Below are 60,948 nucleotides of genomic sequence, written 5' to 3' on the forward strand. Positions count from 1 at the left end.
CTAGCAGGGGGGACCCTAGGATGACTGTGGCTTATAAGTTTTGGTTTTACTCAATCACTGGACAAGCCTCAATGAAACATTTCACTATTAGGATAAGAATTTGTACTGTATCAAGTTGATAATAGAAAAATAAACAAATAAATAAAAATGAAAGAAAAAAGAAAGAAACCCCCTTTCTTCCGGGGTCGATCTGGCAAATCACAGGGAGGAAGCTTTGCACACCAATCAGCATGGGAGTTGGTGACAGAGCAGACCTGGGCAGTGTGCTGGGCCTGTGGTGAGGGGCCGCTGGAGGCACCAGGAGGTGCTGGGTTGACAGTTCCACCCAAGTCACATGGGACCTGGAGGGGCAATTCCCAGCGGAAAGGGGGTGCAGGGCAGACAAAAACAACAGGTGTCCACCACAATAGCGCTTGTTCTCAGGTTGCGTGGAGACTGACTTACGCAGCCAAACAACCAAGAAGGATAAAAACAGTGATGCATTCGCATGCCCAAGTGTTGAGTCAAAGCCTTTCAGGAAAAGGAAGTGATCTGTGGCCTAAAAGCGAATCTTTAGCTCAGGAGAAAGACGCAAATGTTTGGAAAATGAGCCTCCAGATGAAAGTTATCATTGCAATCGTCTGATCTCCAGGTGAAGCACAGGAAACACTCCTGATAGAGAGAGCTGCCAGGAATGTCTGAGATGGGGACACTTGAGGAACAGCTGGAAGATCCTATCAGCATCATGGGATTCCCCGCAGAGAGAAGGAGCCTGATGAAGGGCTCCTTATTTTTCTTACAAAAAACCCGTCTACTTTTGGTTGTAAGTGGGCTATGTTCATTGTTTATGTTTTGGGAAATGCAGAACAGTTCACAAACTTAAAAGAAAAACAAACACCCTTGCAGGTATTCAGATTGGATGTAACTGCAAGTCATGAAAACACAGAATAGCCCTGACTTGAACAAAACCCACATTGGATTTGTTCTCTGCTACATGAAGTTCAAAGACACAGTCCAGGCTGCTATGGGAACTCTCCTCCTCAAAGGCCTCAGGGCACCCACGTGGCTGCTGTCACTCATCCCCAGCTCCCTTCCGTATCCTGCATCTGTATCATCTCGGCATCTACATCATCTCAGCTGGCACAGCAGAAATGGAGCAAAGAAGAGAAAGTGACACATCCTAGCACTCTCCTAAGGAAGGTTCCAGAAACAGCAACACATTGCCTTCCCATTGGCAAGAACACAGTCACATGGCCACATCTACCTGCTATAGACTAGGAAACGCAGTCTTTATCCCAGAGGGTCATTTTGCCCAGCTAAAATCCTATCAAAATATATTTTTTAAAGATTTATTTATTTATTATGTATACAATGTTCTGCCTGCATGTATGTCTACAGGCCAGAAGAGGGCACCAGATCTCATTACAGATGGTTGTGAGCCACCATGTGGTTGCTGGGAATTGAACTCAGGACCTCTGGAAGAGCAGTCAGTGCTCTTAATCTCTGAGCCATCTCTCCAGCCCCCTATCAAAATATTTTAAAGAAAAGGAAAAGAATGGTTTGGGGCAGCTAAGGGTCTGATAAGCTTGTAATCATACTAGCCAGATCATCACTTAACATCTACATATATAGACACATCATGCCCATTGCCTTAGGGTTTCTGTTGCTGTGATGAAACACCATGACCAAAGTAACGTGGGGAGATAAGGGTTGATTTGCCTTACACTTCCACATCACTGTCCATCACTGAAGGAAGTCAGGATGGGAACTCAAGCAGGGAAGGAACCTGGAGTCAGGAGCTGACACAGAGGCCATGGACGGGTGCTGCTGACTGGCTTGCTCCCCATGGCTTGCTCGTCCTGCTTTCTTATAGAACTGAGAACCACCCACAATGGGCTGGATGCTCCCCATCAATCACTAATAAAGAAAATACTCTACAGGCTTTCATACAGCCTTATCTTACAAAGACATTCTCTCCTCTCTCTCTCTCTCTCTCTCTCTCTCTCTCTCTCTCTCTCTCTCTCTCTCTCTCTCTCTCTCTGTCTCTGTCTTTTTTTTCCTGAGGCAGGTGTCCTGGAACTCCTTCTGTATGTAGACCAGGCTGGCCTCAAAATCAGAGATCTACCTGCCCCTGCCTCCCAAGTGCTGAGATTAAAGGCATGTGCCACCACTGCCCAGCAGGAAATTATTATTTTTATTTATTATTATTATGTACATGTGTATGGTATGGGAGGCAGGCACATGCTTTAGTACATGTGTGGAGGTCAGAGGACAACTCTGGACTTACCACCAGCTGACAAGAAGGCCTTTTCTCAATTGGGCTTCCTCCTCTCGCATGACTCCAGCCTGTGTCAAGTTGACATAAAAAGAGGCAGCACATGCATCTATGTACACAGGCAAATACATTCATTTGTGTGTGTAAACTTGAGGTCCTACCAAATATACTATTTGTGTATCCTGCTTTTTAAAACAAAAACCTATTGTTCAATCCCCAGCAACCACTGAAAAGTTGGCACACGTCTGTAATCCCAGCACTGGGGAGGTGGAGACAGGAGACTCCCTGGGACTTGCTGGCCAGTCAGTCTACCCAGAATGATTGACAGGACACCTAATTTTGGCTCTGGCCTTCACATGCATGTTCACATATACATCAAAGATCATGTTAATTTAGCACCAGTTAACAATTACAGGTAAACTAAAATCAAACCAAACCTAACTACCACACCAGTGAGCTGGCCACACTACCTGTCGAGGCCCTGGATGATACCTAGCACTGTGAGAATAAATAAATTAAAAAACCTATTGTTGTGGGACAGCAGAGGTGCACGCCTTTAATCCCAGCACTCAGGAGGCAGAGGCAGGCGGATGGAGGCCGACCTGGTCTACAGAGAGTTACAGGACAGCCAGGACTACACAGAGAAACCCTGTCTCAAAACCACTACCCCTACAAAAAAGACTATTTATTATCAAATTTATTGTAGTTTTCAGGAGGTCCCTATGGACACTCACCCTTCTCTCTAACCCTAGTCAGCCTCCTCCGACAGTGACATCTTATACAGCCACAACACAATGTTGAAGCCAGGTGGTGGTGGTGCATGCCTTTAACCCCAGCACTCGGGAGACAGAGGCAGGCGGATCTCTGTGAGTTCGAGGCCAGCCTGGGCTACAGAGTGAGATCCAGGACAGGCTCCAAAGCTACACAGAGAAACCCAGTCTCAAAAAAACAAATTACACAACAAAGGAACAACACAATGCTGAAACCAAGAAACATTGGCACAATCCCTAGAGCTTACTCAGCTTACTATGGGTCGTACATGAGCTGTAATTACACCATGCATAAGCACCATAATGGGAAATCTGGAAGCACTTCTACAAGACTTCCTGTGTTATTCCTAATCTCTCTCTCTCTCTCTCTCTCTCTCTCTCTCTCTCTCTCTCTCTCTCTCTCTCTCTCTCTCTCACACACACACACACACACACACACACACACACACACACACACCCCTCCAACTCTTGGTAACCACTATCAGTTCTTTATCGCTAGAATTATATTATTTCACAATTATAACATAAATGGAGTTGTCCAGTATGTACATTTTTGAGAACTGTATGTGAATCTGTGAGTATGTACATAACCATGCGTATATGAATGCATGTGTGTGTGCAGGTACATGTGAAGACCAGAAGACAGCCTTGGATGTCATCCACAGGAATGCAGTCCACTTCCTTTGAGTCACAGTTTATAACTGGCCTGGGGCTCACCAGCTACACTAGGGGCTGACAGCAAGTCCCAGGGGTCCTCTGTCTCTTCCTCCTAGGCACCAGGATTACAGGCACATGCCGTAACTCCATGGGTCCTGGTATCAAACTCAGGCCCTCACACTTCCACCCTGAATGACTGAGTCATCTTTCTGAGCCACAGGGTACTTCCTCGGGCTCCCTGAGCTGCTGCATGTTTCACTGTCCAGCTTGCTGAGTACTCTCCCGTGGTGGCAGGGAGGTAGCACAGTTTAATATCTGACAACTGCCGGATAGTTGGATATTTCCTAGGTTTCAGTTATTATGAATAAAGCTTCATAAACATTCATGCACAAGTTCCAATGTGACATTCTTCCTCTAGACTGAAGGACGAAAACTCAATCACTGAGTCAAGTAAATCCATTTTGGTTTCTTTTTTGCTGCTGCTGCTGCTGTTGTTGTTGTTGAGACAGGGTTTCTTTGTGTAGCCCTGGTTGTCCTGGAACTCACTCTGTAGACCAGGCTGGCCTCAAACTCATAGAGATCCGCCTGCCTCTGCCTCCCGAGTGCTGGGATTAAAGGTGTGTGCCACCGATGCCCCAATCCCATTTTAGTTTTTAAAGAGATTTCAAACTGTTTTCAAGAGTGCGTAGGTGTTGCCATGGGCATGTTAGTGCACGCCCATAATCCCAACACTCATAAAAGGAAGGCAGAGGACCAGGAGTTCAAGGGCAGCACCAGCTACATAGTGAGTTTGAGGTCAGTGTGATAATACACGAGATACCATCTCAAAAACAAACCAAACCACAAAAGAGTGCTTATATGCAACCTGCATTTAAAACTTACGTGTTGCCAACAGTTTTTACTAAGTATATTCTTTGTGTAAGAGAGAGGCATTTCTGTGTGAAAACAGGGGACAACCGTTGGGTATCCATCTTTGAATTTCCACCTTTTTTTTTTTTTTTGAGACAGGATCTCTTTACCCTTCATCACTCAGGCTAGCTGGCCCGTGAATCTGCAGGTTCCCGACTCTCCCTCCCAGTCCCTGTAGGTGCACTGAGATTACAGACACATTGCCACCGTGTGAGCTTTCACGGAGGCTCTGAAGGTCCAAGCACGGGGGACCAGTCTTCTGTGCCACGTGCCCTACCCACTGACTCTCCCTGGCCCCGTATTAAAACACAATACTCCATTGAATGGCTACACAATAATGATCTAAACTACCCTCTTAATTGTTCATATTTAGGGTTTCAACTATGTATTAGTGTGTGTGTGTGTGTGTGTGTGTGTGTGTGTGTGTGTGTGTGTGCAGTGCATGGGGGAATGCACATGCATGTGGCTATCAGATGGTAACTTTATGGAATCAGTTCTCTCCTTCCACTTCCATGTGTTCCAGTGACCAAACGCAGGTCATCAGGCTTGAGTGGGAAGTGCCTTTATCCACCGAACCAACTCGCCAGCCAGTTTTGTTTCTTTGTGTTATAAATGATAGTGGAAAGATCATTGTGAATTGTTGTGATATTTCTGATTATTTGTCTGAGATAAATTTCTAGGGCTGAGGCAACGCCTCGCCTGATAAAGTGCTTGCCTTGTGAGCATGAGGGTTGGAGTTGGGATCGCCAGCACGCATAGAAAAGCCAGGCACCATGGCGCATCCATGTAATCCCAGTGCTGAGGAGGGGGGCGGGCAGTAAGGAGGATCAGGTGGATCTCTGGAGCTCATTGGCCAGCTAGCAACTGGGTCCCAAAAATAAGGTGATGGGTGACTGAGGAAGATACACATTGTCAGCCTCTGGCTTCCACAGGTACACACACATTTGTGCATGTGCACCCTGTATACACATGCACGTTCACAAACACCACACACACACACACACACACACACACACACACACACACACACACACACACAGGTAAAAGGAAGAATTTGTCAATATGGCCATGAGGGTCAGAGGGGAAGAATTGGAAACCCCTTTGATGTCATTTAAAGTTATCCCATTGAAAGGTATGTCTAATACTCTCTGAAGAGCATACGAAATAGAGGCCAAGTTTCCACACAGTACTGTGACACTTGTGTTAGTGAAGCAGTTCGTGTCCTTAACATAAATACATCCCACAAATCCACTAGAAAAAGATAAATACCTACTGTCAGGAACTCTGGGCTGAAAATGACACAAAACTCCATTCAGAATCAGACATGGAGCCTGGAGTTGTGGTACATGTCTTTAATCCCATGCATAGCGTGGTGAGTCACTGGGACAGATGTGTAGCTGTGTCTCAGTTGAAGAACACTGGTTACTCTTTCAGAGGACTGGACTCCTATTCCCAGCACCCACATGGCAGCTCACAACCCTCAGGGCCATCAGGCCCCCATATTCCCTTCCTTAAACTAAGAAACGCTACACATCTGCCACAGTGACTCATTATGCTCTACAAACACACGTGGACAAAACACCCATACACTTTTTTTTTTTTCTTCAAGACAGGGTTTCTCTGTATAGCTTTGTGTAGCTTTAGAGCTTGTCCTGGATCTCGCTCTGTAGCCCAGGCTGGCCTGGAACTCACAGAGATCCGCCTGCCTCTGCTCCTGAGTGCTGTGATTAAAGGTGTGCGCCACCGCTGCCCGGCTTCATAAAATACTGTTTAAGGTAATTTTTAAAAAGGGAATGTGGTCAACATTCCTTCTCAGTCACCGCTTTCTGGGAGTGGGTGCATGTGAATGTGTTCACATGCATGTGGAGGCCACAGGTGTCACTCTTCAGAGAGCATGCACCTTGGTGTGTGTGTGTGTGTGTGTGTGTGTGTGACAAGAGCTCTCCTTTGGCCCAGGGCCCACCACACTAAATACTGAGCCTTCAACAAATGAACTTTTGAGGAACACTCCAACCATATGTAAGCTATCACAATGAGCAAAATGAAGGGTGATAAATATGGAAAAACACAAGCATCAATAGCAAGCAGGAAAATGCAAATAAAAACGACCCTGAAGTACCTTTTTCAAGTCTCCCTGGCAATCCCATGTGTTGATAAGCATGTAAAACATTTCTAGGAGTAGTGCACACTCATCTGACCAGTGTGGAGACTTGATCTACTTAGGAAGGTGAATGTTCCTATGGCTTGTGATGTTCTAATTACAGTAATGCGAAAATATGCACAAGAGTATTTAGAATTTGAATTTATGTATCCTCTTCCCAAGGGCTGGACACAACCAAAATGTCTCAAGAAAAATGACTACCTAAATTTTTATATAACCACACTGTATAATACTTTGCAGCAGCGCAAAAAAAGATGAATTTTAGTAATGTTCTACTGAATTTTGAAAAAAGCAAGTTGTAAAAAAATTACATTATGCTTTTACATATCCTAATATAAGTTTTTGAGCTTCTTTTCATATACATTAAAATCAAGCAAATTAAGCAGTATACTATTTAGAGAGTACAAGTACTTATTCTTTTTAATGTATTACTGTATTCTATCTACTAATAATCTATTACAGATTTTTTTGGGGGGCTAATGACAGGTACAGTTTTCTTGTACATCTTTGCATGATTTTTGTTACTGTTATAATCTCTCTGGAAAACAATTTGTCAGCTGTAAGGAAAGTCTTAAAGCTTGAAGATTCACCTTTGAGAGGTGTATCTTAAGTAAGAGATTCTACTTACACACAGACTTTGGGTTCAGACGACCCCAGATTCCAAGCACAGCCTTTTCCCCTTCCTAACTGCTTAGATGTTGCGATTCTCTTTCTGAGTGTGTAGAACGGAGTGTGAGAGCCTCCCTTACTGAGCTGTGTAAGAGGAAGACAACTTACAGCACCCCATACCTAGTAAGCTTCGGGTCAATGGGAGCGCTTATTACATTGCATGCACTCCCAGGCTTCCAAATTGGAGGACACCGTTTTTGAATCTACTGCTTTGAATCTCTTTGGTTAGTGACCGCTTCCCTAAGGCCGAGGATATACAAAGGCAAACTGCAACAAAAGGACACGGAATAGATTGCAGCCTAGCACCTGCAAGTTCCTAAATTCAATTTCATGCACCGATGCGGGGGGAAAAGAAAGGCAATGTCGGTGGGGAATGGAACCTCTCTGAAAGACGCACACCACATCACGCACTGTGACAGCATTTTTCTGGACGTCCGGAGCCCTGGACGCGCACTCGCGGAGTCCACCGGGCAACAGGAGGTATGACGGGCCAGGAAAGAGGAAGGCAACTCCCCCTGGTCGCAGGGCGGGAGGACCGCTTGCCATTCCCATAGCAACCAGACCGGGCTGCGTCGGAAGGGCTACCCGGATCGGCGCGCAGCCTCCCCAGAGGCCACTTCCAGCCGTCACTTCCCGGCGGCCCGCCCAGCTCGGCCGTATCCCGTTTCTGATTGGCCCCAGCGGAGGGAGGGGGCGGGCTTACCGTGTCCCCAAACTCAAGCGTGCCTCACCGAGCGGAAGTCGACCTCGCTCGCCCCGGAAGAGAAACTCTTGCGGCTTGGCAGTCGAGGTTCTGGCAAGTTGGGGTACCGTAGTGGAGATGCCGGGTGCCGCGGCGAAGGGCTCGGAGTTGTCCGGGAGGATAGAGGGCTTCGTGGAGACTCTGAAGCGAGGTGGCGGGCAGCGCAGCTCGGAGGACATGGCTCGGGAGACCCTGGGGCTGCTGCGCCGGTTCATCACGGATCACCCCTGGAGCAACGCGGGTGCGGCGGGCGACCCCGTCCCCACGCCTCCCTGCCTCTTTCCGTTCCTGGAGCGGGGACCCGCCGAGCCCGCCCCGCGCGCCCGCCCCGCCCGCTCACCCCGTCCCTCTTGGGTTGCAGGGGAGCTGATGGAGTTGATCCGCACAGAAGGCAGGAGGATGACGGCCGCGCAGCCCTCCGAGACCACCGTGGGCAACATGGTGAGGAGAGTCCTCAAGATCATCCGGGAGGAGTATGGCAGGTCAGGTTCACGGCCTGGGGTCTGGGTGGGACACGGTGTCCCCTCTCAGTGCTTGGAGCTTCTGATGTGGCTGTGTTGCTGCGGTTGCCCCCCCCCATCACCCTTCCCCACCTCCCCCTTGGGGTCTTGTTGCCTCCTTAGACTGCACGGGCGCAGTGACGAGAGCGATCAGCAGGAGTCCCTGCACAAACTCTTGACATCCGGAGGCCTGAGCGAGGATTTCAGCTTCCATTATGCCCCACTAAAGTCCAACATCATTGAGGCGATTAATGAGCTGCTGGTGGAGCTGGGTAAGAGGTCTGATCGCCGAGTGGACAGGATCGGTCGCAGGCAGATGAGGAAACAAGCCCCCAGAAAGTGTTCATTGACAGGGATGGACGAGATTACCAGTCCTCTGTTTTCCAGAGTTTGTTCTCCATGTGGTAACTCCGTCTTTCAGGACAGGCCCGCTCTTTAAAGAAGTCCGTTGTGATGGAGATTTCTGTTAGGGCTGTTCTTTTTTAAATTTAAAGCAAATAAACTTACTGTGGATATAGCTCAGTGGAAGAGTACCTTACCTGAGGCCCTGGGCTTAATTCCAGGCATTTCAAAAACAGAAGGTGAATTCCCCAAAGACCAGCTCCAGGAGAGGACGGGAAAGGAACCAAGATGGAGAGGAATGAAGATGAGGAGGAGGCAAAAAGAGCTTAGTCAGAACTAGGATGGGACAGAGAGGGGCTAAGTATGAGTACAGAATTGAAGCTGTGTAGGTGGAATTGAACCCCCGAGGAATAAAGTGGACGGATGAAAAAAATCATTATTATTATTGTGTATGTGCGCACAGACGGGGAGGGAGAGCATGTGAGTCATAGCTCCTGTGGAGGTCAAGGACAACTTTGTGGAGTTCTCTCCACCCACCTTTCTGTGCATTCTAGGGATGGAACTCAGGTTTCCAGGTTTGACCAGCAAGCACGTATACCCACTGAGCCCTCTTACCCACCCCTTCGTGATTTACACACACACACACACACACACACACACACACACACACACACACACACACCCCTCCACTCTCACTTGCAGATTCTTGTTATAATCAGTTCTTCAGAGATGGAAAAACTAGGTACTGGGGCTGGAAAGATGGCTCATGTAGAGTCCCCAGGTTCAATTCCCAGCATCCACACAGTGGCTAACAGGCACCTGTAACTCCCATTCCAGGGGCTCTGATGTCCTCTTCTGATCTCCACCAGAACCAGGCACACACAAGGCAAACAGACATACCTGCAGGCAAAACGTTCATACAATAAAAATAAATGAAGATATACATTTTTCAAAAAGGGAGATTTACAAACAAAACAAACTGGTGCCATCTGTGCCCCACACTGCCACTTTGAAACTCTTGTGTTTCTTTTATACCGCCACCCCCTGCACCTCCCAGTGGAGGTGTTGTGGCCACCTTTTGGAGGAAGAGTTCTGTCTGGGGACATCTGCTTACAGGTAGTACTCCGGGATTTGCCCGATGGCCATTCCTGGCCTTAAGTCATCTAGAGCAGTTGTAAGGAGCCAGCACAATGGCAGTCAGGTGACTGAGGAGTAGGGGTGCTGCTGGGAGATGGGGCAGAGGACCCCGAAGGAGTGAGGCTTCTAAGAGGTTGGGGTGTTCCACTTGGAGCCCGTTAACCTGGTGATAGCAGGTCTGCCAGGTGGGCAGTGTGTAAGGAGGGTGGGCTTCCCTTTCTGAACCTTTGCCCTGCCTGTCTGGGTGAGGCATGGCAGTTTCACATTCCCGCGCAAAACTGTTCTCGCAGAAGGAACAACGGAGAACATCGCAGCCCAGGCTCTGGAGCACATCCACTCCAATGAGGTGATCATGACCATTGGCTTCTCTAGAACAGTGGAGGCCTTCCTTAAGGAGGCAGCCCGAAAGAGGAAGTTCCATGTCATTGTTGCAGAGTGTGCCCCTTTCTGCCAGGTAAGAGGGGCTGCTAGAGTCGCTAAGGAAATGTGAAGAGGGAATAAAGGAGGGATGGGGTGAGTCTGAGCCAACTGTGAACTGATTAACATGCCAGGTTCAGTGGTGCACACCTTTAATCCCAGCCCTCAGGAGGCAGAGGCAAATGGATCTCTGTGAGTCGAGGTCAGCCTGGTCTACAGAGTGAGATCCAGGATAGCCAGGGCCATAGAAAGACCCTGTATCAAAATAAAAACAAAAACAAACAAACAAACAAAAAACCCAAACAAAAAAAAGAAGAAGAAGAGAGAAAAGAAAAAGTGAAAAAAAAAAAAAGGCATATTGGCAAGGCCTTTAGTTCCAGCACTGGGGAAGCAGAGGCAGGTGGATCTCTGTGAGTGTGAAGCCATCTTATTCTGGTCTAATTAATGAATTCCAGGCCAGCAAGGGTTACATAATGGGAACCTGTCTCTAAGCAAACAAAAACCACCAAAAAACAAAAGGAAAGATTGTTAAGAATTTTCAAGTTCCTATAGATATTTTAAAACATTAGTTTAAGAAAGGAGTCAGTAGGGCATATTACCTTGGGGGTGGCTGATGTTTGATCTCACTCAATCCTTAAGCAAATAATAGGTCTCAAAAAAGAAACACACAGGGCTGTCAGATGTTGTCAAACAACCAGCCGGGAGCTCTCTCGCCAGCTTGCTTGATTGTGTAAGCAGTTGTATTTCCAGTTCTGTGGCTACTCCGGAGTACCCTTTATTAGCGTCCCCGTGGCTCACCAGCCCGAGTGCCCCACAGATGGACGGGTTATCCTGGAAACTGGGTTACAGAACCATCCGGATCCAGTTACATCTGAGGGATCTTCTCACTGTCTCTCTCTTATCATCAGCCTCCCTGTCCTGTTTCAGGGTCACGAAATGGCCGTCAATCTGTCCAAAGCAAACATCGAGACAACCGTCATGACCGACGCCGCCATTTTCGCTGTCATGTCGAGAGTCAACAAGGTGGGTGGCACGGGGTCACGGGGTGAACTCAGGAAGTCCCGCCCCTGCACTGCATCACCGGTCCTCGATTAGAAGAGCCTCTAAATATGGCTGCAGCATTGAGAAGAATGGGGAAGAACTGAGCTAGGAGTGTTAGCTGTGAGGGATTCGCTCTGGGCTCCCACTGGTGTTCAGAATGTGCCAAGGGTGGGCGGTAAATGACCAGGCTCTCGGTTTCCTGGGAGGTGCTGCACACAGATTTCCAGGAAGGACGGGCCAAGAACAGTAGGCGTTGCAGCTTCCCATCTCATGCCATGGTTGACAAAACTAGAACTTTGAAGCCTTGTCTCGAGCCTAGGAGGCTCCCACCCTCTGCTGCCTGCGAGCCCTCCAGATGCTAAGGTAGAGGCCTGAACACGCAGCCTGTTAGGACTCCCCCCCAGGGTGCCTCACGGTTCTTCTCCTTCCAAAGGTGATCATTGGTACGAAGACTATCCTGGCCAACGGTTCCCTGAGGGCTGTGGCAGGAACTCACACTCTGGCACTGGCGGCGAAACACCACTCCACGCCACTCATTGTCTGTGCACCCATGTTCAAGCTCTCTCCGCAGGTACGCCAGTTTGTCTCTAGCAGGTAACTGACAGAGAAGGAAGCCGATGTGGAGGCTTGACTCTGGTCCTCAGCTTACTCTAGATTCTCGTTTTGATCTGCTCCTTGCTTCATGGGTTTGATCTACCACAGGCTGAAAAGAGCCATCGATGTTTTGAGCCAAGAACAGAATTGATAGTTACAATCCATCATCAGTAATGTCAGGATAACATGGGACAGAAAAGGGCCTGTGTGTCCAGTTGCCATTGCCTCAAACACTGGTGAAAATGCCAAGCGGGTTGAATCTAGGATCACAGAATCCATTCAGGGCCCGTCCTCTGCAGCCTGAACATCGGCAGCTGTTAAATGAAGGGTCACTCGCCAGTGACAGAAACTATTTGCATGGGAACAGCCTGCTCGGAGGTCTGCATGGACATACCGCAGCTTAATTAACCATTTATTTAGATTTAGATTTAAAAATGTTTACGCGTATGAGGGTTTTGCATGCATGTATATCTGTGTACCACATACATGTCTGGTGCCCAAGGAGGTCAGAAGAAGGCCTTGGAGTCCCTGGAATGTGAGTTATGGATGGCTGTGGGTGCTGGGGATCAAACCAGGTCCTCTGCAAGAGCAATAAACAGTCTTAGCCACTGAGCCATCTCTCCAGAGCCCTAACTAACCATGTGTTTATTGATAGGCATTTGAGTTAGTTCCATGTGTTAGCTTCTGTGAATAATGCTGCTTTAATCAGTTATATATAACCTTCTGTAGGCATGCATCTCTATATGTCTTGTCTATGTGTATATGAGTGGAATTGCTGAATCCCTTTAAAAAAAATTTTGTTGTTGTTGTTGTTGTTTTGTTTTTTTTTTTTTTTTTTTTTTTTTGGTTTTTCGAGACAGGGTTTCTCTGTGTAGCTTTGCGCCTCTCCTGGAGCTCACTTGGTAGCCCAGGCTGGCCTCGAACTCACAGAGATCCGCCTGGCTCTGCCTCCCAAGTGCTGGGATTAAAGGCGTGCGCCACCACCGCCCGGCTCGTTTTGTTTTTTTTTTAAGATATGGTTTCTCTGTGTAGTTTTGGTGCCTGTCCTGGATCTTGCTCTGAGGCTGGCCTCGAACTCACAGAGATCCGCCTGGCTCTGCCTCCTGAGTGCTGGCATTAAAGGCATGCGCCACCACTACCTGGCTAAAAAATATTTTTATAGCCAGCCATGGTGGCATATACTTGTAATCCTGGCACTCGGGAGGTAGAGGCAGATGGATCTCTGTGAGTTCAAGGACAGCCTGGTCTACAAAGCAAGTTCCAGGATAGCCAGAGCTGTTAAACAGAGAAACCCTGTCTTGAAAAAACAAAACAAAACAAAAAAACCCAAAATTTATTTTTTCTAGTTCCCCAGTGAAGAAGATTCATTTCACAAGTTTGTGGCTCCTGAAGAAGTCCTTCCTTTCACAGAAGGTACGGTCGGTGTGTGTGTGTGTGTGTGTGTGTGTGTGTGTGTGTGTGTGTGTGTGTGTCTCCGCCCATTTTCAGTTGTTGTAAGTAATCATTTTGATGAATTGGCTGCCCAAAGCAGCAAGATCTGAAATACTTGTACCTGCCAACTTACCTGTAGCCTGGCTGCCGCATGTTTGGAGGTCTGCTTCTCTGGCCTGCCCTGAAGGCCACAGCTCTGCTTGGTGAGCCCACAGCCTGTCAGCAGGCCAGCTGGTGGCACACACCCTTTGAGAGCAGAGCACCACCTGTTGGCCTGATCCTTCTTGGAAGTTGAATAATTTCATCCTTTTCTTTAAACAGAGGTGGTGGCAGTTAGAATCTCAGCACTTGCGGGGCAGGGTGCTGAGGCAGGAGGATTATCACAAATTCAAGACCATCCTACTCTATCTATATAGTGAGTTCTGGCCAACCAGAGACTCATGATGAGACCCTATCTCCAAAAACTAAAGAAAAAGGGAACGTCTGTTAGGCGCTCGCTGTATCTAGGTACAGGAGATATTGAGACCTCAGAGCCCTGATTGCGCAGACTTCTGTCCCACTGTTGATGACAGGCAAGGGATGAGGGTCCCAGGAGGTTTTAGGAAGGAAACCTGGTGGTGATAGGACTGTACCTAAGACTGGAGGGATCTTCATGAGATGACATTGCTGGAGTCCCAAATGAATGGCCTCCGCCATGTGAGGATTCGGGAAAACTTTCCGGACTGTACAAGGCGTGAGATTCGTGCGTGGTTAGTCAGCCGGAGGTGGCCAGACTGTTGTGAGCGCGGGGAGAGTTGGTTCAGATCATAGTTAGTGTGGTTGGTGGAGAAGGACTGGGCCCTTAGGGTTGCAAGCTTGAATTTAAAAAAAAATTATATATGGGTATTTTGCCTGCATGTGTATCTGTACACCACATGAAGTCTGGTACCCTCAGGGCCGGAAAAGGACATCGGCTCCCTTGGAACTGGAGTTACAGATGGTTGTGAGCTTCCTTCCGTGTGATGGTAGAAATCAAACCCAGGTCCTCGGAAAGAGCAGCTAGTACCCTTAACCAGTGAGCCAGTGCTCCAGTCCCAAGTTTGAAAATTATTTGAGGTGCTATGGAAGTCAGCAGAGAGCTTGGCTTGAGTGTTGTTGGAGTTGTTTTGGTTGGAGACCGCGGCTCTGGCCGCCCTCACACTTGCGGTCTACCTGACTCAGCCATTGGAAAACATTAAACATGGGAATCATGGGTGGCGGTCACCCGGCTCAGTTTTGCCCCAGCTTTCCAGCGTGCCTGCATTATTGAACTTAGACTCCCTATGCCACCACGTCTTAGCGTCGAGCCTCGGTTTCTTCTCTAGCATGCGATTGTCTTGCAGGGGACATTCTGGAGAAGGTCAGTGTTCACTGTCCTGTGTTCGACTACGTGCCCCCCGACCTCATTACCCTCTTTATCTCCAACATTGGTGGCAACGCACCATCCTACATCTACCGCCTGATGAGCGAGCTCTACCACCCTGACGACCACGTCCTCTGACCCCGCCTGTCCTAAGTGGAACCGGCTTGGACCCAGAGCGGCGTGGAGGCGGTGTTGCTGCTACGGAGGGGAGTGGAGTCAGCCTGGAAACCTCAGTGTCCTGCCTTCCTGCTCATCCCCAGTGAGGCACGTCCAGGACTGTCCTTACCCTCCGGGTCTTACCTGTTGATTTGGGGCCACTTTGTGACCAGGCTGTGTTGTTTTAGGAACTTGAACCTTCTGGCTCTGTGGTGTGTTACACATACCATGACTCTTCGCTGGGCTGGTGTTTGCTCAGAAATGGCTTCCGACCTTTTCCTAGGCTGTGCCAATAAAAGCTGCTGGAAACTCCCTGGAGTTGGTTTATTATTGTGCAGAGCTCTGAATGGGCTGGAACAGCAGCCACGCAGCCCTTGCTGTGTTTGCATAGAGGCTGGGATTGGAGGGAAAGCGAAAACAGAAGTATAAAGGAAAGCACTCAGTTTCCTCTTCCAGCTCACGGGAAGGGCTCCGACTTTTCAGTAATCTACGGTAATGGCATTAAGACTTGAGCATCTCAGAGCTTCAACTACACTATCCTGGGGTCCACTTCCAGAAAGCTGCATCAGATCTTGAGAAGAGGTCAAGTGGCTCAAAGCTGCCCTTTTAGAAGAGAATGAGGGCTCCTGAGTTTGGGAGGGCTGGGAGGCAGCCTGGAGCCTACGCTTGCAGAATTACTTGAAGAAACATGGGGACTCAAGAATGATCATGTAGCGCAGTAATGTCGGCCTGTGTCCGGCAATGCAGGAAGGTAAAGTCAGTAGGTGTTTACACAGCAACACTGTGTGGACTGCAGGTGAGGCTTCTTCCTTCTGAAGCAGCGGGACAGCAGTGTCGCATTGAAAGCATTTCAAAAGCCTGGGTTTCCCAGCCTGTAATTGGCTTTAGTGCTCAATATTAAAGTCTAGAGAGGGGTTGGAGAGGTGGCTCCGTGGTTAAGAGAACTGGCTGCACCGGGCGGTGGTGGCGCACGCCTTTAATGCCAGCACTTGGGAGACAGAGCCAGGTAGATCTCTGAGTTCGAGGCCAGCCTGGGCTACAGGGCGAGATCCAGGACAGGCACCAAAACTACACAGAGAAACCCTGTCTTGAAAAACAAAAAAAAACAAAAACAAAAACAAACAAAAAAACAGAGAGAACTGGCTGCTCTTCCAGAGGTCCTGAGTTCAATTCCCAGCACCCACATGGTGGCTCACAACCATCTGTAATGAGATCTGATTTACTGGTGTGTAGGCATGCATGCAGATATACATATGTAAATAAATCTTAAAAAAGTCTGGAGAGGCCAGGTGGTGGTGGCGGCGGCGGCGGCGGCGGCGGCGGCGGCGGCGGCGGCGGCGGCGGCGCACGCCCTTAATCCCAGCACTTGGGAGGCAGAGGCAGGTGGATCTCTTGAGTTTGAGGCCAGCTTGGTCTATAGAGCAAGTTCCAGGACAGCCAGGACTACACAGAGAAACCCTATCTTGAAAAGCAAAAAAAAAAAAAAAAAAAAAAAAAAATCTAAGGAGCAACACATTTAACAAATCCCAATTTCTTGCTTTTCTGAAGACTTGGATCTGGCCATTGCCAAATGACAGGTATGTGGCTTCCCCAGTGTGTTGGTGGCCCAGTGGTGAGCACAGCGCACAGCAGCCTTCCAAAGGTTGTAGTTGGCTACAGTTAGCTAACATGATTCCATTAGGTTGGAAATGGTGGACTACCGGTCTGGTCAGAGGTCCTCACGTTACCCTTTGGAGTGGGAGACAGCTGTAAGGAAGTCCACTTTGTATTCCACTAGGGTGGTGGTGAGAGGTCACACAGTGTGTAATGTGACCCTAAACCATGGCACATGCATGCAGAATCAAAAGCTGGAAGATCACCAGTGACAGCAAGCTAATTTTACTTGAGGTAGATTCCAGTCTAGGTGTGGTACTTCACAATGTAGAAAGGCCCTGCAGGTGAACCAAGTGACTCCGTTAGCACCCACTGGTCTAAAGACAGGAGATCTTGTCACAAAGGCTCTTGTGGCAGTGCCCGGATGGAGGGAAGGAGCTTAGGAATCTGCATGTTTAACCTTACAACCCTGAGTGATTTGGATGGGTAGTTCGATACCCACACTTCTTCGGTAAGCTGGTTGGAAGCAAGTTTTATAAGGGAAAGGCCGTGGGGCTGACACCAATTTGAGAGGTCTCTGCTTTGGGCTTTGGTGGGGGATGGTCATGAGTTCAAAGAGGGTCAGCCTCAAAGTCCTAAGAAGAGCCTGACTCACTCACTCAGACTTCTGTCAATTATTTCCTAAACAGAGAAGACCCCGTGCTTTCTTAGGAAGTAGCTTGGCCTGCCAATCACATGCCATTGTCTCCTCTGAAAGCACCAATTCTAACAGCAATTCACTTGGGTACAATTGTGTGGTTTGGGGTAAGAACAGCAGCAGCGAGTCAAGGACTTGAAATGCTTTCGGCTTCCAGTGCTTGGTGACACTTTTTCTGCATTCCAGTCTCTGTGTCTAAAATTAGCACCATGTCCTTCCAGGCAGGACAGAGATGGACTCGGGTGGGACAAAGCTGTCTTTGAGCCCAGAAGAGAGCTGCAGGATGCTGCTTTGGGCGCTCCGACCTCAATTAAGCCAACTCCACCAAGCCTTATTTCCCTTCTCATCCTTTTCCTGTTCAAGGAGAGGCCAACCCTGGGATGAGAGGCTGCACTCGCTGATGGGTTCCAGGGACTCACTACTTCCAGCCTGACCCGGCTGACCTCACAGCCCTGTCCTGCAGACAGGACTCAGGGAAAAAAAAAAACTTGTAGCTTGGAGAGAATTATAGAAACGAGATCCCACAGATGCAGATGTCTTCCCGAATACACCAAATAAACCGCCAGATAATAAATGCAGTTCCTAAAGACACTTGTTCCCACGGTTTCTGTCTTCCAAGTTGGGCAGAGGGCAGGAAAAGCATAATTCTTGGAACTTGAAGAAGGAACAGAAACTCTCAGCTTAGCCTCAGAAGTCTCAAAAAACACTCTCACCAAGACAAACTTCAGTAGAATTTGACCCTCACAGAAATGCTGGTACTTGTAGGACCATAAATTTCACAAATATGCCTCAAGACTATTTAAAAAACAAAACAAAACAACTCGCATTAGTCTTTGGATTACAAAGGCTGCCTGTCAAAGGGCTGAGCTCTATAGTGCTGTTAACTTTCCCTGTCTACAGCTTCTTAGACCGGCTTAGCCAGGAATGCCCGCCCAGAGGCCCCGTTCTGTTTACCTGGCCTCTCAGAAACTCCTTATGTACAGTGAGTGGACTCAGTGACTCCGCTGGATAGCGGCACAAGCCTGGTGGGAAGTTGGAACTGACTCCCGCGGGTTGCTCCCTCTACATGTGTGTGCACGGACACACATTACGAGCTGCCTAGAAAAGCAGACTGAGTGAGCGCCTGGCCAGTTCCCTACAATTCCTAACATACAGAAGGCTGTGGGTGAAGGAGAGAACCCCAAGCTGAATAAAGAGAACGAAGCATTACACTGGCTCACTCCCGTTGTCCCAACTCTCAGGAGGCTGAGGCAGAAGGATTGGGAATCTGAGGCAGTCTGGGCCACGAACAGAATTAAGCCTTGTCTCAAAACTGCAAACCAGGCCAGGTGAGGTGACCCAGGCCTTTAATCCCAGCTCTCAGGAGACAGAGACAGGTGGACCTCTGTGAGTTTGAGGCCAGCCTGGTTTACAGTGAGCTCCAGGACAGCCAGGACTGCACAGAGAGACCCTGTCTCAAAATAACAAAAATGTAACCCGGGGCTGGAGAGATGCTCAGTGGTTAAGGGCACTTGTTGCTCTTGCAGAGGACCTGGGTTCGATTCCCAGCACCATACTGTCTGTGGCTCCCAACTGTCTGTAACTCCAGTCCTAAGGGACCTGATGTCTTCTTTTGACCTCCTCAGCCACCAGGCATGCACTGACCTCTGAGGGCACTAGGCATGCATGTGGTACAGACCAAAACACTCATGCACGTAAAATAACACAATAAATCTGAAAAAACATTTTTCTTTTTGCCGTTTGTTTTTTTCAAGACAGTTTCTCTGTCTATCTCTAGCTGTCCTGGAACTCACTCTGTAGACCAGGCTGGCCTTGAATTCACAGAAATCCGCCTGCCTCTGCCTCCCAAGTGCCGGGATTAAAGGTGTTTGCCACCACATCTGGCAAAGAATTTTTTTTTTAAATGCAAGCTAAATTGAAAGAGAAATAGTAGCAGCTAGCTCCAAACTGCTTTTTCAATCCCTAGACATTCCTTGCTTTTGAAACGAGCAGTGGTGAGTCTTAAGGCTAACTTCAAGGGAGGCTGGCCAAGCTCTTTAGATCACTGCCGGTGTGCTAGCTTTCGGCTTGGCATTCCAACTGGTGGGGTAAGGCGTCTTCATCCGAGGTGACAGATGAGGAGGAGACACTAACGCAGGGGCGTAGGGTAGAAGCCCTCTGAGGATTTAAGAAAACCAGGGGCAGGGGCGGGAGCAGAAGCCGACCTCTAAGCCACACTGAGGCAATGCCCACACCCATTTTCTAACCGACACTCGATGAACAGAGTAGAAGGCGTGAGGATAAAGGGGTATGTGGCGCAGAACAGCCACAATTTTAGTTCCTTTAGACTCCATTTCTTCCTCTCATTCTATCCCTACCTTTAGGCCGTCCCACAGACCACAAGCGGCAAAGTACAGCGGCAAATGTCCCAGTCAGTTCTCTCTGTAAGCCTTTTAACGTGCTGTTTTAGTTTGATGGTTTCTTTGTAATACGTGATCCTCCTGCCTCTGTCTGTCAAGTATTGAGATTACAGGTGGGTACCACCATCTCCCTTAAAAAGTACTTTGCATATGTATGTGTACGTGTGACATGTTGTTTGTGAGGGCTTTGTGCCCTGGTGAATGTAGAGCTGGCTGTCGGGGGAACACCTCGGGTGTCCGTCTTTTAGTCCCTCTTGGTTGAGGGAGGAAATAACTCGCTTGTTCCTGAGCTGTACACTCTGGGGTAGGTGGCCTGCAAGCTTTTGGGGAGTTTTCCCGTCTCCGCCTCCTACCTCAGCTAACCCGGGTGGATTACACACACCCTGTGTCAGGCTCCCGTGTGGGGTCCGGACTTGTGAAGCCTGTGCAGTGAGGCCTTTTACACACAGCCTTCTTCCCAGCCCTATCCTGGGTTCTCCTGGGGTGGAGAGAGGGCAGTCAGGGTCTCTGTCAGAGCGGCTCCTCTCAGACGAGCGTGCCTGGCTCCCACTCTGGGCTGGGCTGCCGTGCCGGGGCCTCCTGGGCACTGCCGGGGTCTCCTGGGCACTGCCGGGTTGTGACTGCTCTCACCTGGCACAGCTTCCTCAGGCCCGGATTCTGGAATTTTGGCCTTGGGCCCTCTCCTGCCCTGCCTCGGTTTCCTCACTGTCTGTGTTGGCCCATCCCTGCCCGATGGAGGCTCTTCGCTCTCCCTGCCCCCCCCCTGTCCCCCCGCTCCCCGGAGGGCCTGGCGGAGATGCTCCCGTCCTCCACATTGACCTTACTCTTGGCTTCGGCTCTGGTTTTTCTGGTGCTAGCTCCCGTTATTAACCAGAGCATTCTGTTTAATTATTTTATGTGCATGAGTGTTTTGCCTGTACATGTCTCTGGACCATGTGTGTGCCTGGTGCCCAGGGAGGTCAGATGTGGAGTCTGGTACTCTGGAACTGCAGTCACAGGGGGTTGTGAGCCATCTTGGGAGGTGTTAGGTGCTCTGCAAGGACAGGTATCCTTATGCTGAGACGTCTCTCCAGCCCCTCCTACCTGTAGTCTTAATTCTCACAGTAGGTCTGCCATCTCCTCTCAGCCCAGCAACAGAGCACTGGCTGACTGACAGCGATCCCCATCTGCCCTCAGCTGCCTTAGCCCTCTCCCTAGCTAGATCTCTTAATTAGAGGCAGCTGTATGCACCCTTATTTCTCAGTAAATGTTGATGAGCATTGCTGAAATGGAACTCTCGAGAATGGTTACATTTCACATCTCATAAGTTTTACTCTCAAGTTATCAACACCTTTACCAACAAAATATCATAAAGGTGAACCACTAAGATGACAAACTAGTAAGTTAAAAATATGTTACATGGGGCTGGAGAGACGGCTCAGCAGTTAAGATTGTTTACTACTGTTGCGGGGGACCCAGGTTCTGTTCCCAGCACCCACATGGTGGTTCACAACCACCTGTAACTTCAGTTCCAAGGATGTTATGCCCTCTTGTGGCCTCGGCAAGCATCTGCATGCATATGGTGCACATAAGCTCACACATACATACACAAAAATGATAAACCTTTAAAAAATATATCCCATGGGGCAGCCCATTATAAGCCTTGAAATACTGGGTGTGGTAGCACACACCTTGAATCCCAGGACTCCAAAGGCAGAGGCAGGAGGATCTCTGTGAGTTAGAGGCCAGTCTGTTCTATACAGTGAGTTCTAGGGCAGGTGGGACTAGAGACCCAGTCTAAAAAACACCCCAAGATCTTAAAGTACTGTTTTTTCAGTATTTTACTAATTAATTAATTAGTTAATTACTTGATTATAGTTAAGTGTTAAAGTACCATTTTCATGTCAGCTATTACTACCATAGGGCTGGTGAGATGGCTTTGGTGGGTAAGGACTGGTTTCCAAGCCTGGATCCGTGGAAGGAGGGAACTAACTCCCCCAGGTCACCCTCTGACCTTCATGCACACACCAGGGCCCATGTGTGCACACACACAGAAACACACTTATAAATGTTTAAAAAATTAGTCACCTATATCAGAAAATTAAGTGTGTCTTTGCTCTTATGCTCCTTGAGTTTAAAAGGACAAAATGAAACCTTAATAGGCAATAAAAGTAGTCTACTAGATTTCTTTTTTTTTTTTGGCTAATAAGTGTTTTTATGCTGATGCATGCAAATAAGTTTATAAATTATTAACAGAATATGATTATCTCCTTGCCCGATTTAGTCTAGTCAGGAAGACATAATTCACAGAAACCCTTTTCTGATTCTCCACTGCTCTCAGGAACAGAGGAGTTGGCAGTCACATAGACGTGACCTCTGAAATTGTCCCACCATTCTGTACACAGCACTATCACTCTCCTGAAATCCTGTGAACTGCTCTGACATAAAAAGATTTTTTTCAAAGTTTTGGAAGAGCAGGCATGGTGATTCATGCCTTGAGAGGTGAAGACAAAGGCAGGAGTTCAAAGGTCATCCTCAGCTACATCGGCGTTACTAGACAGCCTGGGCTACAGGGGCCTCTGTCCCCTGTCCCTCTTCCTCCCCAGCAACACACTCCGGAACAGCTGTTCTGGAACAGTGCTGCGGAGGCCCAGAGCCGCACCTCCCCACTGAACACAGGCAAGATGCTCCAAGTGCATGAAACACCCGTTTGTACGGCTCTGGGGAGGAAGGCTGTCTCAGACAGTAGCGCCTATTCTTCCTGGTCACAGTGACGAGGCTATTAGGAGCGGCAGGAAAGTGAGTGCTGGCTGCCCTTGAACCTGCCCTGAGGCCCATGCTCATGAAGGCACTACTTTCATCCCTGAGGTTCACTCCTCGGCTGCTCGCTGAAAACACACTTTCTCCCATGAGTACACATTTGTTTTCTGCATTAACAAGATAGAGGATTATTTCATTGATAGCAAGGCCAGTGTGAGCAGGATGCTCAGGAAGTGCAGCCGTGGAGTTCCTCCTGTGGATCCTCCTGGAGACATCTTGTTAATTACGCAGCATCAAGTGAAACACTCGAGGCAAACATTACCAGCTGGATTTATTGCACACACTCCCCCACTATGGGTTAGTCAATTGAGTCTTTTTAACCATAAAGCATTTGAGGAGCAGGGAAAACACCAATGAAAAGGATAACAAGCATCTTCAGAAGATCATCCTGGTCCCAAGTGAAATTCTAAGGCTATTAGGCATAATGTAATAAAACCAGCACACAATGAATACAAAATTCATTTTCAAAAACAAACTCAATTTTTTTTTTTTTTTTTTTTTACATTTTACTGGTTCAGGATATGAACAGTCACTTCTGGTTTTAAAAAGCAGTAAGACTATTAAAAAAAAAAAACAGGGATACAACTGCAAATTTTCTTGCCAGGTGGGTCATGGCACACACCTTTAATCCCAGCACTCAGGAGGCAGAGGCCAGCAGATCTCTGAAACTGAGGCCAGTCTGGTCTACAGAGCAAGTTCCAGAACAGAGGGCTGCACAGAGAATTAAAAAAGAGAAAAGATTTCACACTTTCTCTACTCTACCTTTGTGTTTCTCTTTATTCATAGTTTATTTAGTTTGAGACAGGGTCTTGCTACATAGCCTGGACTAGTATTGACCTTGCCAGCCTTCTGCATCAGCCTTCCAAGTACTGGGATTACAGGTACATGTCACCACACCCAGCCATTAATAATTTTTAATCCCTAGAATAACTTAGCTAAAGGCTTGCTGGCAGACGTTGGGCAATATTTTTAGAGAGAGCAGAGAAGCACCATGAATCTAGCCCAGAACGTAAAGCAGGGGAAGGGATGGGCAGGGAGGAGGGCGCTGGGCCAGGGGCCTGGAGGAAAGCAGACCAGCCCTTGGCAGTGAGCATCCTCTCACACCATGCAAATTGAGAGGCTGGGGAAGACTGCTCAAAAATAGCCACACCCCTCAAACAGAAGCCAACCTGCCAATCAGAAAATCATCACCATTTTACCACTAAATCAATTGACGAAAGGGAGGTATTATATACATCCATGGATGCAGAGGAATGAACTGTCCTTTGGCTTGAGAGCATCTGCTCCAGGAGACAGATGTGCCAGACAGTGAACGGGCTGACTTGCTCACAGCTGTATTGTTCTGTGCTGCGCACGCTCTCTGCTCAGGGACACACCAGTCCCCTTAACTCCTTACAGGTCCGTGACTGTTTTCATGGGAGTTCACAGGAGCTATGGACTGCTACAGGCTCTGCCTTCCATCACCGCCTTCTGCTTTCCAAAGAGATGCCAGGCACGGGCCAGTCTGCCAAGTTTAGCAATGTTGGGTTTAACCTATGAGAAGAAGAAGAAGAAAAGAAGAAGAAAAGAAGGAGAAAAGAAGGAGGAGGAGGAGGAGGAGGAGGAGGAGAAGAAGAAGAAGAAGAAGAAGAACTATAATTAACAATAGGAAAAGCTGGTGGCATAAATGTTTATTTATTTATTTTTAAGTATTTCAAAGTATGGCTCCCCAATGTGTTTAGGTTTCTCCTTTCTGGACTCAGAAATGATGACAGAAATGATGAATTAAGCTATGAGTCTGGATTCCTATTTCCTCAGAGCTGGGGTTTTATGGAGGGTAGGGGGCTGCTTCGCCTGTATGTATATGTCTGTGCAACATGTATGTGCAGGCCTTGTGCCCGAAGAATCCAGAAGGTGTCAGGCCTCTTGAAACTGGAGTTACAGACAGTTGAGAGCTGCCATGTGGGTGCTGGGAATCCAACCTGGGGGTCCTCTGGAAGAGCAGCCAGTGCTCTTAACCACTGAGCCATCTCTCCAATCCCATAAAGAGTTTAGTGGAGTAAAATCAACTGGATAAGTCAGGGAATAGTCCACGAAATCTCCACACAAGGAAAGACTTCACGGCCATCAGCAAGGAAGAGAAGCAAGAGAGGACTCTGGGAAGCAGAACACAGTCTCGTGTTCACTTCCTGTTTCGTTTCTGGTCCTAACAGGAGGCTGGAGCGCTGGCTCCTTGTTAAGAATACTGACTGCTCCTCAAGAGCACGTGGGTTTAATATCCACAGCCATGTGGTGGTTCACAACTATCTGTACCTCCAGTTCCAGCAGGTCTGACACTCTCTTCTGGCCTCCATGGGCACCACGTACACACATGGCACATACTCATACATGCAGGCAAACCACCCACACACAGAGAAAAGAAAAATAGATTAAAACAAGAATAGCAAGTGTTCTCAATTGAAGCACTCCGCGCACCGACTGCATTATCTACACCACTGTTCACGGGCCGCTCACAGCACAGATCAGAGCCACGGCACAGCAGAGCCAGCCAAAGTCTGGCTCCCTTTCCCATGACGCAACACAAGAGGTCCTCTGAGACAGCTACCTCCAACTGCCGCTCTCCATCGCAGCCACACCTGCCGGGGACTGGAGGTCTCTCTCGGCCATGTTCTCACAGCTTTGAGTTCAAAGTATTTCTGCCTCTAGGAATAACCACACCTGGAGCTGGCAGGCAGCTGATGTTCAGGATGTGTGACATTTGGGATAAATGTGCAATGTTAAGTTTAAAAACCAGGAGGCCAGTGCCGGGCGGTGGTGGCGCACGCCTTTAATCCCAGCACTCGGGAGGCAGAGGCAGGTGGATCTCTGTGAGTTCGAGGCCAGCCTGGACTACCAAGTGAGTCCCAGGAAAGGCGCAAAGCTACACAGAGAAACCCTGTCTCGAAAAACCAAAAAAAAACAAAACCAAAAACAAAAAAAAAACAAAAAAAAAAAACATGGAGGTAACCTGGCACTGTAATCTAAGATCCATTTCAAATGTGAACTGAAAGACCAAGTGTGTGGCCTTAGATAAAACTTCCAACGCATGTTTTTAACACGCTCCTGTTTGGGGGGGGGGATAAAGAAGGATCACAATTAGAGAGCAGAGACTGGAAGAGAAAGAAAAGAGTCTCTGCTCCTTCCTGATTCTACAGGTCTGTGCTGGTCGGTTTTTGCCAACTCTACACAAGCTAGAGTCACCCGAGGGGAAACCTCATTTGAGGAAATGTCTGTAGGGCATTTTCTTGATTAATAATTGATGTGGGAGGGTCTAGCTCATTGTAGGTGGTGCCACCCATGGGCAGATGGTCCTGGGTACAGTGAGAAAACTGGCTGAATGAGCCACAGAGAGCAAGCCTGTAAGCAGCACCCCTCTTGGGTCTCTGCTTCAGTTCCTGCCTCCAGGTTCCTATCCTGCTTGAGTTCCTGAACTATAATTAGGATGTACAAGCCACATAAACTCTTTCTTCCACCACGAATGTTTTGGTTGGTTTTATCACAGCAGCAGAAGGCAAACCAGGACAAGGTCATTACTGTACCTGCTTTTCCTGTTCCAGGTGGTCCAGGTCAGCTAAGGGCAGCATTGAAGGTCTCCCATGGGCACACTGGAATGGCAGCTGGCACAGGGACAGAGCTTCGATAAGGCGATAGCTCTCCTCTAGGCTCAGGGAATCATTAAACTTGACAGCCCCTAAATGGACGAGACACCAAATGTCACAGCGTGCACGGTGAGAACCAGTGTGCACGGTGAGCACCATTGTCAGCCAGGGTCAGAACTGAGTGCCTGGACAAAGGAACGCATTTCTTAGTCTGACCTCGAAGGGTGCCTGAGGTCAAGGACTAGGCTAAGGCTTCAGGAGTGCCCTCCTGTCTCGGTTCTATATGAAGTTTGTCCCTCTGGTCTCTTGGGAGACATTCCTTAACCTGTTAAGATCTTCCTTTCGGGTTTTTTTCCTCAAAGACATAGGAGAGTAGTGAGTTTGTGAAGTTCTGGTTTCCTTCTGTCTATGAAGGTTCAAAAGCAAGCTCTGTTTTCTATTTTTCCTTTTTTTTTTTTTTTTTTGTTGTTGTTGTTTTGTTTTTCGAGACAGGGTTTCTCTGTGTAGCTTTGTGCCTTTCCTGGAACTCGCTTGGTAGCCCAGGCTGGCCTCGAACTCACAGAGATCCGCCTGGCTCTGCCTCCCTACGGCTGAGATTAATGGTGTGCGCCACCATTGCCCGGCTAAATTCTGTTTTCTTATAGTGTCTATTTTACTTCCCTTTTTCTTGATTTCCAGAACAGTCTTCCCAACCTAATCCTTTACATGTTAGAACTTGTCTTTATTCTGAGATCAGTACCTGTTACTGAAATGTCTGCTTTGTATTAGGAGCCCTTTAGACAGTGAATGAGCAGATGCCTCTGCCCCATGGCTCTTGTGCTGTCAGAGGTAAGACATCACGAGGCAAGCCAGTACAAAGTAATTTAAACCACCAATGCCATGGAACACAGGTAAGAACACGCAGCACAAGGTCAACCCAGTTTGGGAGGCCAGGGAATGCTCTCTTGGTAAAATAATTCAGCTGAGATGTTGGGTTAAGAAGACATGGTCTATCGGAGAAGGAGCAGAAAGGTATCTCAGGGGTGTCAGGACACAGGAGGGACAAGACCAAAGACGAGGTTAGAGATGTAAGGAGCACAATGGAGGGCGTGACGTGTGCTGAAACTCAGGTGGTAAGCAGGAGCCAAAGCATGGAGACCCTCGAAAGCTGTAGGCTATGGCTTTTGCCAAGTATGCCGGGAGATGCCAGTGATCCCAACATTTTGGAGATAGAGACAGGAGGACCCAGAATTTAAGATTATCTTCAGCTACATATTAAGTTAAGAGACCAGCCTGGGCTATAAGAAACTTTATCTCAGACAAATAGACAATAATAATAATAATAATAATAATAATAATAATAATAATAATAATAAAAACAATAAACACATAGCTGGGTGGTGGTGGTGCATACCTTTAATCCCAGCACTCAGGATACAGAGGCAGGCGGGATCTCTGTGAGTTCGAGGCCAGCCTGGTCTAGAGTGAGTTCCAAGACAGCCAGAGCTGTTACACAGAGAAATCTTGTCTCAAAAAGCCAAAAATAAATAAGTAAATAAATGAATACATACAAAAGTAAAGAAATAAATAAATACATACATACATAAAATACTTTTATACCAAGAGTATTAGTAAATGTCAATGTATATTTCATATAGAAGAATGACATGCTTAAAGGCATGTTTCAGAAAGATTTGCCTGGCTGGGCGTGGTGGCACACATCTGTAATTCCAGCACTTGGGGGGGCTGAGGCAGGAGGATTGCTACAAGTTAGAGGATGGCTTACTCTCCATAAGTAGTTCTAGGACAGCCTAGAGTCCAAAGCAAGACCCTGACGGAAACAAAACAGCAGGGATCCCTGTGGGCCCTAAGAGAACAATCACTCAGCAGGAGTCAGAAGGGGCGTGAGGACCAACTGGAGGGGCCGTGGAGGGTGGGCCGTGGAGGGTGGGCCGTGGAGGGTGGGCACTGGAGGCAGTCAGGGGCAAAGAGGTGTTTGGGGGGGGGGGCAGACTAAGCTGGGAGGCAGAGGCGAGGAGACTGAGGGGACAGGGATAAAACGGTGTCAGGGGGTCAGGTGACAGTTGCGGGGCCCCAGAGCTGTCCCTTCCTAACATGAGGTTGCAACGCCACGTCCCCTTCTCATCCCGGCCCCACTCAAGACCCCCCACCAGACCTGATGCGTCCTGGACCAGCTCTAAAGGTTTCTCTGGAGCCTTCTAAGCGTCTGGTCTTTATTTCCAGCCTAATTTCTTGGTACTCTTGGCCGCTCCTCATGAGAGGAATTTACTCCTGGCCTTTGTGGCTCTGCCAAAGCCGTTTCCTCACGCTGTGATGAGCCCCAGGCTCACTCTGGCCCGGCTCCGAGTGCCCCCCTCAGGACCCACTCCTCTGCTGTGCAAGTCAGCCTGCACCCGGATCGGTGGTTACTTTTAAGAAGTAATTTTTGATGCAGATTCAGTTGCTTGACCTAAATCACAGTCTGTAACAGGTGAGCAGAAGTGTGCATCTGGCCTCCCATACAATCACCGCGCCTCTGCCAGTGCTCAGGACACCCAGGATTCTAACTGATGCCAGGCTCTTACCATGGCAGGCCTGGGAGGCCAGCACCTTCTGGACGGTCAGTGGCAATGTCCCCTGGATGCCTCCTGTGGTCTGGAGCAGCTGCATTATTCATAAAAGGGAAATGAGATAACGAAGCGTCTTGTGTGCAGCACTTCAGTGTGACCCTCAAATGAGAGAGATGCTTACCTCCACTTGTTCTCGAATAAATTCCTACAAAGCCAAAAGGAAAACAGGCGTGAATCCACTGTTCCATTGAACGTGCTCTTTTAGCATTTAAAACCATCCTTAACGACACAGGAAACAGTCCCCAGAATCGGGAAATATGATGACATGAAATCAAAGAGTCTGCACAACACAGGGGACTGAGAGCCTACAGTGTGGGGGAAATCTCTGTCTCTAATGCAAGAGTTAACACTTAGAATAAAGAGCAGCGCACGCGCATACACGCACGCGCACACACACACACACACACACACACAGACAAAACTCTTAATCAATAGATGGGCTAATGAACAGAACAGACAATCCTGGCATGGTAATGTGAACTACAGCATCCACTATGAAAATCAGTGTGACACACCGTCTCAAAAGCTTCTACACAGAACTACCATATGACCCAGCATCCCACTCATGGGCATGCATCCAAAGGACCCATCCCTACCATGGAAGTGCTACTATTCACAGATGACTAGATAATCCAAACGTCGAAACATCCAAGTGAAGGGACCCAGGAAGACAAACCATGTGTTCTCTCTCATAGGCAGGTCTTAACTTCTAATTGTTAATGGTGTGTATCCAGGCGAGTGGATGTGGGTAGAGGCTAGAAACTAGAAAGGGGCTCCTGAGACAGGACGAAGTAGCTTTGAGGGAAGGGGAGACAATGGAACCCAGGAAGGTAAGGTAGAAGGGGGGTACCAATGAGGGGACAGCGGGGGAAGGGGAGGGAGGGATATCGGAAGGAAGTGGGGAAGGAAATCAACCAGAAGAAAGAATTTATGAAAATGCCCAAAGGAAATGTGTTACTTTGTAAGCTCATTTTTAAGGTTCAGTTCCATTTGATTTTAATGTTACGTGTATGGGTGCTTGTCTCCATGTGTGTCTGTGCGCCACTTCACATGGAAAGGCTTCTTTTCCAAAGCACACCTGACAAGTGTCTCCATTTGCCCCCTTCAATACAGACTTGCTATGAAGCCCCATCTGGTCTTGAACTTGTGATCTTTCTGTCTCAGTCTGCCTTCACCCCTTTATTTACAAATTAAATTAAACCTGGTTCAACAGGTAGAGGTACCAATCCCCAGGATTCCTACGGTAGAACAAGAGAATTGTTCTCTGACCTTCACACACACACACACAGGCACAGGCATATGCACACACAAGTGCACAGTCAAACACATGCGTGCGTGCATACACAAAATATGAAAAATTTTAATTAAAGCTGATACTATTAAATGTGCCAGTCTGTTTACCTCGGAGGCAAACACTGTCGAGCTCTGGTACATCTGCTGATCGGTTAAGAACACTAACTCCTGCAAAGCCGAGCACAACGGGAACCAGGCCTACCCTCTGCCATTTTCTCTGATGTCTGTGTGCGTGGGGCAGTAGAACACGGCTGTAAGCCTGGGGAAGAGCGGTCTCATCTTCAGTTCATTTATTTCAGTTAATGTTGACAATTTAAATAATGTTAAAAAGACTCAATCATGCCAAGCATAGTGGTGCATGCCTTAAATCCCAGCGGATCTGTGAGTTCAAGGCCAGAGCTACAGAATGAGACCCTGTCTCAAAAAAAAAAAAAAAAAAGAAAAGAAAAGAAAAAGAAAAGGCGCAGACATCAAGCTGGAACACAGGCTATTAAGAATGTACCAGTGGCCGGGTGGTGGTGGCGCACACCTTTAATCCCAGCACTCGGGAGGCAGAGCCAGGCAGATCTCTCTGAGTTCAAGGCCAGCGTGGTCTACAAGGCAAAATTCAGGAAAGGCACCAAAACTACATGGAGAAAACCTGTCTCAAAAAACCAAAAAAAGAATGTATCAGTAAACTGGACCATGGTGGTGCACGCCTTTAATCCCAGCACTCAGGAGGCAGAGGCGGGTGAATCTCTGAGTTTGAGGCCAGCCTGGTCTACTGAGTGAGTTCTAGAACAGCCAGTCCTACATAGTGAGACCCCGTCTCAGAAAAAAAGAAGGATCAGCGGCTGTGGTTGCTAGGATTCACAAAGTTACCTCCCTTGACAGTGAACTGCTCCAACTTCTCCCAAAATCAACAAATCTTCCCATCAGCCTGACTTAATGTAATCAGAGTTTCTGAAACCATAAGCTTTGTTTTCATTTGAAGTAAACTCTTTAAGAGTAGTCTTTGAAGTCACTTCAGGGGTTTTTATTATAATTTCCTGGTTAAAACTTTAGGTATTGAATTACAGTAAGATTCTCACAGATCCCATCTTTTGGATTTGACACAATTTGAATCCAAACCTAGAACGAGTCTGAGAAGAAATGAGCTGTGTGGGCAGAAAAGAGCTCCGCTGAACAGAGCTGAGGCTGTCACCAACAGGCCACTTCAAAGGAAGGTGACAAAAGGGCTGGCACTGGGGCCCCTCTCGGTCTTCAGTGTCTTCCTTCCATCTTAGAACAATATGTCCGCAGCCCCCTGTCCACAGCTCTGTCCACAGCCCCCTGTCCACAGCCCTGTCCACAGCCCTCTGTCCACAGCCCTCTGTCCACAGCCCTCTGTCCACAGCCCTATATCCACAGCCCTCTGTCCACAGCCCTCTGTCCACAGCCCTCTGTCCACAGCCCTATATCCACAGCCCTCTGTCCATAGCTCTGTCCACAGCCCTCTGCCCACAGCCCTCTGTCCACAGCCCCCTGTCCACAGCTCTGTCCACAGCCCCCTGTCCACAGCTCTGTCCACAGCTCTGTCCACAGCCCCCTGTCCACAGCTCTGTCCACAGCCCTCTGTCCACAGCTCTGTCCACAGCCCCCTGTCCACAGCTCTGTCCACAGCCCCCTGTCCACAGCTCTGTCCACAGCCCTCTGTCCACAGCTCTGTCCACAGCCCCCTGTCCACAGCTCTGTCCACAGCTCCCTGTCCACAGCCCCCTGTCCACAGCCCTCTGTCCACAGCCCCCTGTCCACAGCTCTGTCCACAGCCCCCTGTCCACAGCCCCTGTCCACAGCCCCCTGTCCACAGCTCTGTCCACAGCCCCCTGTCCACAGCCCCCTGTCCACAGCTCCCTGTCCACAGCCCTCTGTCCACAGCTCTGTCCACAGCCCTCTGTCCACAGCTCCCTGTCCACAGCCCCCTGTCCACAGCTCTGTCCACAGCCCCCTGTCCACAGCCCCTGTCCACAGCCCCCTGTCCACAGCTCTGTCCACAGCCCCCTGTCCACAGCTCTGTCCACAGCTCTGTCCACAGCCCCCTGTCCACAGCCCTCTGTCCACAGCTCCCTGTCCACAGCCCTCTGTCTACAGCTCTGTCCACAGCCCTCTGTCCATAGCTCTGTCCACAGCTCTGTCCACAGCCCTCTGTCCACAGCTCTGTCCACAGCCCCCTGTCCACAGCCCCCTGTCCACAGCTCTGTCCACAGCCCCCTGTCCACAGCCCTCTGTCCACAGCTCTGTCCACAGCCCCCTGTCCACAGCCCTCTGTCCATAGCTCTGTCCACAGCCCTCTGCCCACAGCCCTCTGTCCACAGCCCCCTGTCCACAGCTCTGTCCACAGCCCTCTGTCCACAGCCCTCTGTCCACAGCTCTGTCCACAGCCCCCTGTCCACAGCCCTCTGTCCACAGCTCTGTCCACAGCCCTCTGTCCACAGCCCTCTGTCCACAGCCCTCTGTCCACAGCCCCCTGTCTACAGCTCCCTGTCCACAGCCCTATATCCACAGCCCTGTCCTCAGCCCTCTGTCCACAGCCCCCTGTCCACAGCTCTGTCCTCAGACCTCTGTCCACAGCCCCCTGTCCACAGCTCTGTCCACAGCTCTGTCCACAGCCCTGCACATGCAAACTCAACCACTTCTAACCTCCAGTCACCACCCCTTCTCCCTCTGTACGCAGCCAGAGGTCTTGGTGTCTTTTTTCCTCAGTGCTACTGACGGAAATCTAGGGCTTGTATGTGTTAGGCAAGCACTCTACCACTGACCTACATGCCCAGCCTTTTTGGTTTTGTTTGTTTGAAAGAGAGAGAGAGGGAGGGAGGGAGGGAGGGAGGGAGGGAGGGCTGTCCTATTTAACCCAGGATAGTTGGCCTAGAATTATGCAGTTCAGGCTAGCTTCACACTTGTAATCCCCCGGCCTCGGCCTCCTACGTGCTGGAATTAGAGGTGTATGACAGCAGGTTGGCCAGGGTTCTTGGGTGAGCTGTCAGGCTTCACTCCTGACCACCATGCTCACCCACCTGTCAGATCTCATCCCAATGGCGTGATTGCAGATCAACCGAGGGAGTCCTCGCCAACCCCAACTGCGCATGTGTTACTGCCTGGCCACTGTTAACCACTTCCTCTGCTTTACAGCTCCCCTTGGCTGAGGCGATGTTCCCTTTCCTGGGCTCTTCCTTCCTCAGCATCTCCAGTCATCTCACAGCTCTCCTGCAGCGTCACTCCGTCCTCACACACCTCGGAGCAGCGTGTTCTACAGGCTCAGCCTTTGCCCCTCCCTCTCCGTCTCACTGTCTCCTGACGCTTCTTCACCTTCCCACATCACCAAATGTGCATGCTGGCATCGCCGACAGACTAGATGCAAGAGCGCAGTCTGCCAGGCCCCGGCCCTGTACCTGAAGACACCGTCTCTGTGCTGAGGTCACAGTCACCCCAGCAGGCGCTCCCTGTTCCTGCCTTCCTCTTCAGAAGTACCACTGTCCTCATCCAACTGGAACGCTCAGGGTCACTGTAATGTATCTCTCCTCCTCTATCCCCCGTGTGTCCTCGATCAAATCCTCTGGAGTGTCAAATTTGTCCGTTTTCCATTCCCACCACCACCGACTTAGTCAATCATATGGTGACCAGCACAAAAGCTTTAACTCCTCAGCCAGCTTCCAGCCGCTCCCAAGGCTGCCATGCATCCTAACAGCCCTAAGTCTATCTTCTGATTTTTGTGCATTATTTTATCACATTATTCATATGTAGATGCACATGTGTGCATTCACGCATGCATGTACACGTGCCGTGGTGTGTACCTGGAGGTCAGTGGACAGACAGAGGGAGCTGGCTTTCTCGTTTTACTAGGTAGGTCCTGAGGATCGAACTCAGGTCAGACGTGGCTGCAGCACCTTTACCTGCTGAGCCATCTGGCTGCCTCTGAGAGTTTTGCCTAAATGTATGTAAATGCTTCACATGTGTGCCTGATGCCCATGAAGGCCAGGAAAGGGCATTGGAGCCCTGGAACCGAGTTACAGGTGGTTGAGAGCCAACACGTACAGGTGCTGGGAACAGAACCTGGGTCCTCTGCAAGAGCAGCAAGTCCTCTTAACTTCTCTCTCTCCACCCCTCACCCCCATGAGACAGAGTCTCACTGTGAAACCCTAGTTAGCTTTAAACTGCTCACTCCTTAGCCTCTGAGCGCTGGGCTGACCACAGGTGCCACGGTACAGCTCTCTCTAACACTTCTGAACATCTCTACTGTCCACACTCCGCTGTATTGTAACTAAGTGTCCCTCCTTGCTGTGGGCTAATTCATCTTGACATCTCTAGCGCCTGGCACGCGGACCGGGCCACAACTGTGTGCTGACTAAAGACGACACTGAAGTTCGTGACACTCAGCTGCTTCCCAGGCACTGGAAGACGCATCTCACCTCCACGATACTCTTAGTCACGGTACATCTTCCTCTTCGAAGTTCACCGGCTTCTCTTTCCACGAAGCAGAGCGGCACTTTTCCCACAAGGATCAAAGAATCACTAGCATCTGGGAAGATCAATTCAAGTCCCAGATCTTCTAGATGTTTGTGGTAAGACCTAAGGAGACAGCCCAGATGTAAAAGCATGACCTCACTCGCTTCAGTGCGAGTGCCAGAAACTTGGTCCTTTTCAAAAGCTTCCATGACCTTTGGAAGCTGTATTGTTTCCCTTATCCTTATATGTGTTTAGGATTTTATTATCAAATTTCCTTTTCAATTACAGTAATTCTCATTCACAGTTACGCTTTCTAAGAATTCAGTTACTTGTGGCTGACCGTGGTCCAAAAAAATACATGGAAAATTCCAGAAGTAAACTTCTTTTTTCTTTATTCTGGGGACTGAACTGGGGCCTTGCACATGCTAAGTATATGCATCTCCAGCCATAAAGTTTACACTGCCTGCTGCTGAGAAGTCTGATCAAATCTCTAGCTGTCCCACTGAAGTGGCCTGCTGTGCATCATATCCACACTGTATATGCCACATACCTGTTAATCACTTAGTTATCAGATAACTACTCCAGTATCGGTATTTTTAAAAAAGATTTATTCATTATATTTGTATCTCATGTGCATGACTACTAGCCTATATATGTGTGGACCACATGCTTGCCTGGCACCTGTGGAGTCCAGAAGAGGGCATCGGACCCTCTGGAACTGGAGTTACAGTTGGTTGTGAGACTTCATGTGGTTGCTAGGACCCAAACCTGGGTCCTCTGCAAAAGCAAGTGTCTTAAGCATTGAACCCAGCCTAGTACTGCAGCTTTTATGCTCAAGTAACCCTTATTCTATTTCATAATGTCCCCCAAACACGTTCACAGTGATGCAAAGGAGGCCCCGAGCATAAAATACGGAGGGCAGATTGATCACGGTACAGGACATGTAGACAGCCGTGGCATAAGGTGGGAATCTGGTGGGAATCTGCAGGGAAACAATACACACACAGGGCTCAGGGTGCCATTTCCAGGGGTCTGCTGTGGTCCCTGAATAAATCCATCACATGTCAGGAGAACTACTGTACAGTAACCTTTCTCCTTCTGTTTCTCTATTGAGAGAACCAATTTGCTTCCAAATCTTATTCCTAGGTTTTCATTCTCCACTAAAGAACTAACTGAATGCATTTAAAGAAATCTGGCAAGCCGGGCGGTGGTGGCGCACGCCTTTAATCCCAGCACTCGGGAGGCAGAGCCAGGCGGATCTCTGTGAGTTCGAGGCCAGCCTGGTCTCCAAAGTGAGTTCCAGGAAAGGCGCAAAGCTACACAGAGAAACCCTGTCTCGAAAAACCAAAAAATAAAAATAAAAATAAAAAATAAAAATAAAATAAAGAAATCTGGCTCAAAGAAAAGCTCTGAAATGTTCTGAATCATAAAAGAGAGAGAGGTAACTAACAGCCCCAAGGACTGAGCCGTCCTGCCTGGGGTGCCGGGGGCGGTAGTAAGTGAAGCGTGCTCTAGGGAAAAGGCTGCATTGGCGCAGTGAACGTCCAAACCCAAGTGGACTGAGAGTCTGTTCATTTTCAATAACTGACAGAGCCCACAAGTGGGAAAAGGACCCAGCTTGTGACGTGCTCCGGGGCTTGCCCCACCCTGGCAGCACAGTGCTTGGCTTCTTCCTAATAAGATTATGGTAATGAAGACTCTAGAATGGACCAAGACACGAGAATGGAAGCAATTACTTCCCTAACGTTGCTCTCAGAAACAGTACAGCAGAAACACTTGGCTGTTCCAAGAAATGAGAAGAGTGTTCTAAGCTAACTGCTGGAAAAAATTATCAGGGAAATTCTATCCTATACTCAAGAGCTAAGTTACAGCGGGAAGCATGGCATTTGGGGCCAGAAGACGGGCTCTGTGTGCTTGCTCCACAGCTAACTGTTAGGACCTCGGGTAAGCCATGCACCACTCTTGTCTCGGTTTCCTTTTCTGAAAACCACGGACTACTTATGCAGAAACCTCAGGACGTTACTGCAAAGCTTTACACTGCCTGCAGCCCAGCCTCGAGGTGCTACTAACCGTAAGAGTCGCCTCTGCTCCTCTGACACCGTGATGGCGAGTGGAGGGATGACCGTGGAAGACAGCAGTTTTTTCCGACCAGAGCTGTGTGGAGGCTGCTTCTCGTAGGAGTCTATTGGGAGAGAGAGGACGAGAAAAGAATAAGAAGGGAAGACTGTTACACTCAGTTAGAGACGCTTGGTGAGGCATGGCCACAGTAAAAGTTCTCTCAAACTAAGTGTGTTCAGCACCCAGTCCTACAACCTGGATTCTAACAGTAAACCAAGGAGAGCCAGACATTTTAGCAGTTTTTCAAAATAAGAACTACAAGACTAAACTCTTACATCCCAATGAATAAGGCAGTGTTCCTATAGTTAATATGTGGTATCAACACAGAGATATATACTGTGGCATGATGTCTATAAGTTAAGTCAAGAGGGTTTCTTGGTTCCTTCAGAAAGGTTCCTCAGTCTTTGAAAAGAATTTGTCAGTATTATTCTCAAATGGTGCAGGCCCTATAGAGCAAATTAGTTTAGGTGGGAATTAAAAAAATACATCACTATTTAATTAAAAATTTTATGTGTATGGGTGTTTTACCCACATGTGTGTCTATGTACCACATGTGTGCCTGGTGCCTACAGAGGCCAGGAGAGGGCATCAGATCCTCTGGAACTGGAGTTACAGACAGTTGTGAGCTGCCATGTTGGTGCTAGGAATTGAACCTGGATCCTCTGTTAGAGCAGCCAGTGCTTTGAACTTCTGAGCTCTCTCCAGTCCCATATTACCTATCATTGTGTATGCGTGTGGTGTGAGATGTGGGTGAATGGCAGGGGGCTACACACCAGCCCCGGCCCACACATGGAGATGAGAGGACAGTTCTGGGGAGTCACTTCTCTCCTTGTCCTTTTATGTGGGTGACGGGACCGAACTCAGGGTGTCAGGCCTGCATGGCAAGTGTTTGCCAGCCAAGCTATCTAAGTGACCCGTGAGTTCATTTTTAATGAGCCCAAGTTTTTATTTGTTCACTTCTCGCATTTCAAGTTTTCTTTGATGACATCCTTAGCCTGGGATTCTTTGCCACAATCCTTAACTGTTCCACACCACAGCCAACAACTTTAATAATTGTTATGGTCTTGGGTAAGCCATGGGAAGAGCAAGCCTCTTGATCTCCCTTTCTTCTTCTGACAATTTTTTTATGCAAAATCTCATGGTTTTGCACAGCCAGTTCATTTCTTGTGGTCATCAGCCTTTTTAAAGCCAAGAGCTTGGGGCTGGAGAGATGGCTCAGCAGTTAAGAGCACTTCCAGAGGACCTGAGTTCAATTCCCAGAACCCACATGGCAGGTAATAACTGTCTGTAATTCCAAGATCTAAAGTTGAGAGCTCAGTGTAAAGGGTCTCCACCATCTTAACATGTGCTTGCCATGGAGATAGATCTGTGCAAAATTACCACAAACTCTAGACACTGAGCAGCAAACGTCAGCTTGCTACGTAGAGAACTGAACATACTGCTTGATTTGCTAGCTGACCAACGAGACTCAGCAACCACCTTCCTGCTGCTGTGGAATTCCTGACCAGAGCCACAACCCACACGTTTCTCAAACCACTGTGTTTCACCCACCAAATGAGTAAGGGGAGCTCAAAATTTAAATCCTTACTCAAAGTAAGTAATTTTTCTACCATTGTTTTGACTGTATCTTTCCAAATTCTTGGGCCTTCATTGTTGGGCCCAAATTCTTGGGCCCAAATTCTTGGGCCTTGTTTGTTTTTCAAGACAGGGTTTCTCTGTGTAACAGCTCTGGATGTCCTGAACTCACTCTGTAGACCAGGCTGGCCTCAAACTCACAGAGATCCACCTACCTCTGTCTCGCGAGTGCTGGGATTAAAGGCATACACCAGCATCACCTGACAAAATACACCTAGGGGTTTTTTTGTTTTTGTTTTTGTTTTTTTTTTGGGGTGGGGTGGGGTCGTCTTCATTTTATAAGGGCAAAGAAAATGGCAGTGACATTATTGCCATTCCAGTTCATGAAACATTGACCTGGAGAAACCCTTTCTCCAAAAACCAAAACCAAACCAATCAAATCAAACAGCACAGTCACTTTGGAAAGATACATTTCAATAGTACTGATACTAGCTGCCCATGAGAAGAGAAAGAAGATGAAATCAAAGACCAGGGTGTAAAGGATGCTTTGTTATAATTCCTTTTGCACCTTTTAGACTTAGGTCCATTTGATCACATTACCTGCACCCAAATAAACGAGATTTTAAAATAAAAGTATTAAAGGGCTTTGTGAATTGTGGGGAGGATTCAGTGAGAGTGAACAGGCATTGGAGAGCATACCTCTGTGCTGGGTGTCATAGTACACTAGCCCGGTCCTTCTGTAGGTCTGGGTGGAGAATAAATATATAGGATATACGCCTTTGACCAAGTCGGTAAGACCCACGTGTTTGAATTGGCAAAGCAAACTACTGCAGTCTTGCATTGGTTTTCAGACTGGATGATGTCAGCCTAATTTTTCAAACACACAATGCATCCTTCATCACAAGCACAGCAAGGAAACTCTTCTAGGTGTATTAACTGCACTGGGAGTCTGGAATCTCCAGTTGCAGACAAGGCTTACCAGTAATAAGCTGCTCCAAACGAACTCGCTCATGGGCAGCGTGCTGATCCACCAAGACTAGAAGGTTTCCACCTGCAAAACCATCCACAATTACTGGAGTTTCCAATCTTGAGATTAAAAGAATCATAAAATATTGAGGGAGAGTCAACCCACTTAATGACATAAATGTAAGATATACTGAGTAGATACAATTGTACTTTTTTATTTTTTGAGACAGGGTCTTGCTATACAGCCATAACTGGTCTGGAACTTGCTCTACAGATCAGGCCTTGAACTCACAGAGATCCGCCTCCTCTGCTTCCCAAGTACTGGGACTAAAGTTATGCTCCACCACACCCAACTCAATTATAATTTATATTTAAAAAAACTTGAAATTATCAACAAATTAACAAATCCATCCCTGGTGAAAAACTCTTAAACTCATCAATATTTCATTTAGAAAAAAAGGTTAAAAATTTAAAATTATTCAATACAGGCTTGGCTTTTTAAATTCAACTTTACTATAATGAAGAATGATTAGATAATGCACTGTATACATTTTACTCAATGGATCTTGATTTGCCAGCCATTCCTAACTCAAGAAGAGCAGGCTTAAACACTTTAGATCAGAGGCCAGGATGTTTTTTTACCAAGAGGCAGAAAGGAAATAGTTTATGCTTTTTAGGCCACATGGATTCTGTCACGACGGCGCATCCATTCGTTCTGAGCAAAGCAGCCACAATCTGTGCCACTATAGCTACGTCCCAATAAAACTTTATTTATGGACACTGATGACTGCACATGCTGTGGCTATGTCAAGAAGCCTTCTTTTGCTTTTTCCTAACCATGAAAGGATGTAAAGACCATTACCTCCCTGCTGCAGAGAAACAGACCCTCACCACTGTGTCTACTCCCAGGCTGTAGTTACAGCTTGGCTCCCCAAGCTCTCCTGGGTCAATCTGTCACCTGGGAACAGATTCAGACGAAGAATCTGGTTGAGAGGTCAACACTGGGGTCCTTGCAGGCTTCTACAATTCTAACTAACTCCTAGATGATCCTGCATACTGGCCCCACTTAAAAAAAAAATTTATGGGAGCTGGAAAGATGTCTCAGCAGTTAAGAACACTTGTTTCTTGTCCAGAAGACCTGGGTTTGGTTTCCAGCACTTCCGTGGGAGCTCAAAACCGTAATTGCTCATAACCAGTTCCAGCAATCCAGGCCTTCTTCTTGGTACCCACATGTACTGCACACATACAATGCACATGCATACATGGAGGGAAGACATTCATATAAAAACTTTTAAGTAAAATAAAATAAAAATTTTAATTTAAAATATTTTTAATTATGTGTAGTTGTGTGTGAGTGCGGGTGCACATCTGTGCACATGAGTGCAGGTGCTCACAGAAACCACATGTGTTGGATTCCCTTGGAGGTGGAGCCATGGGTAGCTGTGAGCCACCTGAGGAGGGTGTTGGAGACAGAATTCTTGAGCAGCTGTGTGGCTGTTAACCATTGGGCCATCTCTCACCCTCTACAGGCCTCACTTTTAAGAGCAGGGCTTCAGACTTTCAAGTACAAGCAAGAGAGCAAAGGGTTTAGAAGTCAAACCTACAGGGAAATCTCAGGGACAGGACAATTCTCCATGACAATTATTATACCTTTGAAAAGCTGCATTTGCATTATTTTTGACCAATAAATTGAAGCTTATTGCCATTAATCATATTGAAACAAAAGCTCTTCTCTTGAATTTGATCAAAATAGAAAATGTCTTTTTCCTATTTCTATTAAAAGATGAAACATTTTTCTATGATACAGTGACAGTTTCACTGCCACCTGAAACAATGGAAATCACAGAGGACACTATCAGAACAGGCTGCCCGGGGGCATGTATACAGAGGACACTATCAGAACAGGCTGCCTAGGGGCATGTATACAGAGGACACTATCAGAACAGGCTGCCTGGGGGCATGTATACAGAGGACACTATCAGAACAGGCTGCCTGGGGGCACGTATACAGAGGACACTATCAGAACAGGCTGGGGGGGGGCATGTATACAGATGACAGTTTTGATTAAGTTTTCTAAAAGTCCGAAGCACCATGCCCCGGTTTTGTGGCCTGAACGGAAAGAGCACACAAAGCCAACCAAGAGACAGCAAGCCTCATGCATCTCTTCTCTAGACTACGGTGTGATGTGACCGTAGTCACATTCTTCATTCCTGCCTGACCTCTTTAGAGACAGAATGCAGTCTGGAGTCCTGAGCTGAATTAAACGCTTCCTTCCCTAAATAGCTTTTTGTCAGGGTATTTTATCAGAGCTACAGAAATGAAACTAGGGAGATACTGTCAGACTCACAGCACAAAAGCCTAAGATTTAAAGCAAAGGGAAACAGACAATTCACTTTTTATTTTTGAGACAAGGTTCACGGTAGTGCAGGCTGACTGCAGACTTCCTATGTAGTTGAAGGTGACATTGAACTTCTCATCCTCCTGCCCAATGTGTAAGCATTCTGACAATTAAGCAACACTCCCACACGCCCCCAACAGACTTTCTTTTTTTCCTGGGTGTGTACAAGCCGAGGGCAATCTCAGGTGGTGTTCCTTTCTGAGAAGGGTCTCTCCCAGCTTGGAGATCACCAAGACTAGTCTCGCTGGCCTGTGTGCCCGAGGGACCCCCTGTCTTTATGCCTCTCCAGCACTGGGATTTTAAGCGCAAGTCAGCACACCCAGCTTTTTTAATTAATGAATTTACTATACTAATAATTTTTAGGTTAGAAACAAAAGGAAAGTATTTTATCATGGCATCTACATAAAAATGTGTCATATACTTCGTTTTAATTTGTTCTCTTTAAATATGTTTTAAAATTTTTTGTGACACATATTAGAAGTATTTAAAATTGAAGAATAGACAAAGGATGTGGATTTGGGATTTCTGTTGCCTTATTTCCTTACCCGTATTCTAACACAGTATCTTCAAAGTTTTTATCATTCTTTGAGAATTTCATGTACTTACACAATGTATTTTGATTGCACACACACCCCAGAACTTTTCTGGCCTTGACCTCAGGTTCTGTAGCTTGTGAGGCAAACACTTTATTGAGCCTCCCCAGGCCTCAAAGCAGACTTCGGACAGCAGGCATAACACAGGAGTGTCCTCCAGCTTGACTACCAGCTTTCTCTGAGGCTAGGAAGAGTGGCAGCTGTTTCTGATGAACACTGAACATCTGGCACTAGGCAAAACAATGGAATAAACCATCCCCTGCATGGGAGTGGCTTTAATAACCAACACAAACACCAGATTCAGGAGCACTAGGAAATCCAACTTGTACTGACTGGAAGAAGGACTTATCTTTCCCTTGTCTATATGATGCTTATGAACTTTTCATTTCTTGAACAAAGCAGAATATAGAAGACAATTTATTCACATGGAAGCCATGTTTTGATATTCCAACAGGACAGAATAGAAGTTCCGTGAGAACAGATGTTTTCATGTTATATTCTTAGCACACAAAATAGAATTTTACATAATAGGTACTTGATATTTATAGAATAAATTTATTCTTTATAATATCATAACTGAACAAATGTATCCTACGGTAGGCAAAAATATACAACCTAAAACACCAACATATGACATTAGTTTCACTATAATTTAATACAATAATGTATGTGTCCAATAAAAATATGTCAAATATCAAGCTGTCGTGGCACACGTCTTTCACCCTGGCATTCAGGAGCAACAAGTTTCTCTGTGAGTTCAAATACAGCCTAGTCTATAGAGAGAGTTCCAAGCCAACCAGGGTTATACTACAACAACATGCCTTAAGGGCTGGAGAGATGGCTCAGAGGTTAAGAGCACTGGTTGTTCTTCCAGAGGTTCTGAGTTCAATTCCCAGCAACCACATGGTGGCTCACAACCATCTATAATGAGATCTGGTGTATTCTTCTGGTGTGCAAACACTGTATACATAGTAAATAAATGAATCCTTCTGAAAAAGATTAAAAAAAAAAAAAAAAAAAAAAAAGAACATGTCTTAAAAACAAAAAACAAAGCCAGGTGGTGGTGGTGGTGGTGGTGGTGGTGGTGGTGGTGGTGGTGGTGGTGGTGGTGGTGGTGGTGGTGGTGGTGGTGGTGGTGGTGGTGGTGGTGGTGGTGGGCACACACCTTTAATCCCAGCACTAGGAAGGCAGAAGCAGGAGGATCTCTATGTACCTATGTACCTTAGTTCAAAGCCAGCCTGGTCTACAGAGGGAGTTCCATGACAGCCAGGGCTAAACAGAAAAACTCTGTCTCAAAAAACCAAAACAAACAAACAAAAAACAAGAAAAACAAAACAGCCGGGTGGTGGTGGTGCACGCCTTTGATCCCAGCACTCGGGAGGCAGAGGCAGGCGGATCTTTGTGAGTTCCAGGCCAGCCCCATCTACAGAGCGAGATCCAGGAAAGGCACAAAGCTACACAGAGAAACCCTGTCTTGGGGGAAAACAAAACAAAAAAAAAAAAAAAAAGAAAAACAAACAAAAAAAGAAGCAAGCAAATATGAAAATAAAAATAAGTCAATTTAGGAATAGGTTATGTATTTGTGACTAGTAATAAAAATACTCACATTTGGTTCAGAGGAATGGATTGAACTGTGTTTTTGACAGGGACTCATGTAGCCCAGGCTGGCCTTGAACATGCTATTTAGCTGAGGAATCCCTATGCTCAGTTTTATGCAGTGCTGGGGGACTGGACCCGGGATTTCATCCATGGAGAGGCTCTGCCAACCAAGCTACTCCTCAGCCTCAAGAGCACTCTTGCGTTCTGGGTGCTTCTGTGTTTGTTTGTTTTTAGAGACAGGGTTTCTCAGGGCAGCCCTGGCTGTCCTGGACCTCTGTAGACCAGGATGACTTCAAACTCAGAGATCCGCCTGCCTCTGCCTCCCGAGTGCTGGGGTTAAAGGCGTGCACCACCATGCCTGGCTCTGGTTTTGTGTCTGAAAAGATTATGAACAATACTCTTTGGTAGCAAAGCTAAAATAAATATAAACCCTCAAGGGAAGTTTAACTAGTGGTCACTTTATTTCTCTGAAGATAGACTGAATCTGTGCTTACACCCATCTTGGGTACCACTGGCTGAGATTTTGGTATCTCAGAAATAATAATTCCAAGTAAGTAAAACTTCAGGGCTGGAGAGAAGGCTCACTGGCCACAGGCACTTGTTGCTAAGCCTGAAGACCTGAGTTCAATCCCCAGGACCCACCTGGTAGAAGGAGAGAACCAACTCCTGTACCAAACCCTGAACGAAGCCTGTTTTCTTCTAAATCTAGAAACCTATGGTAAAGTTGAACTTGTAAGTTAGGTACAGTAAGAAATTCACAATAGGCCGGGCGGTGGTGGCGCACGCCTTTAATCCCAGCACTCGGGAGGCAGAGGCAGGTGGATCTTTGTGAGTTCGAGGCCAGCCTGGGCTACCAAGTGAGTTCCAGGATAGGCGCAAAGCTACACAGAGAAACCCTGTCTCAAAAAAAAAAAAAAACCAAAAAAAAAAAAAGAAATTCACAATAATAGTAAAATAGAACAGGGCTGGGGGGGATGGCTCAGTGATAAAGTACTTGTGTAGCATGCCCAGCACCGTAAAAATAAATAAGTAATAGATAAACACACTAACAATAACAATGTGCTGAACTAAAACTGCTAACATCACTTCTATTGTACTTGGTACCAGTGTTAAATATAATAAGGTTTCTTTGACGTAAACAATGCAATACTGTACAGTTAATTTGGTAATGTATGCAGCTATTGAGCAATGCCAAGCTACGGCATACAGCATGGATGCACTGGAGTAATTTGCAGCTTGGGTGGACCACAGTGACCTCATAGAGCAGTGTGAAACTTAAGATTTACCAGTTGCTTATTTCTGGAATTTTCCACATGACATTCTGACCTTAGTTGACTGTGGGTAACTCAAACTGAGTGACACAAGTCCACAGACACAGGCAGACAACTGTAACTGTGCTCAAAATTCTCATCAAAAAAAGTCTCCTCACTCTCTGCTGGTGGTGCCCTCCCAGGTCTCAGATTTCTGAGTCTTTGCTTACAGTCCCCACGAGCAGCAATGGCCTGTGCCCCAGCTCTTCCAGACAGCTCTCGGTGCCAAAGTCTCCCCTGTCACAACACTGAACAGGCCTCCCCTAAGCAAGCAACAGAGCAGCAGCTGGCGTGAGGTCCTGGCTACAACAGCCTTCCATTTTCTCCGTTCCTCTGGCGATTCCTTCGCCTCTTCTGCTGGTCTGCTTTCTACTCTGCTGTTACATGTTGGAATTATTCTCGATTCAGGGCTTCTCCTCACTCTTCACATTTCTGGGTGATAAAACTTGCACCACCCAAAACCACCTTTATGCTGACAACTCAAATTGTTCATCACCAAGTCAGAACACTCTAGTCCACGCCTGCACCAGCCAAACACATTCCTGCCGTCTCCTCTTGAACATTTCAAAGAGAATTTAGATTAAACTTGCGATGTTTAGCCTCGCAACCTGCTCCACCTCTAATCTGGTCTTGCAACATCATCCACTTGGACAAGGAGGTCAGAAAACTAGGAGTTACCTTTGATATACCTCTCCCAAAACAGCCCTCCACCAGGCCCTGTCGACTTTCCCTCCACATTGTTCTGTTTCATTTGAGGTAGCCCAGGCTACACTATCTAGCCTTGCACCAGTGCCGGTCCTCCTGCCTTGGTCTTGAGTACCGGGTTATGTGCACAGGACGCTCCACCCAGCCCCAAGGCTTTCACGCTCCTAGGTAACCCTTCCTTCTCAGGTGCTGCGGTCTTCTTCTTAACTGTCTGGCTCTGTGGAGTTCCCAGCACTCCAGCCCAGTCAGTCCATTCTCCAAACTGCAACTAGAGAAGTCCTTCGAAAACACAACAGGATATGACACACAGCATCCCAAAGACAAGGAACAGGAAACATCCAACTATGTCCAGCTGGTGCTGGGACAGAGCAAAGCTCCAAACAGACATGTAAGACCTGGCCACTACTTCCTTCCCAGCTCCATCTCCCCGATTCCTAGCCTGCTGCCACCTGACAGAGGAAACGACAAGTTACTTCTTCACTCTCTCATTTGACATGTTCAGACTTCAGACTCATTTTATCAAGAACGTCTGCTGACCTCCCTGACAAAATCAAATCGCCCAGGATCACTTCTTGCACATCTTGTACTTCTCCATAAGAGCTACATTAAAATTTTATGTGTTTGTATGATGATCTACTTCTCTAACACATCTGCTTTTTCCTATCATTGTACCCTGAGGGCCTGGTACAGTCCCTAGCAAACAATAAGCATTCAAACAAAATGTGTTGAGTGATTTATGTAGGAACTATTGTTTCATTAAAGCAAGTTACTACCTGATTCTGTATAATTTTTAAAAAATGTTATGTGTATGAGTGTTTTGCCTGGCTATAAATCTGTGCACCACATGCATGCCTGGTGCTTGAGGAGGCCAGGAGAGGGAGTCAGATGCCCTAGTACTTGAGTTACAGGCAGCTGTAAGCCACCATGTGGATGCTGAGAATCTAACCCAGGACCTCTGGAAGAGCAGCCAGTGCTCTTAACCACTGAGCATCCCTCATTCTGATTCTGATTCTGAGTAACTCTGGACAAATCTAGCAGAACACACTGTATAAACATCCATAAACTTGTTACTGTGGATGAAAACACTGTAAAAGGAGCTGGAGGGATGGGTCAATGGGGACCGCACATGCCATGCAAACACAAGGACTTGATTTGGAGCCTTGGAATCCAAGTCAAAATACCTGGTGCACACTTGTGATCTCAAAACTGGAGAGGCAGAGGCCAGAAGACCCCTGGGGCTCGCTGGCCAGCCAGTCTAGCCTGACTGGTGACCTCCTGTCTCAAAGAGATGGATGGCCGGGCAGTAGTGGTGCACGCCTTTAATCGCAGCACTCAGGAGGCAGAGCCAGGTGGATCTCTGTGAGTTCGAGGCCAGCCTGGGCTACAGAACAAGATCCAGGACAGGCACCAAAGCTACACAGAGAAACCCTGTCTCGAAACCGCTCCTCCCCCCAACAAGGAGATGGATGGCATTCCTGAACATGACACCAAGGTTATGCTTTAATTTCCATCTGTACAGGTGAGCACCTGTGTATACATACAGTCATTGAAGGGAGAGGCTGGGGAGCTCAGTGGTAAAATAAATACCTGCTGTGCGGGCCCGAAGATGTGAGATCCCTAGCATGGACAGAAAACCCGGGGTGTGGCGGCCCACACCTGTAGCTGCAACAATGGGGGAGGCAGAGATGGGCAGATGAGGCAGGGGTATTGCTGGACAGCCAGTCTGGCAGAAGCAGTGGGCCCCAGGTTTCACACACGCCATTAAAAAGTCTACAACGTAAGATACTTTAAGGGAGTAAAAGCCCACCTTCATTCTCATTTCTGAGGTGACTACTATTGATAGTTGAATGAACCGGGTGTGGTGTGGCGTGGTGTCGGCCTGTAATCCCAGCAGTCAGGCTGAGGCATTGGGATACCATGAGTATGAGGCGATCCTGGGCTACATCTCCAAAGACCAAATTTACTCTGCATCTTATTGATGTGCATGTGTGTCAACACACTTGGAGTTCATGGGCTTGAAGACTTGTTCCAGAGTCTTGAAGCCACTGAACTCACGACAACCTCAGGCTGTTGTCCGCACACAAGCTGCCACCCCCCACACAGTAAAAGGCGGCCACGGAGCCCCAGCCGGCCTCCTGACTCCAGCAAACCCGGCGCTTACCTGCGCCGTTCTCCGCCATTCTCGTGCTCATTAAACAGGCGATAAACTTGTTATCCACTTGCTGGAGAACCTGCCATTCATTGAGATAAATAACGTGAGCCTAACAAAAATCAGCAAAGGCTTAGCTGCATAAAGAGCACACTTTCCACGCTAACACCCATAGCCAAGACCCAGCGAGGAGCCGGCCCGAGGGCTCCACAGGTGAAGGTGCTTGTCACCTGATACTGAGTTTCACCTTTGGGATTCACGTGGAGAGGGAACGGACCTCCCGTGTGCTCTCCGGCACAGATGTGAGCTCACCCCCATCAACACCAGCAAGACTTGTTTTCAAAGACAGAGTAAGGTGCTGCCGGCTGTGAGGCAGTCCTGGCGTAGGATAAAAGGACGGGTAAGGGGCCAGCTTGAGGGCAGGAAGGGAAGCGAGCTGGCGACGCCAGAGTACTTCCGCAACGTTTCCAGCAGAGACACTCTCGGCAACACATGACCAGAGACTGCTAATGAATAGAACTAAAACCATTTGTTTATCTTCTTCAAGACATGGTCTCAGTGTGTAGCCCTGTCTGACTTGGAACTCCATGTAGCCCAGGCTGGCCTCCATCACACAGAGATCCTCCTGTCTCTGCCTCCCAAGCACTGGGATTAAAGGTGTGCGCCACCACGCATCACCTAAAGTACAAATTCTCAACCGTGAAAAGCAAGAAAAGCCTTTTGGAGGAGCTAGTCTAAGGCAGCAGCAGAGGCCACCAGCAGCTCAGACTGTGGAGGCTCCTCTCTGTGCAGGCCCAGCTCCCAGAGGTCTCTTTCTGGACAACCCTTCCCTGCTCTAAGCCCAGATCAACCCCTGGTAGGCGTCTACTTAGCATTGTCTTATGGCCTAGTCTGTTTCCAAAGCCGCAGGCAAGGCGACTAAGACAGCCAAAGCGGTGTACAGAGGACACGGCAGAAAAGCACAAGAGACAGGGCTGTCCCTCTTGTTAATCAGCTTCCCAGTCTGCAGCCTCCTTAACCTCTGCAGCCTCACACAGAGGGTCACTGAAAAGTGAGTCGTTTTGCACAGTTAAAGACAATGCTGATTTATAAGTAATTTCTTGGCATTTGTCATAGTGTTATAAAATATAAAATCCAAATGTAATTCCCTGCAGAAATGTTAGAAGTCCTTGGCATTATCAGCATGAACCATAATTCATTCCCTGAAAACCTGTTTGCACACACAATTAAGGATATTTTTCTTTGCTACTGAAATTAATCTGCATTTTTTTTCTGATGATTAAAGTTCAAGTTTCCAGCAGTGCTGTGGTGGCGGTGGACACCTTTAATATCAGCACTTGAGAGCAGAGGCAGGTGGATCTCTGTGAGTTTGACGCCAGCCTGGCCTATAGAGCAAGTTCCAGGACAGCCAGGGCTACACAGAGAAACCCTGTCTCAAAAACAAAAAACAAACAAACAAAAAAACCTATGATAATAATAACAATATTATTAATTTAAGATTCCAGCCAGATTAAAAACAAAGAAACACATGTGTAATGGCTATTTTGGGTTGTCAACTTGACTACATCTGGAATTAACTAAAACCCAAGAGGCTCATATACCTGTGAGGGATTTTTTTCTTAATTAAATTATTTAAAGTGGGAAGACCCACTTTTAATTCAGACTTTTTGAGGTGAGAAGATACACCTTTAATCCAGATCTTTTGAGGCGGGAAGATCTACCTTTAGTCTGGGCCCCAGCTCCCGCTGGCAGCCTATTAAAGGACATGGAAAAAGGAAGCTTGCTCTCTTTTCCAGCTCGCCCTCACTCTCCATGGCAAGTCCATTCCTTCACTGGCATTAGATTCTACTTCTTCGGGATTCCTGTGCAAACTCAAGACCGGCTGAGACATCAGCCTGGTGGACTGAACAATGACAGGCTTCTTGGACCTTCCGTTGGTAGACAGCCACTGCTGGACTAGCTGGACCACAGCCCACGCCATTCCAATAAATCTATCGCTCAATCAATTCTGGTCCTCTAGAGAAGCCTAATACAACAGGCCTTGACTGATACAGTCTCTTTCATTAAAAAAAAAAAATCCAATTTCAGGAAAGTTAGTCTAGTTTAAACATTACATGGATTTCAATGTTGCTTTTACCTGCATTGAATGAATCATTTCTTTGGTGAAGCGGTAGGGATATAGTACGTTGTGAATTTTAACTGCTAAGCTCTCAGCCTGGCCACTGCTGACATCAACAGCAACCTAGAAAGACCCAGTAAAAGCATAATTTAATTTTTAATGTCTGTGGAACTGTTTTACCAATGATTTCAAAGTCCTTTAAAATACTCATTTTTTTTCGGGGGGGCGGGGGGAGCTTGGAATATATAGGTCCATAGTAGAGTACTGCCCAGCATATGCAAGGTCCTAGTTTCAATTCCCAGCACTGCAAAAAATAAAACCACAACCAAACAAGTATTTTCATATATCCTACTAGAAACAGGATGAATGTAGGAGACCTACAGATCCAAAAGGCTCTAAGAGTAAGTTGTCTAAATTAACACATTTTTTATAAACACTGACAAAAGCCAGCATTATTTCAGAACAATTTGTCTATGCTTCATGACTAAGTCCTTAAAGGCATCTTAAGTGAAGAATCAGCAGTCAAATGCTCGTCTGTTACCCACGCTCATTAACACACTCGGTACACGCTGTGACAATGCATCAAAGGAGGGAACACTGCCAGGACACCGGAACTGTCCCTGCAGACGAAATGACACTCTCTGGAATGGTTAACACTGACTATCACTACCCTGTAAGACAGGAGAAATACACTCACTCTTCACACTCAATATACAGGTTTAATACAAAATTCTAGAACTTTCCAAAATGCTGACTTATCCTCTCTACATTAAACACTAATTTCCAAGTAAGTCATCTAGAAATCTGCCTACTTTCCATTCATAATTACAAATTCATATACTCATGCGTGCCCATTACCCAGCTTAAATCAAGTTCAAATTTATAAACAGGCAAAGAAAAAGGACTGCAGACCCACCTCTGGGTGCCGGGCAAATACTGGATTGCTCCATTCTGAAAACAACGACTGGAGTGAGTCACTGACAACGGGAGCATCCACAGCATCTAGGACAAAGGGGGACAGCTGCCATCAAGATCCCAGAAGAGTGTGTCCTCTCCTATTCAGCCACAGCCTCAGGACCAAAGATTAGACACACTGTCTCTACAGTCTACAAATGCTCACACTGTCTCTACAGTCTACAAATGCTCAGAGGCTGTACTTCATGCCTACATTTGTTCTGATGTTACTCCTTTGGTTTTAGAGACAGGGTCTTACTATGTAACTCTGGCTGGACTAGAACTCACTCTGCAGACCAGACCAGGCTGGCCTCAAACTTACAAAGACTCTTGCCTTTGCCTCCTGAGTGCTGAGATTAAAGGAGTGCGCTACCACTGCCCAGCTTAATGCTACTTTCTAAACTAGTATTATGACTGTATTTTCTGAGACAGCTTTTCTCCACCAGAAGAGCAATTCTCAACCTTCCTAACGCTGTGACCCTTTAATACAGTTCCTCATGCTGTGACTCCCCCAATCATAAAACTATTCCGTTGCTACTTTGTAACTGTAATTTTGCTACTGTTATGTATGTAATTTAAATATCTAATGTGCAATGCCACCCACAGGTTGAGAACCACTGGTCTACAACAACGTTTCAGGGGCCTGGAGAGATGGCTCAGAGGTTAAGAGGGCCTGCTGCTCTTGCAGAGGACCCAAATCTGGTTTCTGACACCACATGGTGGTTCACAACCTTCTGTAACTCCAGTTCCAGAGACTCTGATGCCCTCCCTGGCCAAAGGCACTGCATGCACATGGTTCACAGACATGCACGCAGGCAAAAACACCCATACAAAAAATAAAACTAAGTAAGTCTTAAAACAAATTATTTCCAAGTGTGTGTACAGAAAAAAATTATAGTTCAAATTTTGTTGCCTTTTGATAAAAATATACTTAATCTATTTTTAAAAACAACAAAAACAATAGGTTTCTTCAGCTTTTTTAAAAAGAATTTTACTGTAATATGGAGAAACTCAATCTTTAAAAATAAGAAACATTTCCCCAGTCACAGACACCACAGCCTGTGCATAATCACCCAGCACTAACTTCTAGTCTGGAAAAGCAATTTCTGATCTAAATGCATGTACTGATCGCTTCGTTCTGCCGTTAAACAGAGCCGTGGGGAGTTCCCGGTTCCCGCGGCACAGCTGGTGCCCATCAGGCTTCAGAGAGAACGCATCCTGCTCAGGCTCTGCAGTAAGCGGACAGGGTGCACAGGAGTCTCCACACTCTACATCCTCTGGTACTGCTCTCACCTCTGCTGCTCTGCCTCAGCGCAGGCCTCTCTTCCTCAGCTCTTGGAAGGAAAGGAAGAATAAGATCACTTCTAAAAGGATGGCACCTGTACTGAACCCCTAAACGAAAAAGAAAAACTCAACATACAAATAAACTATTAAAAATAATGTCAAATCTCTTTCTCTACAAACTAAACGAAGACATAAGGCACACTACTAAATACTACATGGAAAATCAGAATTTTCGATGAAATTATCTGTTAACGTATTTACATGAACACATCTCTTTGTCCATATATGTGATTTTCAATGGCACAATGTGCAGGTTGCAGGGACATATTAGGCAATGTCTTTAGACATTTCTCATGGTCGTATCTTAGGTAAATGATGCAGCTACTAGACTCCAGCAGATAAAGTCTGGGGTGTTGCTAAATGTCTTACAAGGCATAGTCAGTCAGAACAGCCTTGTCTGACACACAGTTGTACTTTATGATCACCCACAACCTGGTGCAGCCTTCACAAATGATCTCTGATCCACAATCTCCATCCCTACATAACCCTGATTTCACTGTATTATGGAGCTATCCATAGTAGACTGAAATGCTGAGAAGTCGGGTAAGCTTCAATGTGACAACACCCACCACAGTGTAACAAACAACAAGTGCTGAATGAGTAAGTGCAAAGACGGATGAGCAGCAGGGCTGGAGAGATGGCTCGGCAGTTAAGAACACCGGCTGTTCTTCTAGAGGTCCCGAGTTCAGTTCCCAGCACCCCACCACATGGTGGCTCACAACCATCGATAATGGGATCTAATGCCCTCTTCCTGCATGCAGGCATACATGCAGACAGATCACTCATACATACAAATAAATCAATCTTAAAAAAAAAAAAAAGATGAATTAGTGGGTGAAAGGTACTCTATTCACACACCAAAGTCTGGGAAGATACAGCCTAAATTCTAACCATCTGAAGGAAGAGCAGATCTGAGTTGTAGAAACAACTGTGAAGACAGTTTTGAAAAGGGGAGAACATGGGGCCTAGAGCACCAGTTATACTTCCAGAGGATCTGAGTTCAATTCCCAGCACCCACATGGCGGCTCACAACCATCTGGAACTCTAGTTCCACGGGATTTGATGCCCTCTTCTGGCCTCCATGGGCATGAGGCATGAACATGATACACAGAATACATACAGGCAAAAACATTCAAATGCATATAATAAAAAAAGTTAAGCTGGGCGGTGGTGGCGCACGCCTTTAATCCCAGCACTCGGGAGGCAGAGCCAGGAGGATCTCTGTGAGTTCGAGGCCAGCCTGGGCTACCAAGTGAGTTCCAGGAAAGGCACAACGCTACACAGAGAAACCCTGTCTCGAAAAATCAAAAAAAAAAAAAAAAAAAAAAAAAAAAAAAAAAAAAAGTTAAAAAGGAGGGGAAGGAACACATAAGAGAACTATTGAAAGACAAGCCTAACAGACAAAAACTAAAGCAAGAGATTAGCTAAAATAAAGGTGTATAATTCAGAATAAAAGAAATTGAGGCTGGGCAGTGATGGCACACACCTTTTATCCCAGCACTTGGGAGGCAGAGGCAGGCGGATCTCTGAGTTCAAAGGCAGTCAGGTCTACAGATCAAGTTCCAGGACAGCCAGGGCTACACAGAGAAACCCTGTCTCAAAAATAAATAGATAGATAGATAGATAGATAGATAGATAGATAGATAGATAGATAGATAGATAGATAAAATGAGAGAGAGAGAGACTGATTGAGTGAGCTGGGACTGTAGCTCAGTAGTAAAATGTTTAACATATAAGCTGTGCATTGAAAAAAGAAGATATTTTTAAAGGAAAAAAACCCATGGGTTAGGGATATGACATTACTCTAAATTTACCTTTATATAATAAAATTCTGGTTTCATGTAGCCCAACTGGCCTCAAGCTGTCCCTGAGGATGACCTTCAATTCCTGATTTTCCTGCCTCCACCTCCCAAGTGCTAGAATTAGTGTAGCTTCACTGTTTCTCTTAGTAATTTATTGCATGTTTACATTTCCATGTGTGGGTCAATCGTGTCCTAATGTCCCCCTGTGAAGAGCCAACTCGATGTGAATGGAGGGTGTGAGGTGCCATCTTTTCAATGAACTGGTTTTGATGGCAAAGTTGTTTTCCATTTGGAGCTTGACTGGTCATCCAGCTGGTTGGGTGCACTGAAGCAGTTTCCACATCTCCATCTATTTAACAGGAGCAGATGTTTATGCTGAGCCTGGCAGCTAAGATCCCCTCCTTTGTTTTGGCAACAACCACCCCACAGTTGAACGTAATCCAGTTGTTTTTTGGCACTGTATCAGAAGCAGTTACATTTCAGGAAGATGAGGTGTCAGTGCCTTAGATGTGCCTCTCTGATAAGACTCAGCACATACAAACCAGTCCATGTGACCTAGACTGAAAAGCACATAAAGATGCCTTCGGAGCGACTGGAGAGCCTCAGAGCGATACTGAAAACAAAGGGTTTTCTCCTCCTATGAAATTCTCTAGAAGTTACAACAGTAATTCCTTTTTCCCATAAGAAAGGAAATTTGAAAAGCATTTAAAACTAAAGGATTTATTTAACAACAGAGCCTCCAACTAGAAATATTTATCCTAAGGAGACATTATAATATGCAATTATATTCATACAATTTACATTCTTTTACAGCATGCGAGACTTAACAGGGATGCATATTTAGTGTTTATCCTACCAGTGAAAGCTGAGATTACAGCCAGATGGGAATCAGCTTTACGGCTCCCAACATCTGGCTCTCAACACACTGCCAAAACAATGTCACTTTTAATGTTGCCCGAAACCTGAGAACTCTGAGTCCTAGACCAGGCTCTGGTGTTGCTTTATGGTGTGATCTGAAAACCACATTATTACACACTTCTTGTATCAGAAATGTATCAAGTGGATTGATACATGCATTATAATAAAGTACATTTGAAAAATATAGTTATGAAGGCACCTATCTAGCCTATATTTTGGAATATGTTTGGCCAAATCCTACTTTCTAGGGGAAACTCATAAAATCCCACTGCACTGACCTATATATCTTCCTGGAAACTTAAGATATGTAAAGAATCTTCCCAACCCTAGGCTGGTAGCCACAGACGGAAGCAGTCATGTCTCTAAAGACAAACTTTCAGAAGTATATTTGGGAAGAAAGGGAAAACAGGATAGATAAGTACTGTGGGTCTTTTTAGCCATTAACAGCACAATTTTATTAAAGTGAAGTCCCACCCCACATACACACATGTGTCTTAGACACGTGTAAATACCTTTATATTCTTTATCTCTAAATTCTTACATTTAAATATTGTTAAACCTAAAGAATCTCCATAAGCCTTAACCACAGTACAGGTTTTTTAATTGGCCTTCAGAAACTGGGTGTTGTGGTACATACTTTTAATTCTAGCATTTGGAAGCAGGACCTATCATGAGTTCAAGACCAACCTGGCTACAGAGAGAGTTTGAGGCCAGCCTGGGCTACATAGCAAGACCCTGTCTCAATATTCCCAACCTCAAACAATAAAACACAGCTTTGCAATGCTATGTGCTGAGGCTGCCACCTCTGTGAACAATTATATTGCTCTCTGTTCATTGTTCCTTTTCAAAAACATTTCACACCGGTGAATACTACATTCTTACCGTTCCCAAGTAGGACATCCACAGCCACAGTTGTCAGGTCTTTAGTACAAGCAGTCTGAACATCTTCAGTAGGAGCAATGAATGTGCTGAGTCCTGTAGTTCTGTTGATGTAAACCATTCTTCCCAGGGTGACATCAAAGTGCTGGTGCCAGCCCACAGAGTGTGTACCTGAGTCTTCATTTTCGGAACGAGACCTTGCTTTAGATTCATCATTCCGGGAACAAATTCCATCTTGGCTGGCAGTGGTATCTTCGACCCAACTCATGATCCTTCTACTGGGAGAATCAGGATTCCCTGTATGTTGCTCTGAAGATTTGATGAGAACGCCTGAATCTTTACTGATTTTAGAATCATCACAGGGTAACAGCACAGGAGTTTCTGGTTTCTCTGTGTCATCCACTGTATTGTTGGAATGTATTGCACTGTTAAGGAGGGAATCAGCCTGTGTGGCAGAGTCTGGTATTAGAAGCATGCCACTCTCTATTTTTTCATGTTTGTTTTTAAATAATTCACAAAAATGTAAGTCTAACTTACTAGTGCCCCGGCTACTGTCTGGAAGTTCACTAATATGGCCTATTTGCATCTCTTTTTCAGAACCTTTCAGTCGGGATAATTTAGAAGCCAGTGATTCCATGGGCTTCTCAACATTGGAAGGTTTTCTGTTACAGTGAGATAATTCTGCCAGAGTGATGGGACTTTCTCTCAAATGAGGCATCTGTTCTGAGCAATCTTCTTTGGAAAATGGACATTTCTCTGAGTACAGGATGTGACTTGCTGGTTGACAACTATTGTAAGAATCACTGTGCTCGGCAGTAGTGATCTTACCACCACCAGAGACATCTGCGTGACTCTTGTTTTCCAGAAGAATGTCAGGTTCGACCCGAGGATCGCTGTGGGTCCTGACTTCGATGCTATTTTCCCCTTCTGTATCTAGAGAACTGTTAATCTTCCCATACTGCCTCTTAAACTTCTCTAAAGATCCTACTTGTGAATGCAAGCTTAGCTTCCTACGGACCATGTGTCTGGAGGAACGCATGATCTTATCTGTTCTCTTTCTACCGTCTGAAGCAGATCTACCCCATGGGAAGGAGGATGTAGCAGGCAGAAAACAATCCGTGTGTGATCCTGCACCACCTTCCTGGAAAAGGGCCAAGCTCTCATCCGCCGCTACTGGGTTCTTCTCTGTCCCATAACCTGTATTTGTCCTGCAGAACTTTTTGTGGGGCAGCTGAACAGATTCTGTACTTAAAGTGCTTGTTAAATCTGTGTCTGGAGTCTCAAGTGTGTGGTATGCTCTATTTCCAAATGTTTCCTGGGCACTTACAGGGCCAGGGCGAACATAATTTTTAAATGAATGTTCTGTTTCAGTTGACTTGGTGTACTCATTTTGTACCACATGAGTGATGAAGCCAGTGGAGCATAATTTAACTTGTCCATGACTAAAAACATTTACTCTCCCGTGCCTACTAGGCTCTTGTTTTCTTTGTTCCTTCTTTCTCTGTGTACCCTGTACTCTAAATACTGCTGTCTCAAAAGGCAGAGTTTGGTACCCCACTTCAGTAGCATCTCTCTGTTTTTCTAGTAGACTCTGAATCCCACTAGTCTGGGGAATGTTGGCAGCCATGACATTAACAGCAGTACTTATTTTCTGTATTTCTAGATCTGCCTCACTCTCCTCAAAGATATGATGTGTCCAAATAGGGCTTGAAAACATTTTTGGGCTAGTTCCAAGTGGACTTTCTGAAGTCTTTTGTTCCAAGAAAGATTTCTGATGTTTCTCGTTTTCTCCGGATCGTGATTCTTCAACTACCTCTTTTTCCGACACCCTTGATTCTAAGTGAGCGCTGTCTTTGCTGTGTGACGGTGACTCTGTCATTTTACCACAGCCCAGGCCATCTGCTTCACAGCTGCACAATGAGTCGGTTGTCTTTTCTCTGCTAGCTTCTGAATCCCCAGAATTCTGTGTGTTTGTATTTTCTACAGTAGCTCTTCTTTTCACAGCTTTCGACTGCAAATTAAACATTTCATAGGAATCCAAAATATTATTGCACGCTTCCTGGAAACTGCTCTGGTCACACTTCTCATGAGTGGATGTATGTGTCTGAAGAGTAGCACCAAACAAACTGAAATCATTCTCTTCATTAAATTCCTTAATATCTTCACCTGATAATTCTACAAATAGTTTTTCTTGCTTTAAAAACCGTTTCACGCCTTCCTGAATACAAACCAACAGGGTATCCCAGTTCTGAAACTCAATCAGAGTTTTGGCTGGCTCCAGGCACACGTCATATTCACAGACCCGGCTCTGCACATTGATAACATATATCCCATGGAGTTCTGGGCCAGAACGACGCCGAGGACTTGAATTCATCTGCCTATTGGCAGAGCCATTCTTCGGCCTATATATGATACTTTCTTTTCTTAATAAAAAGTCAATGAGTTTATGCAACTTTGTCCTCAAAACCAGTCTTCTGTTCACAAACAAAAACTGCATATTCTTATTGTAGTGTGCTTCAGAGCTAATGTAGCCACTAAACTCAAACTCTTTATATTTAAAATGTACTTCTCTTAACTTTTGGGACTTGCCTAGTCCATAAATTTGACAAAATCGAGAACATATGTCTTTGGTTTTGGGGAGCTGGAGAACCATGGCACCAGAAACATCATTCCTCAAAGAGAACGAGATGGAAGGGTGCATGAGGGACAGGGCTTCCACCCTCTGCCTAACCTTCTCAAACTCCAGTCTAGGATCCATGCTTCTCCTCCTCACAGGGAGCTGGGAAAACAGGTTATACACTGTTACTGTCGTCCCCACACTTGGTCTAGTCAAATCAGCTTCACAAGCATGTAGGGCTTTCCCATTCTGAAACATTTTCACGAAGGTTTTCATAGTTGTGTTTTTCTTGGATAAAATTTCCACAGCACTGGCCATATCAGCTATACTTGCCAAGGCCTCTCCTCGGAAACCATAAAACTTTGGGTTCTCCAAATCCTGTACTGAGCTGCATTTACTGGTAAAATACCGGTTCCCCACCTTCTCTACATCATCCCCCGACATCCCAAATCCATTGTCTATCACTTGAACCTGGAAGGTTTCCATATTCACTCTGATGGCCACACATTTTGCTTCAGCGTCAATACTGTTGAGGATAAGTTCCTCAACACACTGGCCTAAGGAGATGACGGCCAAACCGGAACGCAATTTGGCTTGTACTTCATCTGACAAACACTTGATCATGGCAGGTAGACATGTGGAGAGAATCCCAGACACTGGCTTCCTTCTCTGACTGGAAATAACCACCTATGAGAAAAAACAAAACAAAACAAAACATATACCCTATCAAAACTCAGTTATACAGCAATACTCAATTCTCGCAAGTATTATGAAGAACAGTTTGAGGAAAATAAACTATTAAACCAAAATATGAAACAGAAGTACACTCCTAATTTTCAAACAGCACACAAAACTCATGCCTGGTATAATGGACTTCAATTCCAAAGAAGCATTCATAATTTCATAATTCTCCCTGTTCCTAAAGTGAATGCCCTAAAGTGAAATCCTAATTATACTTGATGTTGACCCGTAAAGGCACTATGCAAAATTCTAAGCACTTCACTAAAAACAGATGCCTAAATTAAATTCAGCTAAGAAACATTAACTAGAAATTATTCATGAAAAAAGTCCAAGTTGGTTTCATAACGTTTATACATTACACAATATCCGTGGCTTTTAGAAAAACTTTGATGTGCTAAGACACTTTAAGCAAGAAAGTAAAACAATAGGAATTAAAAAGTCAAAAATATCAAGGAAAAAACAGATATTAAGCGATTGCTATTGTCACAATTACTTCTCAGAGGAGTCGGGGGTGTGGGGTGAGGATAAAGCAGGGAAATTCCTTTGCTTGTAAGTTTTTTACCATTTGCTATTTAAATCCTGCTCGTGTGTTGATGAAAAGCCCTTATTACTCATATTCTTTTGTACTGATACTCTCGGTCTTTATAGACCCTCCCCAGAACACAACTTGGCAATGATAAGGATGGTCTGGGGTTGTCTGAACCTGAATTCAAGTTTTCTTGCAGGTACAAATAAACCCCGAGAGTCTAGGTCATTAAAGGTCTGGCTTCCTTCTTCATGAGCGATAAGAGCTGGAGACAGGGCGGGTTTTTTAAAGCCTGGGGAAACTGGGGCTACGGTTGCTTTCTAAGACAATGAACTTGGCGTCCGTTGGCAAACGGGGAGAATGTTTAACAAGCATTCCGATTTGTTACACCGCAGACCTAGGGTCCAGCCAGCCCAGCGGCCCGTGCAGGAAGCCCGCGCCTGCGCACTCCCCCCGCCCCGCCGCTCCCGAGGCCCCTCCTTCCGGGGGCCCCGGGCACCTCCAGGCAGGCCCGCGGCCGTCACCACAGCTCTTCTGGTGTTTTCGAGCTCCCGGGACCATATGTCAACACGTGCTTTCCCCCTTCACCTCGAACGTCCTCCATCTACTCTCACGGAACAACCGCCTCCGACGCCGGACGCGCGCTCTAGAGCGAGCATGCGCTCCCGCGACGCCGCGAGCCCGCTGCTGCACATCTAGTGCGCAGGCGCCAAGGTGGCCCGGCTGGGAACTTGCACCTTTTCACCACTTGCACCTTTTCACCTGGCTCGTGCCTAATTCTCTTTTGGTGACTGGGTGATAGGCTGTTTCCAATAAGTTTTGCTTTGTTCTCTTTCTCGTTCTCTTCTCCTTTGCATGTACTAATATTTGGTCCCGACTTATATTTTGTTTTTTGAGTTTTATTTTTTGGTTTTTCGAGACAAGGTTTCTCTGTGTAGCTTTGGAGCTTGTCCTGGATCTCACTCTGTAGATCAGGCTGACCTTGAACTCACAGAGATCCACCTGC

The 60,948-nt window shown here is 46.7% G+C and overlaps 2 protein-coding genes and 1 long non-coding RNA gene across 9 annotated transcripts in view; 1 reads left to right on the forward strand and 2 right to left on the reverse strand.

Moving 5' to 3' along the window:
• LOC143268468 (uncharacterized) overlaps nt 1-8,023 on the reverse strand; it is an 11,710-nt gene extending 3,687 nt beyond the window's left edge. Inside the window, exon 1 of the long non-coding RNA XR_013044420.1 lies at nt 7,832-8,023. This is a non-coding gene — a long non-coding RNA (uncharacterized LOC143268468). The remainder of the gene's footprint in view (nt 1-7,831) is intronic.
• A 138-nt stretch (nt 8,024-8,161) lies between these two features.
• On the forward strand, nt 8,162-15,473 carry Eif2b2 (eukaryotic translation initiation factor 2B subunit beta). The gene is made up of 8 exons (XM_016001409.3): nt 8,162-8,403; nt 8,524-8,644; nt 8,786-8,934; nt 10,432-10,595; nt 11,486-11,581; nt 12,033-12,170; nt 13,540-13,606; nt 14,986-15,473. Exons 1-8 carry the CDS (start codon nt 8,241-8,243, stop codon nt 15,141-15,143), a joined length of 1,056 nt encoding a protein of 351 aa, XP_015856895.1. The 5' UTR covers nt 8,162-8,240; the 3' UTR covers nt 15,144-15,473.
• A 7,430-nt stretch (nt 15,474-22,903) lies between these two features.
• Mlh3 (mutL homolog 3) lies at nt 22,904-60,629 on the reverse strand. 7 transcript variants are annotated; one of them, XM_006982836.4, is made up of 13 exons: nt 60,531-60,629; nt 56,062-59,362; nt 52,409-52,507; nt 51,078-51,163; nt 50,180-50,284; nt 48,055-48,124; nt 39,302-39,373; nt 36,700-36,811; nt 34,593-34,752; nt 28,997-29,020; nt 28,831-28,909; nt 26,207-26,358; nt 22,904-24,182 (listed from the first exon to the last, which is right to left on the reverse strand). In XM_006982836.4, the coding sequence occupies exons 2-13, from the start codon at nt 59,297-59,299 to the stop codon at nt 24,081-24,083; spliced, it is 4,299 nt and encodes a 1,432-aa protein (XP_006982898.2). In that variant the 5' UTR covers nt 59,300-59,362; nt 60,531-60,629; the 3' UTR covers nt 22,904-24,080. The 7 variants fall into 7 exon arrangements, with proteins under 7 accessions (XP_006982898.2, XP_015856891.2, XP_015856890.2 ...); XM_016001405.3 differs by having other exon boundaries at nt 60,442-60,575; XM_016001404.3 differs by lacking the exon at nt 60,531-60,629 and adding an exon at nt 59,979-60,341.
• Nucleotides 60,630-60,948: the final 319 nt, after the last annotated feature.

Source organism: Peromyscus maniculatus, chromosome 14 (assembly GCF_049852395.1).
Source record: "Peromyscus maniculatus bairdii isolate BWxNUB_F1_BW_parent chromosome 14, HU_Pman_BW_mat_3.1, whole genome shotgun sequence".
NCBI lineage: Eukaryota > Metazoa > Chordata > Mammalia > Rodentia > Cricetidae > Peromyscus > Peromyscus maniculatus.

Bases quoted from the DNA above. Each gene is read 5' to 3' on its own strand.
- Eif2b2 (XM_016001409.3), top strand. From the start codon at position 8,241: ATGCCGGGTGCCGCGGCGAAGGGCTCGGAGTTGTCCGGGAGGATAGAG. The intron at 8,935-10,431 runs GTAAGAGGTCTG...CTGTTCTCGCAG, and splicing joins TGAGCTGCTGGTGGAGCTGG to AAGGAACAACGGAGAACATC. The intron at 11,582-12,032 runs GTGGGTGGCACG...CTCCTTCCAAAG, and splicing joins TCATGTCGAGAGTCAACAAG to GTGATCATTGGTACGAAGAC.
- Mlh3 (XM_016001404.3), bottom strand. The intron at 34,753-36,699 runs GTTAGTAGCACC...CTGTCTCCTTAG, and splicing joins GAGCAGAGGCGACTCTTACG to GTCTTACCACAAACATCTAG. The intron at 29,021-34,592 runs GTGAGATGCGTC...TTGGCTTTGTAG, and splicing joins TGACTAAGAGTATCGTGGAG to GAATTTATTCGAGAACAAGT.